A 72,089-nucleotide genomic window follows, 5' to 3' on the forward strand; every position below is an offset into this window, starting at 1 on the left:
GATTTCTGTGAGGATGGCAGCGAGCCACAGTCATCCATGGGGCAAGAGAGAAAGACACACCAACATAACCAATCAAATTAGGCCTGGTGAGAGGCCAGCAGTCGGCTGGCCCATTTCGCTGCCATATGGAGAATAACTTACTCATGCACTCTTCACATGTCAAAAGACTGCCTTCCTCACAGGCCAATGGAAAAATTCAGTGCCAGCGCTGTCATCTGTACACAACGGTGACAGAACGAGGTGACTGTAACCATCTGAATGTCACTCTCTGTGCATGTTTGAATTTGGCTCTGGATACGTAGTGTGCTGGCGAGATTCACTCACAGGCAGAGGTGGGAATTTGGGCCTATCACCATGCATACAGACTCCACATCTCGCACTGCTTTCTGGAGTAATCCAAGCTTAACTTGTGGACACCACACCATACATGCACGCAAGTACATGTACACACACACACACATGTGCGTGTGCACATTGCATGTATACACACAATAATTTAGAGGAAAATAATGGCATAGAAAAACATGATATACTGAAAAAGACATTTAACATGCCTCCCATTTCTGAACACATTGCACCGTTTCACCCTTGAAGTACAAATCAATTCCAAAGGTATTTTATTGAAAGCTGAAGTAGTTCTCTTCAGCTTACACAGTTACATTGTGCATAACATTCCGCAGTATTCAACAAACAGTATTGAATCAGCAGCAGCAATCCCTCTATGACCAATGCAGTTGTCCTTAACCCCACATAGAAATATGTATCGAAAATGTGCTTAAATGAAAAGTCTGTGATTTGCAGAGTAATTGCTATTTTCCTTTTACACAGCATTATCTGTGCAATGTATGGTATTCAGCAAACAAGAACCAAGCTAGGGAGAATGTGATTCAATACCTTGGCAGTTTTACCAGTATGGTTTCCCTTAACCCTGCTCAGAAATATTTTTAAACATTTTTAAATCCAATCATGATGCTGGTTTGAGATGCCAAATGACATTAGACATGTCTCTTTTCAGGCTGATTCTATATTCTTCTGCACATATTGCGCTGTGCACATACATAATACATCTCCAAGGAGCATTAGCATGTAATGACATCGTGTACATCCCACATTCCCTATGTAAAAAAACTTGTTCACAACACTTCTAGAGAAGGCTTTGAAGAAAATTTGGTTTGTGGAGCATGACGGCATCCATAGTTCAGTGTGGTGTAGCTCAGTAGAAGAGCTGTTAAAAGTGTCACTTAGCAGTCCACATCCCACTCCACATTTTGTTAAATTTATTTTCAGCTCATTCTTGGCTCCTGCTTAACAGTCATTTAAAGGCATCTTGAAAGGACATAACAGAAGGCAGGAGATGTTAGAAATGGGTTGAATTGAAGGACTACTGTAATATCAAAATATTCTGGGTGAAACTCTATATTCCTTTTTCATTAATTATAATTAATAATTGAATTGACAATATTACATGTCCTGTTGCCTGTGTGCATATGAGTGAAGTCATCCCATGTGATTGAGAATTTATCGAATAAATGCGAGGAAAAAAATGTTTATCTATAACTTGAGTAATAACTGCACATGTTTCAAAGCCTGGACATAAACATTGCCACGAATGGATGCATCCCCTCCATCTGATGTAATGGAGTGTAACCCAGAGGGGTATAGACATTCACCTGCTGAGGCATCTACCAAGGATGGTCCTTCCCTGTTACCTGAAAACTAATCAAACTGTTAATAAGCCGAGCATCACTATTTTTAACTACCACTCACTTTCACTTTTTACTATCTAATTAGTGATAATAACCTGGAGTTTATCTTGCAATGTGAAACCTGGCAACAACCTGGTGACTACCTGAACTTGAACATGCTCTCTCTTCCAGGCTAGAATTATGCATTGCAAGGGTGGAGGTCTTGCCACTGTTTTTTATTGTCATAGACTGTGTATTACTTCTGTAAGCCTCCTAGAAGTCAAATCCTTTTCATTTTTAGCTACCAAACTTCTTACAGTGGTTTTGTGTTTCAATATCAATAGCAATATCTCATTAAAACGTGATTCCCTTGTGAATCACAAGTAAAAATTCCAAGTTTCAAGTGTCCCCTTACAAAAAGTAGGGTACATAAATGTTTTTTTTAAGTATATGCTGCTTATGCCTACGTCAAGTTTATTTTAAAATTTGGGCTATACACACTCACATGCGGCGGCACGGATGGTGCAGTGGATAGCACTGCCGCCTCACAGCAAGGAGGTCCTGGGTTCGAATCCCCGTTGGCCCAGGAATAGTGGGAATAGATGGGAAAATACATAGAACCCATTTTTATTTCCCCCACTCAGTCATTGTAGGTCAAATGCATATATTTTTAAATTGACATTTTATTGCATCTAATACATTTTACATGCGATGCATGTCAATATATTTTCTAGTCTAGCTGTTAAAAATGTGCACTATTATATATTACATTGCAGCGTAGGGGATACTTTGAATGCCGCAGACTGCCACAGTATTTTTTCCCTGCCGGCGGCATTCTTGCAGAAGCAGAATGCCGAATGAAACACAAAACCACTGTAGTACTGTAGTGACCGCCAAATTCTATGCCATATTTCATGTCTGAATTTAATGAACTGCTTACCATAGCATCCTCCTCCTTCTTGGAGATGTCAACATCCATATAGACTCTCCTAGCTGTTCCATGATATCTGAATTTCTGTCGATCTTAGACGGTTTTGATTTCCTGCAACATGTTGATTTCCCTACTCACACACGGGCACATACCAGACATTGTTTGCTCCACTGGCTTTTATATGACATTAATGGCATTTTGGCAGATGCTCTTATCCAGAGCGACATACAGTTGATTAGACAAAGCAGGAGACAATCTTCCCCCGGAAGCACTGCAGGGTTAAGGGCCTTGCTCAACGGCTCTGCGGATCTTATTGCGGCTACATCGGGGATCGAACCACCTACCTTGCGGGTCCTAGTCATGTACCCTAACCACTACAGGCAGTCCTAAATATCACCCACCCCTCTGGATCCATTCTAGAAATATCAGATCCTAAACTCTTTGAATTCAGTCTTGATATTCCCATACCTAGACAAAGTAGAAAAACCACTATATCATATCGAAATGTCAAATCCATTCAGCACTCCTCATTTTACAATAGTTTTGCCTCAACTCTTCCTACTCCTCGCTTTCTTGTGATGAGCTACTTTTGAATGATAATGTTATTATTTTCAGCAAGCTTAATGATTAGCCCCTCTGAAAACCAGGCTTTTTCCTTATACGCCTCTCCATGGTACATCCCCGACTTTAGGTCAATGAAAGCTGCTGGATGGTGTCTTGAGCGCCTTCATACAAATACTGGGCTCACAGTGCATTTAATGGCATACATTGATCACACTAAAAAATAAAGAGATACCCTTTACATTGCTAGATCAGCTTATTCATCTCCCATCATCAGTGAAGGCAGCAGCAAGCCCAGCACCCTTTTCACAACAATCAACAAGCTCATTCAGCCATCGTCCTCTGTACCCTCTGGCTCTGATACTCTGTGTGATGACTTTCTTCAGTATTTCCAAAGCAAAATTGATAGCATCTATCGGCAACTCCCACCCTATCCCCCACTCGTTACTCTGCCAACCTGCACTAACAGCACTCATGTCAGTCCTTTCTGTGGCTTCATCCCCACTGACCCAGAACACATACATGAGCTAATAATAAAATCCAATTCCTCCACTTGCCCACTTGATCCAGCACCAACATCACTTCTTAAAGCCTGTCTCCCTGCCCTTTCTGCTCATATTTCCTGCATTGTAAACAGTTCTCTTGCCTGTGTTCCCCTTTCTTTGAAGACTGCCAGTGTCACACCAATACTCAAAAAACCCTCTCTTGACTCCTCTGACCTTAGTAATTACAGGCCTGTCTCTAATCTTCCCTTTCTTTCAAAGGTTTTAGAGAAAGTAGTGACCTCCCAAATACAGGCACACATGCATAGTAATGACCTGTATGAGCCTTTCCTGTCGGGTTTTCGTTTCAGCACAACATGGAAACCGCCGTCCTCGGAGTAGACAATGAGCTCCTCTGCTCCATGGATTCTGGTCTCATTAACATACTCCTCCCAGATCTCAGTGCTGCTTTTGATACAGTCAATCACAACATCCTACAGCCTCACCTCCAGTCTCACCTAAATAGCTGTGCTATTGCTCAAGCCTGGTTCAGATCCTACATCACTGACAGACTAAATTGTATCTCCATTGGCAAATACAAATCTCACTCTGCTCCAGTCTCTCAATTTGTTCCGCAGGGCTCTGTCATAGGCCCTCTTTTGTTTATTATTTACATGCCCCCCTTGGCTCAATCATCCATCAGCATGGCTGGCAATTTCATTTTTACACAGATTACACTCAATACTTCAGCACCAGACCCTCCGCTTACTGCTCCTCTCCCACCCTCCTCACGGATAAACTATTTACAGAACATTAAATATTGGTTGGCATCAAATTAAGATAAACTAAGACAGAGACCATGCTGGTTGGGTCCAAGGCTGCCCTTGCAAAGGTTGGTGATCTCAGTCTTGTCATAGATGACATTACGGTTACCCCCTTCCACTGCAGTCTGTAACCTTGGAGTTACTTTTGACCCCACTCTCTCTTTTCAGACACACATTAACTCCATAACCAAAAGAGCATTCTTCCACCTACACAACATTTCACATCTCTGTTCCTGCCTCAGTCCTCATGATGCCAAAACTCATGCATTCATTTCCTCATGTCTGGATTACTGCAACTCACTTCTTTATTGTCTCCCAGTAAAATCCTTCAATAAAATTCAGTATATCCAAAACTCATCTGCCTGGCTCCTTACTCATACAAGGAAATCTTCATCCCAACGCACCACCTGCTCATTGAGATCCTCTTGCACTGGTTTGCTAGCTGTCCCTCACCATGGGGCTTGATCACTTGCCCCCAAACTTTGGAACCACCTTACCTAATTCCCTGTACTATAACTGTTATGTCAGTTCAGATGCTAAACTAACATATGGCATGGTTCTTTGTTATTTTACATGTAACATTCATTTAAATGAAAAAAATTTCAATTGTAGACTGCCAAACATCCTCCATATGAGTGCATCCCAGTACTAAACAAATCTCCCTTTCCTCCTAAATATTTATTTAGCTAAATGTTTTATGAATTTATTTAAATGGTTATAGATTTTTCAAAACAATATAAAACTCTAAATAATTAAACATTTAGTTTATACATACATAATTTCGGGATGGCCTTGGACTTGAGAAGAGAGCCTCCAGAACCCCACCGTAGCCATCCAGCATACTGCAGCATGTGTACCTCAAAGACTATGCACCATCTTCTCCATACAACTCTGCTCAAGCCGCTGGCAGTCCTCATCCTCTCCTGTGGGAATCCCATCTGCCACCAATATTATGATTATAATCTGTGCAAATGCCAGGGTTACCTGACCCAGTGCTTCCTAGCCTTCAAGCTACAACACACGTCTTTCCCTATGGACCATGACAGTTAGCTTCATAATTTCCCTACTCTCAGGCAAAGCTCTCACCTGGGCTGCGGTCGTGTGGCAGTGTCAGTCCCCAGTGTGTTCCTACATCAATTTATTCCTCAATAATAATATAGTTATTATTCCTTAAAGGAACAAGAGAGGAATTGCAGCAACAAACACCATCAAACCACAATACTGTTTATCCCACCCCTTCTCTGTGAACATGCTGATGTTGAAACGCCATTGGCTGTGGCAATTAAAACCTATTTTTTACAAATGAGCTTGAATACTTGTACAGCTATACAATGTTTTGGTAGAGAGTGATGGCCCGTGGGTGAGTCAACGTGTCAGTGAGGCTTTTTCTTTTTTTATAAATTTCTTCCTTTTTTTTTTTTTCTCCCAATTTGGTAGCCAATTGTACCCCGTCTGATTCAATTAGAGCTAGTATTAGATACACCGCCCATACCCCGTCCCTCGGTGGCCCGAAGGAGAACGACACACCTTCTTCAATCCGTCTCGTCTCATGCCCCTTGCCATGATTCCGAGGCGCCCAAGGTGCTTTATTGTGCGGAGATCTACTAACCCTGCCAAGTCCCTCCCTTGGCAGGACCGAGAATCGAACCCCGGTCCCCGGTGTGCAACTGCAGCAAACTGCAACCGCAAGTCTGCTGCATCTTGGCTTGTTGCGCCACCGCGGCTCAGTGAGGCTTTCTCAATGATAGGAAGGGATTTACAATGGTCTTGTAACAATGTTTTAACACAAAAATCTTACCTATTGTACCTTTAACTTTTTTAACCATTCAGGAAGTGGGCACCATGAAGCAGGTTCTGCATTTCCTGGGGTTTGTCATTTATCACCACGTCATTGCTCCCTGGCTGCTCCCCTGACCACCCTCACTAGAGGTTCCCTCTCCCCGTTCTCCTGGTAGCCGGAAGCTGAGAGGACCTACCAGGAACTCAAATGCCATTTCACAATGGCTCCACTGCTTATTCATCCACCCAGCTCTGCCCTTCACATTAGACGTTTATATGTCAGATATGGGAGTGGGAATGGTCCTGTCCCAGCGCACACCCATTCAAGGAACAGAAACTGCACCCATTCACCTTCTTCCCTTAGTGTCCGAGTCCCACCTAGAGAAAGTAGGATAAGCAACTAAGAACTTGCCAGTCAAACTTACCCTGGAGGAGGCACTGGCTGGAGGATTCTATTCAGTTTAGTTTACAGAGTAGCAGAAGGGAAAAAAGAAAAAAGGCCAAACACCAGGCCTAACCCCCAGATAACAAGCTGAATGAGGTTTAAAAAAAAAAACCTTGACAGTGGGGAGGAAAACCCTTAAATGAAATCTCAGGAGGAACTTGGCTATTGAGAGGGAGCCCATCCTCTGCTGGTCGCTAGGTGTAAAATAAAGGTAGAATGGGTATAAGAGAAATGTAATGAGAAATATATCACAGTAATTCAAAGGAGTTGAAGGTGCTATAAAAACACTATAGTATCAAAAAGCAGAGTCCCAAAATAAATTCACACAATTCATATTCGAGAAAATGTGCATTTACACATTTGCCATTCGGACACGAAGTTGTGACATCACAACGATGCATTAATTTGCTTTAGTTCTACCATCTCCTACCATCCAGGCTTGAACCTAAAAGCAGTACCTGAAGCCCTCTCACAGCAGTTTGAGCCATTTGAGAAGGAGACGTCTGTGTTCTCCCCCTGTCTTCACGTTACCTCCAGCCTGTCACTCTGTCTAACTATTCCTTGGTGATCCTGTATTCGAGTGCATTGTTTTGCTGTAGTTGTATCGAGTTTCTGAGTAAAAGTAATTTGTTAGTTTTTCCTCACCTCTGCCTCTCAAGATATTTTCTGCATGTGGGTCCATTTTATTTGAGTCCTGACACAAACAGAGAAAGAGAGGGGAGAGAGAGAGAGAGAGAGAGAGAGAGAGAGAGAGAGAGAGAGAGAGAGAGAGAGAGAGCTACAGCATCTTTGGGAGTTGGTTCTAGCCCTCCTTTGATCCTGCCTGTTCCTGCCTGTTCCTCCTTTTATTCAACCAGCCACCAACTGCTGGCAATAGAGGCTTAATTTAAAAGAAGGATTCCTGTGCAGCTTAGGCCAGTTTGGGTGTAACTCTCTATGGTGCTGTATCCCTGTGGCTGCCATATCAATGTGGGATAGTTGTAATGTGGGAAAGGGGATTGATAAAGACATCCTCTCCTTGTGCCACAATATTTAGCACATAGGTGATGGTGGGGAATAATGGATTGCCATAATTTTATGACTTGGTAAAATGGTAAACATATGAGTAGCTCTACATCATAATATAAATCGGACGGATTACAAACTGAATAAAGAACATTTAAGAGAAACACATTCACCCTTTTTGTTTCATTTACATTTTTTGATTGATCATACCTGTCCATTTTTCTCATGCATCATTCATATCCAAACCTGAATTGTTTCCAAAACAACTCTCCCACAAGTTCCTTCATGAGAAAAATATTGTGGCAGTGTCATATTTATGTTAATATGACAGGCACCTTATAAATATGTATGTATGATAATTCCTTTATTTCAAACATTCTAATATTAAAGCCACCTTAATGCAGGTATAGGTGTTTGACAAAGCCCGGTATGGCAACAGACAGTATAGAGGAAACGTTGGCAGAGCACATCGTATAATTTTTACAGGCACACACCCAGATGGAACTTTTTCCGAGCTGTCACCTGCCATGTGCGGTTTGCTGCAGAGACTGTGTTTGGTACACATGGGACAAAGCTGTCATATACAGTATGCTCAAACGGAGCGATGTAAAATCCCCCTCAGACGTGACTTGAGGAATGTTTCCCTCTGACGGAATAACATTTCACGGTGACCATAATTAGTAAACCCACTGTTTTGCATTCAGAAGGTCTGTTAAAATTAAGTTTCATGTGAAGTACAAACAGCCTTTTTTTCTCTTTTTTTTTTTTTTTTACAGATAAAGCATTATTTACAGATACAGTATTGGTGGTAGTGGTAGATGCTAACAATTGCTGGCAGCAGATCAATCACCTCTAGGAAGTTTTTGATTAAATTGCTCCCAAACTATATAAGCACTCACTCTCTTCTTTCCTGGTGACTATTATGCCATTATTTTTTGTGGAGATGCCTAATGGGACAGTTCACACATGTGCTGATTCATTATTATTCAAGCCAGTTTGGCATTTATGCATTGCATATCTTTAAACCTCATATTCAACATTAATCACCCAAAATGTGCCCTCCAATTCCAGTAACAGTGTTGGAAAGTGATTGTCTCATAGGCACATTGAAGCTGTGCTTAGACTCCAGATTACCAGGTGTGATGCAAGGAAGATGCATCTGTTTATCACAGTTTAGGTAGTACTATCACTAACACTACTTGAACCCCTTTCCATAAGGCTGCCATAACACTGTCATGCGCATGACATAACAGCTGTCACAAGATGGCATACCAGATGGTGTCAGTTGATGGCAAATTATAATACTGTCATTTTTATCAGTAAATGTTATGACAGTTTTATGTTATTTGACATAACCTGACATTATCTGTTATGCCATCTTGTGACAGCTGTTATGTCATGTACACTCATTGATAACTTTATTAGGTATTTATTAGCCTTATTGTTTTTTACTTTTTATTTGGCTGCTGTAGCCTATCCACTTGCGTGTTCAGAGATGCTCTTCTGCATACCACTTTTGTAATGTGTGGTTATTTGCGTTACTGTCACCTTCCTGCCAGCTTTGGCCAGTCTGCCCTTCTCCTCTGACCTCGCCCATTAACAGCGCATTTTTGCCTGCAGGACAGCTGATCACTAGATGGTTTTTTTTTTCCGGACCATTCTCTGCAAACTCTAAAGATTGTTGTGCACGTAAATCCCAGGAGATCAGCCATTTCTGAGATACTCAAACCATCCTGTCTGGCACCAACAATCATTCCACATAGTATGCCAACACATCAGCTTATATTCCACTAAAGAGTTAAAACTAATTATAGACATAATTAACTGTAAATATTCAAATTAACAGTAAATATATTCCAATGCCATGATTTAAAATGCATTACAGTACTTTGCAGGCCACCATCACTGTTCTCCAGCAGTGCTATCTGGCAGCTAAAATATATTTCCTGACTATTATTATTAACCAGGGTGGAGGTAACTATGGCAACAACAATACTGCATATGCCCCAGAGTTCTGGTTGTACACATTCCAAGGAAATATGATATGATGGCAATTACAAAGAGTCCATATAAAAGGCATATTATATCACACATTACTAATCAGCAGATTGTAGTCAATCTTTCTGCTGGTACAAGTCATCTTGAAAAAATGAATTTTCAATTTGAATTTTAATTAGAAGATTTAATGAACTGTAACTAATGAATTTGTGGGAGTATGCAGGTTAATGGGCACTGAATCTCATGGTATTTTAAATGATCTAAAAAAAGGGAATGCGTTTAGTTTTTTGGTTTTTCTTACTCTTTCAGCATTATAAATGTAATTATTATTTTTGCACTGTAAGAAAATATTCTTCCTGTGTAATGTATTTCAGCCCAATGTTTCATAAAGTCATAAAAGGAGTATCTGGAGAGGACAACTGCATATAGCCACTTTGTATTGCTTTTTTTGCCATTCCCTCTCCTCTGGTCATACGTCAACTCAGGACTCCTATCAATTATTTCAGATATTTGTTGACGGATGGTATTGGCTTCATGGATTATTTTTCACTGTATTAATGCAATCATGAAGAAAACACAATTGTCACAGTCTACATACAGTCTACACACAGTTTAAAAGAATTCATTGAAGAATTCAAAGAAGCTTCATTGGTTGGTAAAGATTCTCACTTTAATAACTTGTATGTACTGCTTTGCCACTATGAATAGTTATTGTCTGTACAGAACTTGGGTTCAGTACTATTTCAGTAAGGCTGCTTGCATTAGAGTAGGGTAGCGGAATCCTTAAAGATCAAAGACTTAGTGTAAAGACAGGATTTATAAAAACAAATGCACATGTATAATCTTTTAATGTTGGCATTTTGAGTACTGCACACATTCTTTTATTAAAGTTCTAGCATGAACAGTCAGGAATTGAAATCAGCTTACACAGACATGAAACTTACAGTGGGCAGCAAAATTGCAAATTGCAGGCAAAAATGTGTGCATTTCCATTCATTTGATAAAAATGAGGTTGCTACTGTTGCACCATGCACACCTTCATAACAATGACAGTGCTAGCAATAATGCAACTACAACTGCCTGGTTTTTCACTTACACACAGAAAAGACTATGAATTCCCTATTATTTCATTCCTGTCCCATTGCACCTGCTCTTATGTGGTCTGTATCTTCACAGTCCAGCAAGAATGATCCACAGCCAGTTAATGCTGCTAATGCAACGTAGAGATTAACTGTGGCCCACATAGCAGGGTAATCCATCAATAAGACAAGAAACCTAATGTGGATTTTTCTGTAGGAAACTAGCATTGAGAACTGCAAGTAACTTGAATTGCAGTGTACTGCAAGAAGAGACTATACATCGGTATGTTTCCTGAACAATGCCACTGCACCACCGTATTATGGTGGATCGTTTGAGAAACTACCGACCTATTCACGGCTGTTTGCCAAGACCATAGTGACTAGGCCGCAAATCGGCACCACTGCAGTTTGCACAACATTAGCTCACACAATGTTGTTAATGCAGTCTGTGGAGTCTTGCAATTTCTCCCTTGACCAACTTGGAGGTGGATGGAGGATTCCAAAACACATACAGTGTTGTGAAAGAAGACAAAACTTATTTGAGAGAGTGGTTCGAACTATGGTTTTCAGGAACACAAAATCAGCTAGCGACGGTTTGTTCAACTGAACTGCGACCATGGCTAGACACCGATGATTTTGGCAAACACATCCCAGCACGGTTGAGGAGATGGAAGCACAGAGAAAACGGTGGGTATTCTGGCTTGGGCTTCTGAGTGAATCAGTCATTAAAAACACTCATGGCAGAGACTTATCGCTGTGATCAGTAATTCAGACAGACAACTCGCAATGAATTAGCAATATTTATTGAGGTCTAATGTAAATGCAAAGTTTGCCATCCAGGCTCTGCCTCTCATCACTCCCTTTGTAAGCCAGCCAAAAAATGGACTGACTACAACCCCCAACACCCCACCCCACTCCATGGTGATCTTGAGAAACAGAGCCCACAGGTGGATGCTTGGGTGGTGGAGGAGTTCAAAAAAAAAACCTTTGAAATGAATTATTTCAGTAATAAGCAGGATGATTCTAGCAAATCACTTGATGGCAAAAAAGGCCTTGTTTTGTGTAGAACCACATGATCAGTTTTAGCAAAGCACTTTGTTCTCTGGTTTGAGTTTCAGGTTGTCGGTATGAGGAAGGAAACCCCCACTTTAACTTGTGGGTTGTCGTAGTGGTCGTTAAGTGTCGAGAGGGTCCACAGTTACACAAGCCTTTTTACTGCCCAGTTGAACTCAAATTGTCCCTCTTTATTTCAAATTTTGCGTGTTCCCCATTTTGTAGGCAACAGTCACTTAACATAATTGTATTACTGACCTATTTTCAAACTTCTTGAATCAGACAGTATATATATAATATAAATGAGTACAGAATATATACACCAGCAAATGTAGACTAATGATAACTGCATCATAAACTATCATAACGTGATGCCATGATTTTTGCTACTACTTGTCAGAACTGTTTCGGTTCTCGTCTGCGTGTTTGCTAATCAGTCGGGGAAAAAATGAAATAAAAACAGAGCAGCCTCCTATACCGAAAAGCCAGCTGTTGCTCCCAGCTGATTTGGTGTTGTGGTTATTCTCATGCAGGAGATCTGGGCCCTATTTCATATACGTTGCTTGAACAATCTAGGATAATTTGATGCATCTAAAATGCCTAAAACCTTTAACATTTAAACATCTCAACAGCTCTTTCCAAATATAATGCCAGTTATTCATAAAAATAAAATAAAAACACTGTGGTTCAATTCTGTGCTTTAAGGCAACTCAATGCATACGGCTGCTATATTTCTGATTCATACTCAGCATTTTTAATTATTCTGAAGAGACAGAAAAAGTTGTTGCAATTCAAATGCAAACCTTCAAGACCTGTTTTGTACTGTGATTAAAATTGCAGCTTGCTGTAGCTCTTGTGTGCTGAAAGGGCACATTTATTAAAATTCATTCCAAATTAATTTCCCACAAGCATGTATTAAAACAATGAATATGAAGTTAAAATAGTAAAACAATTTTATGCAGGCTACACCTTGGAATGGCAGATTGTTTAGATCATTACATGCTGCCATTTAAGCAGTTAAGGTGACAACTGAGGTAATTCACAAACATAAGAAGTTTCAATTCAATCTAATTTCAGTTCTAATAGGAGCAATAATTTAACTGTGATTTTGAAAGAAGTTATTTTTCAACGTAGGCTATAACAGAAATGAGGGCATTCATAATGGAATGCATTTATAATGTGTCCACCAGAAGCCAATTTCACACCATTACTATACAGAAAAGAGGCCAGTTCTCATTAGACATGACATAGATGACAGATGCTAAATTATATTCATAACAAACCTGTCATCATGCACAAGATGTTCATTTGAAATTGCAATCAATGCCAAAGATCAAATCATCAAAAAAAATAATTCTCTATTTCTATTCTCATTAGAATTGTGGTAGGCTATACATGCTGGATTTAGATAGTTAATAAAAATACATACTTTCAAACATTAAAGTAAAATGATATTACCATAAAAAATAAAAATAATTTAATGAATGCAATATGTACGAAGTGTTTTAAATATTTTAAATATTAGAAACCGTGAAGGGGACGTTGCATGCATCTTGTCTTGAGGCAACAGCATAATGTCCAAAGGCAACAGCTTAACTCCTTCAGTAAACTACATATTGTCGAGAGGGAATAATCCAATATCTTCAGGGGAAAACTTCTCAATGGAGCTACGTAATATCTCAAGAGAACAACATAATATCTTGAGGGAACAACATAGTATCTTTGGAGAAATCCTTAATATCATGAGGGAATTACGTCATATCTCAAGGGGACCATTTCATGTATAATGTACCATGAATATCTTGAAGCTTCGCTTCTTTTGAGGTAATAAAAGTTCTCTCTATATCCCTGTAGTAACTCCATGACTTTATATCCTACCATCATGAGAGAACACCAATCATTTTTATATTTACTTTCGAAAAACAGAAAATATAAAATATTTATAAACAATGGTGGACTGCTTATTTAGAAAAACAAATTGAACTTTTCTCCACACCCCTGCTGTTTTGTAGATACAATAGCTACTTTACATTCCCAAAGTTGATGTGACATCATCTTTCTTCTTTAGTATACCACAAAAACGATGGATTTCAACATATGACATATTTACTATATCAGGAAATTATCTAAAGAAAGGTCATTTCACAGCATGTGTTATGCTGGGGGGAACAGAAGAACCAAAAGCAGGCAGGGGTGCAGAAAAAATGGCAGGTTTAATGCAAAAGCAGGGGCAGACAGAGCAGAGTCAAAAAACATGCCAAGGTCAAAAACCAGGGGGTCAGTCAAAAAAGGCAGAGGTACAAATATCCAAAACAAGCAAAGAAGAGTCCAGGGAAGCAGGCAGGGGTCAAAACCAGAAATCTAGAAAAACAAGGGCAAGGACTCAGGAGGCTAGAACCGGGGGAAGGCATAAAGGGCTTGGGATTCAAGAAACAGGACAAGACGAACTAGCAGCATGCAACTGAAAAGGACAGGTATAAATACACAGGGAAATGAGACAAACTAGGTGGGGCATGGGAGTGAGGGCGGTCTAACAAATAAACATCAGGTGAGACACATGAAAGGGTAATAGGACAATAATGAGGGGGAAAACGAAAACGCGGACTGGATTCACAAAGACACACATGTAATACAAACAGCTCCGGAGTAGGGAGAAGACAATTTGCAGAGAATCAGGAGATGCAGAGATATGGAGAGACAGGTGCAAATACTTCACTGAAACTAAGCAAGTAATCAGTGATAGAATAGGGAGGCGGAGTTACAGAACAGAATTGAAACTGGAGATGCGTTAGTCAGTTAATTAAGGGATTTAAATTTCAAATACCCAAAACTAGTGAATGTTAGTTTGTTAGTTTGACAAACATATTAGTGTGTTAGTATAATTAGTACTGTACAACTTCTATGTTAGTTGGGATTAGTATATTAGTGCTATGTACAAACATGAAATGGAGAGAAAGCAGGAAGTAAGGAATGCAAAATTGGAAGGAAGGTTGAACCCCGGAACTCCCATAAACGCCCGAATAGTGGGGCACGCAGACAGGGGAGTGACTGGGCTAGTAAACATTCAGACTCAGACATCACAGGGGAAGACGAGTGCAAAGACTAATGAATATAAACAGAACAGACATGAAATATGAAAAATAATATATTTCAAGAATAATGATAATAAACAATGATGAACTAACACAGGATAGAACTCAGGAACATAACAGCATGTTGCTCTGATCCTGAAAAATATTGGAAAATTATCTCTGATTTGACGAAATATTCTCTGAGATTGCATTGAAAGGCATTCCGTGAGATTGAGTGAGAAACTGTCATCAAAAGCCTCACACTCATTCTGAGAAATTACACCCTGAAAGTAATGTTACAGATGAGTTTTTCACAATGGGAATTCAACTGTATAACTGTTGAAAAGCTAAGACCCCTCTGATTCCCCTCAGTGGCTGAGTGACCTTGTGTAATGACACCGTTTTGACACCTACATCAAGGGTCACTTCAAAGGAATAGTTGGCTTTTCTTATACATTTTTTCTATCCGGCCCTAATATTTTTTCTATTTCTTCTCTTGAGAAACCAATGTTGTTAAGACAATTAATTTATTCTGATGTTGGTAGTTATATTAAATAATTTACAAAATTGATAAAAACTTAAAGTCCTTCAACTGTTAACTGACAAGTCAATAATCAGTGGTAGAGAACTGTTTGATTTCTTCACAACATCATAGTAAACTGCTTCTGTTTAGCACCATGCATAAACATATTATTTTGTTATTGCTCCAAGCTCAATTTTACAAACAAATTTCTTTTATTTTTTACAATTTCACATTTCAAGCTCAATTGGAGACAGAAAAATCCTCCTTACACAGCACTAATGAGGTTCTGTCGGCAATAACAGTTTCCAACAGGCACTTAGCAGCTGAAAAAGTGGCAAACTTCTCATTTAAATTTTCCTTTTGAATATTTTCAACATACAAAGGCTTTGCATCTTTTCAACAGTATTATTCTTTAAAACAAGCATGAAGGAAATGTGTTGCGTCAGCAGATTTCTGCAGAGACCGTTAAGCCTGGGGTAATGCTGATGCACATTAAAATTTTGTTAGATATTAACAAACAAACATCTTTGTGGTTCTATTCTTGCTCTAAATCTTACTGATGGTACACAGCTGAGTGAACAGTAATGAACCAAGAGTTGTGCAATGGCATATCTGTTGCAAGTCAAATAAAGACCATGCCAAATATGGGAAGAAGGGTGCTTTAGCTATCACACTCATATGGGTAACTACACTGGGGTTCCTTCCTACAAGTGCTGTTCTCTGACTATGGTCGCAAGTTCCGCTTGAAGAAGATTTGGTTGAAGATAACAAAATTTGCTTAAAAAACAATTAATGTACGCTACCTCAAGAGGTTGAGAGACTTTGATATAAGAAGCTTATTATCATTTGCCCCCTTTTTAGTCATTTTAGAATTACCCTGAAATTGATTTGGAAAAACAGTTTGTCACTTTCTGGATTCTAGGCCCACAAGGTTTTGAAGAATTCAAAACAAAGATGTAATTACAAAGTTACAAATTACTGTTTACTGTACTTCATGAATGAATCTACCTTTCCTCATTGTACATAGACTGGCTGAGGCAGACAGACAGACAGATACTGCTCTAAAACGGAAATATTAGCCTACCATTATTTTTAATGCAGATTTTTTCAATAGTATGCAGCAGAGAATAACAAGACAAGCATTTTATACACATCAATTTTACAGGTTAACTGGAATTGGACCTGTGACAGCACAAGTACCACAAGCATGTGGAGCATGCTGAGCACACTGGTTTGGTAGGATATAAAATTATTCACACATCGCATTATAATTTTCATCTTCTTTCATGAAGCTTTCATGAGCAATGCTCAATCTACACAATGAGTCTTGGGATAAATTTTAACACATGTAGCATAGCATCATTAACGACATTGTTCAAGCTATTATGGTACAAACTCCAGTGGTGCCGATTTTATTGTTATTTCAATATATTAAGTACTAGTCTTCATGATGATGTCTATCTTAACATATGCTCCTTTCTATCTACCTTATTGCAGAACTAATACATTACTGTAGGTGTTGTTAAAACTGTACATTTAAAAAGGAGTTTAAACAATTTTACATGATCGGTAATGTCCCTTATTACTATTTTTCCATACTGTACCTGACTACCATATACTATGCTATGGTGGTATAATAGATCAAATAGAATGCCCTGAAAAAGTACGGAAACAGTAGAGTGAAACACATTTTTTGCTGTGAAAAAGTAAGGATGAACTTTAAAATAAATCAAAGGAACAAATATGAATATTTGGTAGCAATAACTGCATCATGTCTATGACCCATCACCAATCATTTGGCATCTTCTTTCTAAGCCTTCACTGCAACCTTCAGTTGATCTTTGTTTTGGGCGGTTTCTGTCTTCAGTCTTCCCTTCAGCAAATTAATTGTATGCTTGATTGGATTTAAATTAGGTGACTGACTTGGCCAGTCCAAAACTTTCCACTTTTTCCCGACTGATGAATGCTTTATTTGCATTTCCATACTTTTGGCAGGCACTGTATATGGAGTGGAGGCTTTTGAACCACCAATCTAATGCCCACCAGGAAATGCATCTTATTGTGTTTTCAAAATACAAAATACTCTGTTTCATTCTGATACATTTTTTGGTTACAGTATTTTGTAGTTTATTTTGATATATTTACATTTGGGGTATTTTGTATTTTCTACCAAAATACATTTGTTGCCCATCCCTGAATGATGCACACATTCATGATTCCAAGAACAATAATGCAACCACTGGTAATCATTTTACTTTTTGGTCTTAATTATTGTGTGAATCAATGTTTCTATTGTTAATCAGGAAAAGTAAATTAAACGGGTTGAGAGTAATCATAAAAAAAGTAAGGATACTGAAGGCCTGATTCTACAGCTCACAGTATGCCACTGTATACGTATGTACCACCTCTGACCAATATGAATGGCTTTGTATTTGAAATTAGTATCCTGATCACAAATGGCCCAGCCAATTTCTTAGCTGAGTGGGATGAAAATTATCCCTGAGAATGGTATTACATTCAGTGTATTTTCTGATAATAGTGGTGTGCAAGTAACCACTGATGTCTCTAGATTTTAATCTCACCACTGTGAATGTTCCAGTCAAGAGTGAGAATTACTTCTTTACCCTATGTTTGCCTTGACCTGCAATTTCTGCATGTCTGCACCTAAAGCATTCTTCCTTAGAATCTGTAAGGGAGCAGGGACAGAGGACCAAACGTGACCGAAAAGGGAATCTTAAAGTTACGCACATGTGAGCCAGAAAAAGGAAGTGCCTCGAAAATTATTAGGAAAACCCTGAAAATATCACGGTATCATGGTATTGTTGAGGTGAATTAGAAATAACACAGTACTTAGGTGAATTAGATCACATGTACAGAAACATCAAATGAAAGTGATTGGGACTCAACATATGTACAGTATAACAGGAGGTATAAACACTGTATACAGAATTGTGCATGCATGAATTGTTCTAATTTTTCCATTGGGTTCAGTAGGACAATTATTAAGAAGAAACAACCCTTGAATTGATCCATCCATATCTGCTGCATCTGACAGCAAGATGGTTTGAGGCTCATTTGATACCTTGCACCCTTGATGACGTAAAGCCATTTGGCCAAGAAATGTGTTCTATACTGCATCAGCATAATTTACAGCTGAATCTATTCCCACCCCCCAATTCCCATAGAGATCCATTCAAATGCAGAGTTTAGTATCGTAGGACAACCTGAAAATAAGATATCCAGACTGATGATGTTGATAGGTCACATCAGGAAGTCATGGCATGCAAAGGATATGCAACCAAGTATTACAAAATTACAATTTAATCTATGAATTTGTTATATTTGTTTATATTTCAGCCCCTAAAATTGGGGTGACTGTATAAAAAGAGCTATAATTCCTACATCATTCCCCCGATTTAGATGTTAATACCCAAATTAAAGTCTGACATGTTCCAATATTCTGTGGTAGACAGCTAAAATAACAATAACTTTCAACATCCAAATATTTATGGACCTGACTGTAAGTTGATATTGCAATGCATTTGATTTCTCAAATTTTGTTGATGTTTAATACCATAATAATGGCATTCACAGATTTACAGCTTTACAGTCACTTGCATTTCAAGCATTTCTTCATTAACCCTCCTATTACGTTAAGATTTTATGATTGGTTTTACATTTGGGGGCAAATTGAGCCCAAAAGTTGAAATAAACACAAAAATATTGTAATTGGAAGTTTTTGACACACAGTGTTTCACCTTATTGTCTCCCAAATTACTAGCCTTTTATCCATAAATATGAAAAATCTGTGAGAAACATCTCGCAGTTTAGAGCCTAAGGAGGAGTAAATGAAAATTCGGCACCTATATGGGAAAGTGTCACCAGAATCATTCACAAAGAAATCTAAGAAAAAAAATTAAATGGTTGTATATTTTCTTACATTTTATACAGAGCGTGAAAATAACACTGCGCACTGTATGCCAAGTTGGAGCAGAACTTTGCATAAATGAATGAATCCCACCAAATTAGAAAAATTTCTAAATCATACAGTATCAATATAAAAAAAGGGTTAACTGGTTTTGAATAGATGTCAAGCACTGAATGGGGTCAAATTGACCCCAAACATAATAGGAGGGTTAAAGTATTTTCTGCCCTCTTACCATCATTCCTTCCATGAATACATACACAAAATTTTAGGCCAATTCATCTCTTTAAAGTGGTTCAGGTTGGGTAACAGTCTGTTTTGACAGCAGGTGCATTACAGTTGCACTGCACAAGCTGCACAAGATCGCCCTGGCTCATTAGGGGGGCCTTTTAGTTACAATGTAGTACATTTAGCAAATGTTCTCATCCAGAGCAATTTTCACAAATTGAAATCTTTAGATAGAATCCCTTTAAAGAGCCTGATAATTACGCAAAGTAATTTGTGTTATATACGTACTTTGTTTTAGGAGTGTCCCTGTCACTCTCCGTGCTCCCTCATCATAGTGTTTCTGTTTCCTGCCTTTGTTTTCGCGTTTCTTTTCCTTGTTCGCTTTCCGCTTTCACTCTCTTGTGTCTCATTACCTGTTTCCCTGCACTCGCACCTGTTCATCATCTCAGACTCAGTTAATTTCCTGTTTCTTTGCCATATTGTTATGTGTCTCAACCATACTCTCCAGCTTTTTTTTTCTGCCTGCCTTTCCCGTATACCAACACCATTTGTGTACAGTATCTGTTTTCTGGATCTGGCTTTTGTTTTGTTTCTCACTGCCTGTTACTGTACTTCGCTTGCCCCTTTGAATTTCGATTATTGGATTGTGTTCTGTACCATTGCCTGATTGGACTGCCTTCCAGTGTTTGGACATTTGTCTGTCTAGTCGACTTCAAACTTGATTACCTTTACTGTTCCTGTTTGACGTTATTCGACCACTGTTTGTTTGTTCTATGAACTAGCTAATAAAGACATCTGCTTTGCAGAATTTTGGGTTGTGAGTAGTTCTTCAGTGCCTGAAAGGCTATGAGTGTCGACTACGTCTCTGCCTCCATGAAAATCCCAGTTTCCAGAAACCAACCGAGGACGGAGGACGGAGCACGGAGGTGCCCACCGACCAGACCAACATGCCACTCCTGTACTATAACCTCCACCAGGTCTTCAGCATGTCCCAAGCCTGCTCTCAACTGTCCGATTGACCCTATATGCTCCCTGTCTGCACCTGAAACCATAGTTATGGAGAAGTACATCAGTCTCTGGTCTATTCACTCCTCATCTTCACCCACCCGAGTGGGATTTGACCCTACATTGATTACTGAGGATTGAATGACATTAGGTTAGAACCTTACGCCGATGACACCCAACTCTTTATTTCCTTCCCCCCCGATACCCAGGTCACCACACAGATCTCTGCCTGCTTGGCTGATATCTCTGCGTGGATGACTTCCCACCACCTGAAGCTTAACCTTGCCAAAACTGAGCTTCTCTAGATCCCTGCTAAGTCCTCTCCGACAATTGACCTCTCACTGACTGTTGAGGACTTTGTAGTTTCCTACTTTTGGGGTGACTCTTGATAACTGCCTCACCCTGGCTCCACAAGTATCCTCCACTGCCAGAACCTGCAGGTTCTTCCTCCTGTCCAGGCGCTCGTCATTTCCCGCCTGGATTATTGCAACTTCCTCCTAGCCGGTCTCCCAGCTTGTGCCATCAAGCCCCTCCAGCTGGTCCAGAATGCTGCAGCCCATCTGATCATCAGTCAGCCCAGGTCGGCTCATGTCACCCTGCTCCTCATTAGCCTCCACTGGCTTCCTATTGCCACATGCATCCGATTCAAGGCCCTATTGTGGGCATTTCAGGCTGCTAAGGGGACTGCCCCACCTTACATACAATCCTTAATCACTCCCTACTCCCCAGCTAGACCACTCCCGTCGGCCAGCTCTGGTCGCCTTATGGTTCCCTCTCTACGAGCACCTGGCGGTCGAGCTGCACGTTCACGCCTGTTTTCCGTTCTGGCTCCTCAGTGGTGGAATGATTTGCTTACCACAGCAGAATCCCTCCCCCTATTTCGACTCAGACTAAAAACATACCTTTTCAAACTGTACCTTAGTCCGCCTGATTTCCCCCGCCTCCCTTTCTGATATCCCTATCCCTCTGGTCTAACCCCCTAAAAAAAAAAAAATTGCACTGATGATGACTATATGTTTAGAACAACACTTCATGTGTATTTTACTAGTTATGGATGTGATGCTTTAATGCTTGGAAGAACCTATGCACTTGTAAGTCGCTTTGGATTAAAAACGTCTGCCAAATGACAAAAATGTAAAATTTAATGTAAAAAGAACCGCTACCCCTTGCCACTTTCCACTCTCCAGAGAAGCAAGGTCTTCACTAAACTCGATCACCAAAAGGCTACCACCTGGTCTGAATCAGAGCAGGGGACAAGTGGAAGACGGCATTCAACACCCCCAGTGGTCACTACAAATACTTGGTCATGCCATTTGGGTTGACTAACGCTCCGTCCATCTTCCAGTCTATGGTGAACAACATTCTGCAGGACATGGTCTCTTGATTAGTTTTGTCTATCTGGAAGACATCCTGATCTTCTCTCCTTCCCTTGGGGAGCACGTCTACCATGTTCAACAAGTCTTCCAGTGCCTACTAGAAAATCAGCTGTTCGTCAAAGTGGTAAAGTGCGAGTTCCACCAGCCCACTAGTCTGTTCCAGAGTTTCGTAGTCCCAAGTGGCAGCTCGATGGACCCAGAGAAGAACAAAACCAATGGTGGATTGGCCCCAACCCAACAAACTCAAGAGCAGTATCACATCAACTGCATATCTTATCAGATATGCAAATGTATCCTGAGCAATACTAGCAAACAAATCTCAGGGGGACAGGCATTCATCTGAGGGATGTACATTTCTTTGCCACACAGCAAAAACCAGAGATGATCCACCATCAGATATAGCTTACTAGAAAGGTAAACCAATTACTGCAGTCCTCCTACAAGTTTGGTACATTATATTCACTCCCATCTATGCTTCATAAAGAATAGTGGCATAAGTAATACCCATCAGGCCCTGGTGCAAATTCTACTCCAGGCCCCCCTCCCCTTCAATAACATTAAGTTACTCACACGCACACTTGCAGCGCACATGTACCAGCCATTCAGAACCACAGACAGTAGACACAGGGATAAGCGCTAGCAAGTCCTCTGAACAAATAGCAGTAGTGTTTCTAACAGATAGGAGACAACATCACAATATTACATTACTCTTTCTGACTAATAATGGCTTAACGGTAAAAAGCAAAAATGCTGCTCACTCATTTAAAATGACATCCAGCGCAACTGCTCCGCAAAATCCTCTACCAAGCTCTAGAGGTCCAAATTCCTGGCTCTGTCATTTTCAATTGAAAGTATTGATAACCCGCTTAGTCTCTCTTGTCTCATTCTGCTTTTTAAGCAGTTCTTGATGACTTTTGAAAACAAGCGGTTGTCTGTGGCAGCAGTCGTATGGTGAGAATCAAGGTAGTGCACACATCGCCAAAGGTAGTTAAAAAAACGGATCTACGTTTTGTAGTTTCACAGGGTTTTACAGTTCCTCCTTTTCCTCCTTTTTGTGCATCACTTGTGCTTGCTTTTGCTGACGTACAGTTATTGGTTTGTAACCATGGGGGAGATATGTTATGCAAATCAAAGGTATTTTTAGCCTGAGTCATATCCCGTCACATCCCTGTCATATCCCGGTTCATCAATACAATTCAGCAGTCTTCTTGCCACCGATGCACAAACTCCAGCACGGGTCCCTCCCCACCCTGGGCTCTGGTGCGATCGCACTGCCAGTCCCACCCTTAGCTACACTCCTGATTAAGAATATACATCCAACTTTTATCAGTTCATTTTTGTCAAGCTTTTTTAAATCTCAAAAGTTGCTTGCTACTGGAGAGGTTCAGGAGCTTGGCTGGTGGCCAGAGTGTTACTGGCAGGAACCTTACTTGTGCAGCTGCTAAATGGGGCATATATTGCACACACACACTCTCACACACACATATACACAAGTACGCACACAAAGAACTATGTATAGCGGCATCGGTTAGGTAATCAAACAGCAATTAATAGCATTTTCACTGTAATTCTCAGCATTCTAACAGTACGGCTGATTTGAAACGTATTGGTAAAAATCGAAATGGGACACATTTAATAAATAAAACTTTATAAATAATCCTTTAAAATATTTTATGAATGCATAAAGTACATGGATATTTAACTAACATAATACAACTGATTCCATTCTGGTCAGAATGTCAAACCAGGGCAGAATCTATAGAACAAATTTAGGGCCTAAGTTACAAACCGAAAAGGGAACTGCTGTCACCAGAGGGTGGAATGGTTAGCTTTAGGATCACTTCACGGGCAAAGACAGTCTTGTGGGGGATTTTTTTTTTTTTCTGAGAGCTCAGGGAATTGGTAGTGTAGCCTACTGATGATAAATCCCTTTGTATTCTATGGGTATGGGTGGATCATGAACTCTAAACAGTGGCTGTGAATATTGACTTTGTTTTCGGAATGTCAACTAAAGGTCTCTTTCACCTCAAATTAACAAGGCTAGACTGCTCATAGTCCATCACATTATTGGACACAAAGAGAGACATCTGCAGCAGAGAGAATGCGATTACATTGTGCTCCAATTTGAATTTAAATCTATCAAGCTCTGCGACTATAGCACTTCCTCCAAATTATCAGGAGAGAATATTAATGGAGTGCGATGCCTTGTCCTCTGGCCTATTAAAATTATCTTATATTACTTTAATCCATTTGCCTTATGACCTCATGGTTTTGTCATCTTAAACTACTGTACACATTCTACTCATTGAACTGCCATCTCCCATCTTATGGTGTACTGTAAGCAATAGAGTATCATACTTTAGAACAATTGTCAAAGACATGCTGGCTTGAGGGTCTGGCTTATTGGTCTCCTATCCTAACTAATCTGTTATTGCTCCAGAAAGTAGACTATATTGATTAGTTGACTGATGTTATACTATTGATTACTCCACTGCAGGGGTTCCCAAACTGTGGGTCGGGACCCCATGTGTGTGGTACAAGATGTGTGTGGTAGGGTGGGGTGTTGTGTTCATGTAAACTTGTGAACATTAATTTGGGGTCACATTCCCAAAATGTTTGGGAACTCCTGCTCTACTGATTAACCAAAGTACTAAACAAAGTATGTTTAGAGTGTGACATTTGCATAATTGGCCATACCTATACTGTAGTTGGAATCTGGATCTGTTGATATATAATTTTACACATGCTGTTCATGCTAAATTTTCATGACCCATGTCCATTAGTTTGATTATGATTTAATTCAAGCGTGATATACATGTGCAAAATCATGAAGATCATACACTTGTGCCATTTCTAAATAGACAGTCGAAAAAAACCGGCAGATATTTAAACCTGGCTTTTATTTTTCTCTGGAACTGAAGTATAGATCTACTGTAGCCGCACTCAGCCTTACTGATGGAGATGTCCTCAAAGATGAATTTTTCAGTAACTTCATTCCAATTTTGATGCAGAAGCATCCCAAGATAGTGAAATTAAAGAGAAATGATGTTGAATAATGCACTTGTGAGTACAAAATGAAATCCTGATGTACAGACACAAGTACAAGATGAACTGCATACAAGATGCTATAATGCTCAAATGAATTTGAATTATCCGATTCCTTGTCACATTTAGCTTTTTCATTGAGAAGTTATACCAAACATCTGATCTATGGAACTACAAACCAGGTAAATGCAGAATAAGTTCAATGAAATGCAAAAAAACCTCCACTTTACATTCAAGGCAGGGATTGTAAAAGCTAATTGAAAATACTGAAGGTCAACACATCCCGTTAATATCCTGATGGAATTGGTTGTTTGTATAATTTTGTACAATTACATGTTCCTTTAGGTTTTTTGGGTCACTTTTACATCAGCATTGCCAGCAGCAATAACCTGCATGCATTAAATTGATTATTCACATTGTGCAATGTACGAACAGGAGGAGCTCCAACCCCTCAGAAAGGTAAATTAGTCAGTTTGTAATTTAGGACTTTTTTGTTTTACAACACACAGTCTACAGTAAGAGAATATATTGCTATTATGCAAACCCTCAGTATTTTCAATTCTGAATACAAGCAACTTGCAACACAGCTATAGCCTACAATAGTTTATATGATATTTGCCACAACTACTATGCATCTACCTCCAAGGCAGTATAGAAATTTCAACACTATTGAATTGTCGTATACAGTGGTACCTTGACTTACGAGTGCACCAGCTTACGAGTTTTCCGAGTTACGAGCCGTCGCTCGGTCGATTTTTTGCTTTGTGTTGCACGCCAAAATTTGAGGTACGAGCGAGCGAAAGTGAATGTGGGAGAGACTAGTTTATTGAAAGGAAACACCCGGAAAAAGTTGCAACTGGTCATGCGTCGGCGCTATTTAATGACACCTGCCTAACTCATTTCCGAAACATTCTGAAAGGGAGGAAGAAACAAACCTCCTCCCTGCAGATGAAAGTGAGGAAAGCGTGGCGAAAAAGCCAAAAAAAACAGTGAAGAAGATTAAGTTTAGCAAAAGTGAAGTGAAAAAAAAAAAATGTAGCAATGAAGGAAAACCAGTTTATTTCTTTACATTCTATTTATTTTGTTTTATTATGTTTTTATACAATACAGTGCTATTTTTCTTATTTAAAAACACGTAACAAAAAAATTGGGGTGTTTTTTTGGGGGCTGGAACGGATTAATAGCATTTCAATTAAAGTGGCGTGGCGAAGATTAAGCGTGGCGAAGATTAAGTTAAGCGAAAGTGAAGTGAAAAAAAAATGGAGCAATTAAGGTACGTACAGTAATTACACTTTATAAAACCAGTTTATTTCTTTACATTCTCTTTCATTATGTTTTATTATGTTTTTATACAATACAGTGCTATTTTTCTTATTTAAAAACACAAAAATTGGGGTGATTTTTTGGGGCCTGAACGGATTAATGGCATTTCAATTCATTTCAATGGGGAAAATTAATTTGATATACGAGGAAATTGAGTTACGAGCTCGGTCACGGAACGAATTAAACTTGTAAGTCAAGGTACCGCTGTACTTTTTATTTCAACTTGATCAAACATAGAAATACAGTCACTTTTTATTAGTGTGCCTACTTATTAATGCGATTACCTAATCAGCCAATTGTGTGGCAGCAGTGCAATGCATAAAATCACGTAGATACAGGTCAGGAGCTCCAGTTGATGTTCACATCAAACAACAGAATGGGGAAAAAATGTGATCTCAGTGATTTCGACAGTAGCATGATTGTTGGTGCCAGACCGGCTGGTTTGAGTATTTCTGTAACTGCTCATCTCCTGGGATTTTCATGAACAACAGTCTCTAGAGTTTACTCAGAATGGTGTGAAAAACTAAAAACATCCAGTGACCTGAAGTTTTGGGAAAGAAAACACCTTGTTGATGAGAGAGGTCATCCATACCACAAAGAATTAAGGCTGTTGAAAAGGAGACCCTACCCAGTAATAGTATAGTGTTCCTAAAAGTGCCCAGTGAATGTATTAATTATATTTTTACATAAATCTCCAACTTTGGTTTCCAGAAAACCAAAGACACAAACTATTAAAATCCCAAATTGAGATACGGTTACTTTGTGGGAAAGACAGGCATTTAATAAAAGCTGTAAGAAATAATGAAGCATTAAATTGCTTTGTGCGCTCAATGCATTTTTATGCGGTACTATTCTTTTCTTTTGGAACCTTGGGAATTGTGGAACTGTAGAACAGTCTCTGTCAGATGATAATTTGAGTCAGGTCTTTATTTCATTTTAATTATAAGTTGACAATGGGAGAAACTGCATCTTCATTCTAAACTGTGGTAAATAGCAGTGACACTGCTTGATGTGTAAATGTGAAGTTCCTATTTCACGTCAGAGGAAGACTGCATAATGTGATTTAACTGTTGGTCTGCAAAACTCAAATGGGGATATTTTTTAGAAAATGATGGAGACAAGTAATTACAGTATCCTACCGTACTTGCTGTACTCAAGGCTTTAAACTTCCCTGAATCATTTCTGTTTTTGTCAGCTCCTTTATGTTATGCTAAAAGTGCTGGAAAGCATTTTTTTTTACCTGCCACCCAATGTTTTCCACACCGTATTCTGCTGTGATATGTTCTCAGCTCCACAGCACAGGTTTTCCTCAAGAAATTTGTTTGATAAACACAATTAATAAATAATCAGGACAGCTCCTCTTCCTGTCTGCATTTGGCAGGGGTAGGAAGACTGGGGAATATGCTGCCATTTTCTCAATGTTTCTGCAAGATGCATGTCCTCATTCAAAGGTTACCATTGGGTTAGAAATGTCAGTTCCAGAGACATCTGTCATTAATGCAATGCCATTGTCACATTTTTCAATGCACAATCTGGGCATGGCAATTTAAATTTCTGTCAAGGGAGATGATAATATTGAAATTGCTAAATTACTCTTCATGCATTTACATCTTCTAGCATTTACCTGAAGCACAGGATAAATAAAAACAAAAGCAATAATAAGAGGCAGAAGCAGCACAGATATTTTGCAAGCTGTATTCACATTCTGCAGTGTTGTAAAAAAAAAAACCCAACAGGAATGTTTACAAGTTTTAGAATTGCACAAACAGCAAACCAGGTAAGAGATGCTAGCCAATTGTATACATTGGGGTGCAAAAATGTGGGCACCCCTGGTTTAAATGTCTGTATGTGATTGAAACATGAACATTTCATGAGTTAAACATTTCTTCCTGCAACCCGGAACCCTTTTGGATTATGCTCTGTTACTTTTAAAAAAGATGATTACTAAGGCCCACAACCAGGTGATTTACTTGTTAGGGCTTCAATAAGTCAGGTGAGTATAATTATTTAACTTTTTATTCTTGTGTCGAGCCATATGGATGTAAAGACAACTTTAAAAAGATGTTTTGTATTTATTTTATAATTGGATGCTTTCCCCATGGGCAGCGTGACCAATGTGTGGGCATCTCTTTAACCAGTCTGTGGCTGGTGAGACTGACGAGTCCCAATCAGGAGACAGAGGAGGAAGAAGCGGGAAGACAAGGAAAATGGATGAATGTATGGCGGCGTTCTGAAGACAACGGTGATACGTTTCTAGGGTGATGGAAAAGTATAGGCAGTCATCGTAGTTACGTGCCAGAGTCAGATTATTTTCGATGAGTCAAGAAGATTGGAACACTCATAATGTTTGAACTACGAGCTTGCACATTTCTCTGAAGTATCACCGGAAAACAGTGATGCGCTATTAGACAAGTGAGAACAATATCACTAGCTAACAACAAAGTGAGACTTAAGATAAGATATATTTCAGCCTTTTACCTAGACCCATTTTGGAAGAGGCTGCATATTGGAAGCTGCAAGGAGAGCTCTAAAAGGAAAAGGGGGAACAGTTCGGCTGACATCAAGTTTTAATATCCTTAAAACTTGGCGAGTGTACAGAACGCCACGTATTTTCCCCTCCCCTTGTGAGCATTCCCTGCCACAACTTCACAAGACTTCCTCCGCAGCTAGCACTGGGCTCTAAGAGGAACGTATGCTGTTCGTTGGAGAAACGTTATTGTGATAGTTTTAATGAGAAGTGCTGGGGACGATAATAGCTTCGCCAACTAACATACGCACTCTCATTAACTTCAGCCGAGTGAAATGGACGTTTTGAACTTTTAAACTTACGAACTGTTCAAAGGAACAAGGGGCAGTACTTAAATGAACCCTGTGTGAACGGACGTTTAGCGACTCAATCCAGCATTATTGTTAATGTGCAAACATTGAATGTTGATATGCTCATGTTAGCAATTTATTAGCAAAGTAATCTGTTTGATTCACGGTAGTTCTGGGGTTTTCAGTCCCCGTAAAATAAAAGCCATCGAAGGTGAAAACTAAATGTATTTAAACTGAATATTCCAATACAGAAACCTAGGTGAACGTCCGTTTTAAGTGTTAATGTAAAATAAGTGTTATAATATTTTATATTAAAGGGAACATCCATTGAAATGTGGAAGTAAGGTTCGATTTTGATTTATATATTGAGTGACTTGTATAAGTAGTCAGTTATACGAGCGCTCGATTTAAGTTAGCCAGCTAAGCAAGTGGATTCTCCTCCCCTTTTTGGGATTTGAATCCTGGTTTTTAGGGAAAAATTACCAAAGGTAATTGAGTATTGCTACAAGTGATAAGAGTAGCTGTACAGCTGTAATCACTTTATTTCTGTCCATTTACCTTCTTTAATGCTCGTATCTTGTCTCTGTCAATAAATGTGTTCCTATTTAATCTCTTAATCATTTAGTTTTTGATTCACTCAGTTTGCATCCTCTCCATAGCAGGGGCGTCTTCTTTCTTGACGGCCAGGGGGAGGGAGTGCTGGAGGCCGCTAGGGCTAAACACTAAGTAGCACTTCAGGTTAGGGCCGTGACTTTGCAAAATCCTGAAGCCCCATCCCTCTACCCCTGTTTAGTGCATCTTAAGTTAGAAATTAATTGTCTTGGGGGGGTCAGGACCCAGATCCTTGACTTTCCAGCTGTCTGGAGAAGCCTGCATTCACTACCCCTACCACGTGGGTATAGTTCTGCCCGTTACATTCTGATGTAACTCCATCCCTTTGAAAGTATCCAAATGCAGTGGCTGTTCTGTCTGGTGTTAGCTCGCACAAGGGATAAATCTGTGTGGCACATGGTAAGTAAGGTGAGGTAAAAAGTGACAGCGATGAGTCTGTCTCCTGAAAAGGGTTGATAAAGTGGTGGTCATATTTTTCCAAAATGTACTGTCTGCTGACAGATCTGTTTGCTGAGTGACAAGGCCTGGCAAAGTCATGTCACAGCTGTGAGTTAATTACTGATCAGTCTCCATTTCTTATTTCAGTCCTGTGATATCATTGACAGATTTTTCATCGTCATATCAGGATTGATATTAGTTATCATCATTGTTCTGATGAGAGGTATTACATCGTGCTCGCTTACAGCATGGCTAGGTCTGGCCAAAATAAAAATAATAATTTTCATAATGATGATGTATCATGTGGTGAGACGAATGAGACGAGGCTTATGACATTAAATACGCTTTAACCTACAGATTGTAAACAAGGCCCTCACCCCAGCCCTGCCTGTCCCACAATTTTGTGAGACAGTGGTATTCAGCTCTCCACCATATCCTGTGTGTACTGTGTGTATGCTGGAGAGGGGGATCATTGATTTGAGCGGAATGGTCTGGAATTCACGACTCACTGGGGACCACTCAATTTTCACAACTCTGATTCAGTGTTTTTTTGTCTTGTGCTCTATTTGGCAAATGGGCCAACATTATTCATTGAGGGAAATTCAGATTGGGCCATTGCCTATATAGTATACTGGGAAGAAAAATGAGCCCACAAAAAAAAAAAACATGTACACTGTCATCTTGGCAGACTAGAAACATAGAGATGATATTTTCTAATTCAAAATGACCTATTCATTTATTGTGTGTTTTATCATACTTCCTTGGTTGTAAAGACATGTCAACCCAAACAGTAGATAAGCCTTTTTTCACAAAATGTCTCTAAAACAATTAAATGTTTGTGATACTTATTTCCAAGTATGAATGAATTTTTTTAATACAATTGTTGCAGTTTGTTTCAAGAAGGAGAATAGTTTTTCAACTAAACAGTCAAACTAATCAACATTTCTTTTTTTTAAAGTATATATATTATTACATTTACAGGACATTTAGTAATCATTAGTGTCACACACACTATACGCTTTATATAGGGAAATGGGGGGAATAGTAACCTATAACACATGTAATCAGTGTGGGGTCAATATATAATGTTATTGAGGATGTAACATTGTGATGAATTGCATATATCCTTGTTTTCAATGTGATATGACACTGGTCTATTTATTTGTGAACTCATTCAGTGCAATTAGTAATACTATTCACAAGCTCTGTATTTGCCATTGCTAAACTGTTCTACAGCCACTGAACCACCGATGCTCCCTACTTTATGATACAGCCCAGAATTTATTTATTTAATTGCATTGCATTGGCAGAATGCGTTTCTTTTGACTCATTGACTTCTTCCTATATGACCCCAAAGGATATGTCATCACCTAATCATCACATCACTCCAAATTAAGGAAGAAACCATAAATAAATTATATGTATGTATTAAGGTTGCAAGACATTTTGCTTGACAAATTTAGGAAGAATATATTACCATTAAGAGATCAATAAAAGTATGTCTGGGGTTAGATATTACCCTAGTGGGTTGCTTAAGGGTTAAAGAAATGTTGGAGACAGAGCGCATCAAATTGGCTGACACTACCACGAAAAAGGGAGATCTTGATTAATACTCACTATAAAGGACCATTTCACAATATGGCAGACTGAAGTTGTGTACAGCAATGCCACTACATATTCTACGGGTAAAGTCATTAATAACAGATATCTGTAAAATGCTGGAAATAAATTAGATTGCCAAGTGGATAAAATGGAGTGTGTCAAGGACCCTGCAGACAGTATGCCTGCTAAGAAAGCACTTTGTGCAGAAAAAAAAGTTTATGGGTTTTAACTGCTGCTAGATTTTTTTAACCCCTTAAGTATCGCCCCTTTTCTTGACACAAACTTAAAAATGACATACCCAAAATAAAATGGTTACTATTCTTGAACCCTTTTGACTGTAGGCATGATCCTGTTCTCTTCTGAAAGGTAACCCTTTGGAGTTTGTTTTCCAAGAGTAGTACTCCAAATATTACTAAAGCAAAGTTACATAAGCCCAAACACAGTAAACTTTTATTCTCACTGAAAATATTTTCTGTGTTTGACTGGATATAGATTATTGTAGTTGAGGCTGGGGCACTTAGAAACACAGTTGACAAATCCCCTTTCAAATTTGAGGACAATATCAACAAAATTGAGCATTGTGCATAGTTTTTTCTAATCAATGTCTAGGTAGTTTTCCAAAAGAGACATTTGGAGACTCCAAAAGGAGGGCTCATTGTGTACGAGAGAGCCTGTACGAAATGTAGATTATAGCATATTTTTAAGTACTGTTACAGAAGTATACAATGGCCAAACGGCCAACAATGTGTTGGCACATTTTTAGAATGAGAAACTATTATGCATTTAGTCTGTGGGACAATTGTCGTGAAAAGAACACTGACATTGTCAATGACAAGCGCAACAAGAAAGTGTCCAAAAAGAATATTGTAAATAGTGTAAAAGAGCAGAAGATGTCCCCATCTTGATTCTATTAAATCCACATGTTAGCAACACTCTCTGCTAAGTAGCTATTAGACCAGTGTGTCTTATCTGCAATATTGTCTGATTTTTTTATTGACCACTTTCAATATAATACTATTTAGAATAATATGCAAATTGAATAATCTTGGATTTAGCCTGTTTAATGTATCGGGGATTATGGGCCATGAGTTTACGAACCACTGGTCTAAACCTATGTACTTAAAAGGAAATATGTTTTGCTACTGATAGAACTGTTACCATACCCATTTGTTTTGTTTGTCTTGCCTCAAAGCCTGATAATGAACTTGTTCTTATTAAAAACGGGTCTCAACCTATGTACCAAAATGGAAAGATGAATTGCTTCTGATAGAATTTACTGTGCTATACCCATTTGTTTTTATCGCCTTATCTTGTTCCAGGAGCATTATTGAAATTCTTTTCACCATCAAGCCCTGCTGAAAAAAACAGCTCAAGCTTTGTTTTTAAACAGCTGGTTGCTGTTTGACCAGTTCAGACCAGCTTAAGTTGTGGTTTGAAGCAGCTAGTAGCTGGTCATTTCTAGCTGGTCCAGCTGGTCATAGCTGGATTTTACAGCAGCAAGGCCTATTGTTGACACTGATAAAGTGATTAGCAGTTAACAGTTCTGTAAGTTCAATATATCCTCCTATGGTATTGATATTGATATGACATGACATTGATATTGATTCTCTCTCTCTCTCTCATTTTGGGGGGAATAAAATCAGTCTGAAGGGCCCCGTGCATGTTTTTGCCTGGGGCCCTCCACAAACCCTAGAATGGAACCTGACTGTGCTGCACAAATAAAGCGTGAGTTGATTTGTATCGACATATAGCATTTAACCAACCTCAACACAAGATGGACATGTCTGTTCACATACACATCATTCCAACTCACAAGGCTTATACCATTCAAGAATTACAGACAGGAAAAATGTATGTCAGAGCATGTCAAATAGTGTGCACAAACCAATACACTTGTTATACCAAATAAATATGTTTTTTTTTTTGATCCAAGATTAACCTTCACGTGTCTTTTATTCACATTTATGAGAGTATGTTTTTGTAAAGCATGCCCAAAGTCCAAAAAGCTCTCCAAAAGGATTGTTCAACCTAACAAATGTGCATCACATTTAAAATTGAACTTTATTTGAAAATTAGGTTAGCAAGAGCTCCGTTTGCCCCATTAGCCAGTATAATTACAGGTTTACATCTCTATCAATTCCAAATCCTGTAATTATGCACGTGGGTATATTCATTCTGCTATTCAAATGCAGCGATATTCCTAAACTGTCCAGCCTCGAAAATGGCTAAACGGATTATGAAATAAACTGGAACCTTTGTCAGAAAACAGTCGTAGCTTCATAACATGCATTCACCTTGTGAATCAATCTATCCCAGTTTGTGTATTGGTCCCATTAGCTAACCATGCTGTACTTTCTCAGTTATTGTATGAAATTTACAAACACAACAATTAATAAAACAAAATGGTGAAACTGGATTTATTTTAATTAATCGTCTGCCAGCTTTTAGCCATGTTCAAACCTTCTTTATTTATAGGGGCTATAATGGTTTCAAAGTCAAATGCTGAAGGCATCAGGGAGGCTATGTACAGATACTGTACATTAGGAGTTAATGACTAGCCTGAAGATATCACCTCTGAACATGACATAGATCAGTTGACCAACAAATGAACACATAGCCTCACTGGAGAAAAATACTTCAGATGTATAACAAGCCGTGGAAGGTGTGGAAATAACTTTTCCACACGTAAAATTGTCATATGAAGTACTTTGTATGTGCTATGATATAACTTTTTCCTTCTCAGTCCCAAACAGTTATATGTCAGTGGGTAGTAGGGGTGAATGTTCGCTCATTTTGTTAGGGACAGCCCATTTGCTAAGTCAGATCTGTGCAAATTACTTTCATGAGCAATCTCCAATTTATTCTTCAAAGAGATCCCATTGAAAGTCTTCTTCATCCTTACTATAATGCTCGACGCCTTCATTAGGATAGGTGTGAAGTTCTGTAAGATGACACTTATGAGATGCGAATGGTTTTGCTGCTAGCTAAATTTCACTGTTAGTACATGAAGTGATGGAAAAAAAAGAACGAAATCCACATTCTTTTCCACGTCTTTCAGAAAGATGGTAATTGTTAGGTACAGAATGTCTTATAACAAATTTGTCCAAATAACAAATGACTCCATCTAGGCCTCATATTTGTCCTTAGTGGTAGAAGACATATGTGGGGAATTCCTAAAGATTAGATATAAAGATTGTTCAGTTTTTTCGTAATTCTTCCTTCGTAAGCAGCCATGCCAAGGGAATCAGGGAAGAGAGTAGATAAGGAGGAGGTGCACCATGGCACCATAAAATGAGCTACTGTAAGCGTGTTTCCTCACTCCCTGCATTTGTCCTCATTTGCTCAGCGAATCCAAATTTAGAACCAAATGTATTCTTGAAAGTAATTCCATTATGAAATCTTCAGCTTCAGGCCACAAATGAATTCTTCACCTAATTTATTTTCCTAATTTGTCATCAGTCAGTCTATAATGCTGCAGATAATAATAATAATAATATTTTTTTCATTTTTTTCTTGTGCTATATGCAGTTTATCAATCACATGCATCAGCATCTCAGCAGTTGATCCCTCTTTGCTTTTTCCACTCAGAAGTGTTGTACATAAATGTAAACCCAAAAACATTAGTCTTTAAGAATTTTTCAGTACTCAGACTTGTCACAGGAGAAATATTACTCTCCTTTCAGACTAAAGAAAGAAACCTTAAATTGCTTGGAGAAACTCAAGAACACTCCCCGAATTCTTCAGTACAGCATGGATGGTGATTCTCTTGAGAAATGAAGACAGTTTGGTGGCTGCATTAAAAAGTATCATACATCAGTGAGGACAACATGGCTATGCTTTGAAAGCAAAATCTATATTACTTTCTCTCTCTCTATCTCAAGAAATATTTCCCTTGTTTACAAAAATGTAAAACTTCTGCAGAATATCTTGAACAATTTTTGCTTTTTTCTAGCCATTTTTATGAATACATTTTGAACCCAGGCAATGCTGTTCAATAAATAAGATAATTGTGTTACTATGTTAATGAATGAGAAGAATGCTACTTACTGCATGGAATTAATTTGTCCACTGCTGGTGAGAACAGAAAACTTGGAAGAAGATAGAAATGCACATGCATGTACTGTACATGAATATACTGTACTTACAAAAGTAAATGATACTTATATACGCCACTGTGCCTGCCATCATCCACAGATGACTTTCCAAACATTCCCAAATAAAAAAGATTGTCATGAGAAAGTGGCAAGACCATGTAAGAGGTTTGGAAAAAGAAACAGGACAATTTCATATTCATCAGTTTTGCTGCACTTTACGAATTAATAAAGTTAATCTGACACAATCAAATCTTAGTTCAAACTTCAGGTCTGCCCCAAAAGGGTTCAAACCCTCTTTTGAGACTGATATTCCCATACAACATAATGTGTTCTATTTATGAGTTGATCTGCATTGGCTTCTGGCACTAATACCCCAAAAAGTGTACTGGAGCTGAAGAACTGACAGCCAGTATGAAAGGTTTAAAAGGTTGCGATTCCCTTGTGGCCTCAAGCAGATTCTTATCAGTTTGTGATTTAATGAGTGCACTCCCACTCTTATTAGCATATTGACTCTTGCATGCACATCATTGTGTGTATTACTTTGCGGAGACTTTCGTTTTGCAACTAAGCCATTCCCATTGCGAGGTTATGGAAAGTGCAAAATAGATGACTGAAATTACTTTCCTGATTTACTCAAAATGGACTTTTACTGTAAACTGGGTCCACTGCACCATTACCTTCATCTCTTTCTCTTCAGGATTGTTGGACCTAAATTACTTAGGCAACAACAACAATCATGCCAAACTCATGCCAGACTTCTTTAGCAAAAAAACGGGTTCATCGTTCTACATCGTTCTTGTACATTTAAACAAGTGATGTCACATATACACGGATGAGCCAAAGCGTTATGACCACAGATGAAGCAAATAACGTTGATTATCTCACAACTGCACACGTGAAGGTCTGAGATATATTAGATGGTAAACAAATAGTTGCCTCTTATAGCCGCCATGTTGGATGCAGGAGAAATTGGCAGGTGTAAAGACCTCAGCGACATTTACAAGGGCCAAATCATTTTGATTTGTTCAGAACATCTCCGAAACTACAAAGTTGTAGGGTGCTGCCGGTGGTGAGTACCTGCTACCTACCGACAGTGGTCTGAGGAGGGACAAACCACGAACAGGCAACAGGGTGTTGGGCACCCAAAGCTCATCGATGCGCAAGGACAACAAAGGCTGGTCCAAACCAACAGAAGGGCTACTGTGGCACAAATTGCATACAGTTTTAATGATGGTTATGAGAGGAATTTATCAACACACAGTGCATCACACCCTGCTGTATATGGTGCTGCATCGCCACAGACCTGTCAGAGTGCCCATGCTAACCCCTGTCCACCATCGAAAGCACCTATAATGGACACAACTGGACCCTAGGGCAATGGGAAGAAGGTTGCCTGGTCCGATGAGTCACATTTTCTTTTATGTGGACCGCTGTGTATGTGTTCACCGTTTACCTAGGGAAGAGATGGAGCCAGGATGCTCGGAGGGACTGTGATGCTCTGGGCAATGTTCTGCTGGGAAACCCTGGGTCCGGGAATTCATTTGGATGTCAATTTCACACGTGTCAGCTACCTAAACATAATTTCGGACCAGGTATGCCCCTTCATGGCAACGGTATTCCCCAATGGCAGTGGCCTCTTTCAGCGCCCTGCGCCCTGCCACACTGCACAAGTCCAATCGAGCATCTGTCGGATGTGTTAGAACAAGACTGATCCAAGGCAGCTCCACCTTGCAACTTACAGGACTGTAAAAGGATCTGCTCGTGATGTCTTGGTGTTAGATACCACAGAGCATCTTCAGAGATCTTGTGGAGTCCATGCCTCGGCGGATCAGAGCTCTTTTGGCAGCATGTGGTGGACCAAAAGCATATTAGGCCATATTAGGTCATAATGTATTGGCTCATCAGTGTATATGTACAGTTGTGTTCAAATAAATAGCTGTGTGCTGAAAAAAGTAAATAAAGTGCAAATATTTTTCATAGCTTTTAGTTCAATCTTTCAAATATAGTGGAAACGCATTCAATTCCAAATCAAAGCATTAGCAAATTTAATCAAGGCTGCGTTTTTCTTTTACTGGAAGTAAAGAAAAGGAATATAAAAAATATGGCAGTGTTGACATTTTTCTCTTTGAACTCTCTTCAAACTGTATAAGCTATTAACTTCACTTTAAATTACTGAACTATACTGAAATATTTAGTTGCATAACCATTGTTTTTGATAACTGCTGCGCAATCTGCATTGCATCGAGTCAACCAATTTCTGGCACCTAGAAACAGGTATTTCAGCCCAGGATGAACAAACTACATTCCACTGTTCCTGTGAATTTTTGGCTTTTGCTTCAGAAACTGCATTTTTAATGTTACCCCACAAGTTTTCAATGGGGCTGAGGTTGGGGGATTGAGCTGGCCACTCCATTACCTCAATCCTTTTTGTCTGGAACCAAGATGTGCTTACTCGTGTGTCTGCAGTGGTTGTCTTGTTGAAACACCCATTTCCAGGGCATTTCCTCTTCGGCATACGACAACATAATCTCTTCAAGTATTTTGATGTATTTAAAGTGATCCATGATCCCTGGTATACGAACCCAACACCGTAGTATGAAAAACATCCCCGTACCATGATTTTTGCACCACCATGCTTCATTGTCTTCACTGTGTACTGTGGCTTGAATTCAGTACCTGGGAGTCTTCTGACGTACTGTCGACGACCACTAGACCCAAAAAGAACAGTTTTACTCTCATCAGTCCACAGAATGTTAGGCCATTTCTCTTTGGGCCAATCAGTGTGTTCCTTGGAAAATTTTAACCGGTTCTGCACATGCCCTTTTTTCAACAATGGTGCTTTACGGGGGCTTCTTGCTGATAGCTTCCATCAAAAGTCTTCTGACTGTAACAGCACTTAAAGGTGATTGTAGATCATCTTTGATCTTTCTGGAGCTGATGAATGGCAGAATTTTTGCCATTCTATTATTTGATCCGTTTTAGCAGTAGTTGCTCGTTTTCTTCCACATTTTTGGGGTTTTTGTTGCCATTTTAAAGCATTTGAGATCAATCGGATATTTCAAATAATTAAATTAAATAGAATGCAGTAACAATCACAGAAATTAAAAAATGACGGGACTGATGGGTTTGTTTATATTGTTATAGTGTGTTCTACTCTTTTAATGACCCACACTTGTTAAATATGAGATGTACAACCCCACAGGCACTGCACACAAGCATAGCACAAATTCAGCTCTTTCCTTTCCTCACCCTCTGCTGGGAAACGCAAATGGGCAGAAATATGACAGCTGCACGACAATTAAGAGCCAGACCATCAATGTCACAACTGGGGGTGGATTTCCTTGGCTGTGGAACTGCTTATTATATGCAACCACCTGGGGAAATTCAAGGAAGCGCAGCCAATTAAAGGCCTTACTTTTGGTAACTTACAGAATGTTTACTTTCGTCTCCTTTGATATTCCTTGTTATATCCTTACATGTGCCTAGTTTAATCCTCTGAGTTGACTGGCAAAGGCACAGAGATGTGAAAACAGTTTTTTCACCCATACGATAATGCAATTATTTTACTTTTATTTTCTAAGCTCAACACCTGATAACTGATAAGCAATAGATACAGTAACTGTTTGAGTATAAAGCTGAACATTATTACTTCAGCTGTACAGTTTCATCCATCCCCATGAACAGAAGTAACAATGTTCCTCATTTCCTTTCAGTCTAGGACAAGGACCTCTACTACAAGCTGGAATCACATTCCCTTATTGACAAGCCAGATAAAATCAAAAGCTATAAACATGCAACAATATCACCAACATATAATCCAGACTGGTCTTCCCCTGCTTCGATTGTGTGTTTTGATTATTCTGTATTGTTAATACATATTTATTACATTTTAGAATTTACCCATGTACCCATGATCTGTGTATTAGTGCTCATATAGTTGATTGTAATATATTCAGGTAACGCATACAGTATATTACTTGGATAGCTAAAGTGAAATTAAAATAGTTTTTTTGTGCCTTACTTTCAATCTTATTTTACACTGATTGTTCTTAAGGTATGTTCTCTCCATTGTATGCATGCAATCGTAGGTGAAATGCACATTACTTCTGCCAAGTTTAGTTAATTATTTTAATATTTCTCATCAAAGAAAGTCAGGTTTGCAATGGAGATTTCAGCAACATGCTCCATAATCACACAATATAATGTAGCAAAGAAAGCAGAGCAGCAGATAAGATAGGGTGGCCTGTAGCGTAGTGGTTAGAGTAAATGACTGGGACACGCAAGGTCGGTGGTTCTAATTCCTGTGTAGCCACAATAAGATCCGCACAGCCGTTGGGTCCTTGAGCAAGGCCCTTAACCCTGCATTGCTCCAGGGGAGGATTGTCTCCTGCTTAGTCTAATCAACTGTACGTTGCTCTGGATAAGAGCGTCTGCCAAATGTGAATAAAAATTTATAATAATCCAACGTTTATAATGCATTTATACAATTGTCAAATATTGTTTGCTCCTAACTAACTGTTGGAACAATAACATGGAGTTATTTACTGCCTGCTTATGAAAAGCTTTTCATTGTTTAGTTCATCAGTGTATCTATTTAGGATTTAGCTGGTCTGTCTCAACTGTGTCTTTCCTGACATTATAAATCTGCTGGTGAGAAAACACGATTGACCCTGCAGGCAAGCCTTCTGTTTCTTTTTTTGACGTTTTAGTATTATCATTTTCCATGCCTTGTACTTAAGTGCATGCACGTACCACAATGTATGTCTGTTACAAGCTTCAGGATGTATGAAAAGAACTACCATATTGTCTACCAGAACCAGATTTTCACCAGTCCTTCAGTTACCCATTTCCCGGAATGAATTCGATTGTCATGAAGCCTCAAGGCCAAACTCGGTTGCCTCAGCAACGTTCACCGGAGGGTGGCATGCAGACTCCTGCTTCAGAACTCTCTTTCCATTATTGTTGCAGCAAATGTGTTTCATGTTGCAATGCTTTCCACTCACACACGGTGTGATTGCATTGCCCGGGACTCTGTCATTACCTCTTTCAGCTTTCTCTTGCTGTCATGTGTTAATGAACACGGCACACTGGGCTTATAATGGTGTATTTTTTATACTGGCGGGGAAAGAATGCAGGTCCCACATTTATGAAGGATGAGGGATTGAGTCGGGTTGGATGATTCCCCTAATTTATAAAATTGCAGGGGTGCCATTCCACAGAGTAGTTTTTATTAACACAAAATCATTTTCTGAATTATACGCATTTGCACTTGTCAGAGGCTACATGTCTAAATATACTGCAAGGGTAGTGTAGGGCAACTAGAGCTTTGAAGCCCTCATATCAGTGCTTTGAAAGAAAGGGAGGACATCCCAAAAAACCATCAATGCAATACATTTTTTAAGCATTCTTCATTCAACAGCAGTGAAGCACAAACCCTGTTAAAGTATTGTTAACTGCATAGACTGACATACTGAACCTACACACACTGTAGATTAGTTTGTCATTGCAATCTTGATGAGTCCCAATAATTTAGAAACCGTACAATCATTTGCAAAGTAATGTCTGCCATTTGAAATTCAATATTCAAGTATTTCATTAGCATCACTCACAGAAAAACTATTTTCTATTTACTATTTACATGACATTGTTTTTGTCCATTATTTCCAGAATTCAACCTATCAATCTAAACCTGATTTTTAAGAGCCTAACTATTTCACATGTGGCATGATTATTTCCCAGTATTGACAATCCCAACATATGACCCTAGTTGAACCTTAAATCCTTAATTACAACTGGTAAAAGCATTAATCACAGCTGTTATCTGTCATGATATCATGCCTTTTTCATATCTCAGGATACAAGCCATTGTAGAGGAAAGAAGTAATCTGATTCAGTACTTCCGGCAGTCCCTGGAAGGACATGTTTAGGCAAAGTGCAAGGTTACTTCAATATAGGCCAATATTCCTTGTTGGTCTCAGTCTCTGACTAAGCAACACTTAATAAAAAAAGTTAAAAGGCAATTAACAAAAGCTACACAGGTTACTGTTATTTGACAAATTCTAAAGAAGAGGAGAAGCCTTTTCTATTCCTAACCAAACACCTCCCCTAGGGCTTATCTGTGGGAAGAAGCAAAAGCTAACATCATATACAATTAGGCAGATGCCAGATGTGATCTTGGGTTGAAGACTAACCACGCTGAATCAAAGCATGCTAGATAGAACAGAGCAGCATAGGATCCATTGTAAAACAAGTACAAGTATATAATGGGTACCATTAAGTACACCAAATTGAAAGACACTGACCGCAAATTTAAGGTCTGTAGTTAAAATGCTTCCTTTCAGTGCTATGTACCATGCAAAAATACATAAATGATGGAGAGTCATATGGCTGTGATGAGACACTATTACATTCCCTTTTCACAGTCCAGTCTCTGTGGTTTAGGTAAGCTCTAACGGACTAGTCAAGTAGTATATTTGAATTTAGCAAATAATATGCTACTTTTGATACCTGGTTAATAGTAACATTTTTACCTAATTTGAAGCTGGATTGGTATAGATATCAATAAAGTCCAAACAATACCCAACCACTAGGAGGGAGCAGAGGGGAAATCAGGGGTATATGTGTGGTAATATGACCACACATGACAAATCTCAAAGAGGTGGTTAGAGCAGTGGCCTCAAATAGTATACCATGCAACTGCAGTGCCACCACTGCCTAACCAGAAACCTCTGGTAGGCCCGAAGTGTTTTATGGAAATCTGACATCTGACAATACACAATACAGTGGAGCAGTAAAAGCATAGATGACCACTGGCACACCCACCAGACAGGCTGATGAGGCAGTCTAACAGTGGTCCAAGCCCTGGCATCTGCCCAAGTAAAGGCACACCAACCTTGGAAAAGGGCTGTGTCAGGGCTTCTGGTGGCCCCTCAGGAAATGAGACCCTCTTGCTGGGGAGCTGCTATAGACTTGCTGCAGTTCCAACAGAACAGTGCAGCATATGGAGTCAACTTCTACTGGTCTGACTTCACAGGAAGTAGCCACTTCCTGGCAGTAAGGCAGGACTAGAGGCTTACTGTTTTTAGTTAAAAAGAACACTTTCATTGGTATTTTAAATATTTATGGATCCAGAACAGTATTTTCATTAATTGTTATATAAATGTCTAGATATGAAACCTCCACTGTCACACCACTTTAGTTGCCAGTGTTTCCTTGAAACCTTGAATTTCCATCTCCATCTCAGACTTTACTTAATTAACCAGACCCAGTGATTGGCTGTAAACTTGAATCAACTGTTGTTCCATTTTCCAATTGTGCTGATCATCCAATTGTGCAGAGCATGTAACAGTATGGCTTCAAATGTCTTTATTTTAGATGCTATCTATCATTCTATTCATATTACCTCTTTAAGATCTTTCATTCCTCTTCTGCCCAAAGATCCGTTCAGCAAGTTCCTTCTTTTATTGCCAGAAGCTGAAGTAGAGTGTGAGGCTGTAAACAGATGGGTCATATTGTGTTTATTTGGTTTGTATGCGTATGATTTTCTCAGGAGATTCCTGTGAGAAGGTGAAGGTAAAGTACATTACTCATCTGATTTTCAGATGGGAGTGTTTTTTTTTTTTAAGTGCTTTTTCAACTTACATACACCTTGGTGTGGTTTTTTAATGCATTAACATGTTCTTCCATTTTCAGTAGACTATGTGTGTTATATGTATGTGTATCTTACAATCTGTGGACCTACAGTATAGTAGTGTGTACCCAACTCTATTTTAAAGAAGTAATAGGAACACTGACTGCCATTTATGCTAACCAATCTATGCCAGTAGTTTAGCAGATTTAACTTCCATAAAACTGTAACACTTACTCTAGATATTATTATTATTGCAATTTCAAAAAATCTTTTTAGCCTTCAAATAAGGCTGAGCATCTTCAGGTTCTATTTCCTCATTAGCTTCACTAAGCTCATATGGGAATTGGATTTGATCCAGTCTTGAGGCTGAAAACAATCTACACAATTCCACGGTGATGGCCAAAAAAACATTTCTGACTGAATTTGCATACAGTGGCTATTTATATCTCAGGCCATCCATCTTTCTTCCTGACAAAAAGCCAGAGGATCAATAAGTCCAAATTTACTAAAAATAGTCCTGTATCACAACATCTGTTCTTTCCTGTGTGTGTGGGTGGGCATCTTTTTTAACAAAAAAAACTTCAGTGATAAATGAAGTAGGAAAACAAGTAAACAATGAAAAGGACAATGCTGAACCTGTACTTAGTGAGCGAATTGGAGGCTTTATTTTGAAATCCTGAATGGATTTTTATTGTGGGAGTATTATATTAGAGTAAATAACTGATTACACAAGCTTACAAACAGATTTAAGTGGTCAAATTTGAGTTTGAGTTATATAATATGAAGTACATATTTCATATATCATATTCATTTCAGATCTGAATTTCAGCTTTTATTTCCTGGTAATTTTTATTTTGATTTGTTAAACTAAAAACTTTTGAATTGGCCTTGCTGTTCCAATACTTTTTAGTGGACTGTATGTGGAAAAGGTATTGAACTCATCTTAAACAAATAAATAAACTTAATACCAGTTCAGTGCCAATACTCAGTGGTGATGGTAGCCTCAAACTATTTAGATTGGTCTGATTATATCTTTAATCATAATTAATGGCCATATGATGCTTTCTTTAAAACAGTGCCAGCCTAATGAGCCACTTAATGAAGTATCCCGGGTAGACCCCTTTGGATCTGAGGTCAATATTGTGTGGTCTTCAACATTTACCAATGTGTAATCACACAAGCATGAGAAAATGTTAACGAGAGCCGAGGAAGGCCTTGATGGAAAGAACAGGCCATTCCTTATTCTAAAATCCCTTTCAAAGGCTGCTAAGATGGATTCTAATAAAAGTTGGCCTTTATTAAATATTTCATTGGGGACAACAGTGGACCACAGCTGCCAGAGACTTTAATTAGCATCCAGAATGCATAAGCAGAGAATACATTTCATTGTCCTAGAAGAATGCAAACTGGAATTTCAAATACCTTTACATGAAATCTCCATCTAGAAATCAATGCAAATCTCCCTTTCTAGAATTAAATTAATATGATTTCAGCCTAGTCACTGATGAAGGCAAAATATTGAAATATTGTGTTTCCTTACCTACCTATTGAAAAATCAAGACAAAATATAGGAAACAAATTAATTCATCTTAAATGTTATTTGTAAAAAAATTCAGTATTTACTTTCTATAAAATTCTAATTCAATAGTACTTTTCAAAAGCTTCCCTGAAGAAAGTAAAACGAGGGAAATGGCAGAAGACACAAAAAGTAAAAAAAAAAAGTAATTCCATTAAATGTGTTTGTAGCTATTTTTGAATAGCTAAGATATATAAAACTTGGTATAAAAATATCTGAACATCTCATTTATAACATAAAATAATGGCAAGAACAGGCCATTCAGCCCAGCAATGCTCACCTTTTCCTGCCACTAAGTGTACCTACTCTAATGCTAAATACTACCTAGCACCGTATCAAGCCTGGTCTTGAAAACCCTCAGTGTTTCAACCACACAGTGACCACTTGACATTTGACATTTGTTTACATTTGTGCCCCTCGTTCTGCTAACAAACTCACCCTGAAGAATCACCAGTAGTTCCCTTTGTTAATTTAAAAGCCTCAATCCAATCCCCCTAGGTCTCCTTTTACTCAGCTTAAAAATATTATGCATCTTAAGCCTATCCTCATAACTCTTATCTTTTATACATGATACATGGAATCAATCTGGTTGCCCTTCTCTGAACCTTTTCTAGCGCCTATATATCTTTCTTATAGTCTGGTCCCCAGAACTGCACACAGACCTCTGTGTGGTATTGTATAAGGTGCGTATAACTTCCTTAGATGTATGCACATTACCTAGCATCCTGTTGGCCTTTTTTTACTGCTATTGCTCATTGACTAGAACCTGAAAGGCTTTGATCAACTATTACCCCCAAGGCTTTTTCAAATTTTGTGTTTTTATTCCCCACATGGAGAACTTGAATTTTGAATTTCATTTACCAGGTTTCCGCCCACTCATGGATTTGTCAGGCATGATCTACCCTTACGAAAACCATGTTGGCTATCCCTTAGAATGTTATTATTTTCAACAAATAATTCCAGTTTGTCTCTAATGATAGATTCCATTATTTCACATGTGTCGTTCACTGGATGAGTACTCTCCTTTCTTATATATTGGTATTATATTACCTTGTTTCCAGTCATTTTCTAGTTTCTAAAAAAGCCCTCTAAAAATACTTGCCAGTGGTTTAAAAATGATCTCACTTATTAACTCTTTTAGCACCCTTAGGAGTATGCTATCAGGGCCTACTGCCTTATTAGTCTTTAGTTTGTCATTTATCTATTACTTGTTTATCTCAATATTTGCTAAGACGTTTTGAGTATTGAATATGCCTTCATCCTTGGTAAAACTCTCAAAAAAGTAGCCATTTATGGCATCAGCAATATCTTTATTCTTATACAGCAGTTCTCCTTTGTTATTTTTAATGCGGTTAACCTCCTGTTTAACTTTACTTTTCCTACTACAGTATTGATATAAATGCTTGGGATTACATTTTGTAACTTGTGGAATTTGACTTTCAAATAGCCTTTAGTTAACCTTTGCACACATATTACAATATTCAGCCCTATTCAACACTCAGTACTCTGAGGTCAAGTCTCTGTAATCCCTACAATGTCATTGCCCCCACTAATAATAACATTTAATAATTCAAATAATATTTTTTTTTCTTTGAGCATTTAAACAAGGACATTTCAGTCTGTTGCTTCTACACATCCTCTCCCATTCCCATATTTCCTGCTGTACCAAGCCACCATTACTACAATTTTGCTTTAAAAATATATATTTTGATGCCTAGTTTAAATAATCCTCTGCTACCTTAAGCATATGCTGACCCAGTGCAAAATTTCCCCTCCGGTTCAGGTGCAGTTCATCACACTTGTACAGCTCACCCCTGTCCCAAAAGGAGTCCCAATGCCACCCAAACCTATACCTATAGTTTGGAGGCACATGTTAAACCACCAGATAAAGTTGTGCTTCCCTCTGCTTGCAACTGGTACAGGTAGAATTCCGGAGAAGACTACCTTGGAGATTCTGCTCCTAATCTTAATCTTATAATTAACTACAGTTAACGCTAACACTTAAAGCTGGAGGCAAACTATCTATCTTACCAATAGTAAGGATTTGCTTCCAAGAGGCTGAACATCCCCCTAAAAAACCTTGTTAGCTTGAATACAGCAGGATTATCTAACCGGCTTGCAGCTGAGTGCTTAACGTAGGGAAATAAATGGGGGGGAAAGTCCCTCTCTGTCCCCTTACGGCAACAAAGATTTTCACCTGCAAAGCAAATTCATTTTACCGCTTTTATAATATACGTTTTTGAAACACAAACTAATATTAGCCTCCTACTTAAAAGCACAAAAAACAACTCCACTCAATCTCACTCACCTTCTTCAACCACAGCACCGCCTCCTTCAACCACAAAACCAGAGCAGCATTAATTCCATTGTAACTTTAGAGCTAAACGTCTGCTTGATCTTTCACCTTGAGAATAGTAAGTAAACTCAGCCCTGTATTTAGATGTTTACTTTAGATCTAAATGTGAGAGGGCATTCCCCCTCTGCTCTGAAAATGCTAGTTTTTTTGTTTTCTGCTGTTTCAGAAATTCTGTATTTTGCAGCATGGTTGTATTAAATCACCATTTATGGGGCGGTGTTTGTTTATGGGTATCTAAAGAAACACTATTTAACTATTAAAGGCATGATCAGAAATTAAAATGGGAAGAATCTCCCATTGTTGATTGCACATATGGTAGGGAATCAGGGAAATAAATATATAATCAATGCATGAATATGTATTACAGTATATCTAGTAGAAGAAAAATGTTATCCCTTACAGAGCCAGGCATCAAGAATATTGAATAAATATATGAATAAATTGAGATCATTATGAGTTTCTGTACTTCCTGCAGCTGGGGGTACACGTGATCTGTCGAGAACAGAACCACAAACCTGATTGTAGTCAGTGGGCTCATTCCAATCCCTTATTTTTCTCTTTTTCCTTTTCTCGCTTTTTTGGCCCTAGCTCCACCCATCATGAGAGGCTAGGAAAAGATGAAAGAAAAAGAAGTAAAGATGGGTAAATCGAGAACGCAAATTAGGCAAATGGAATGCCCTTGCAAAATGTAATGGAAAAGGGGCTTATGTTAGGCCTAATTATTGTATATGTCACTGTGTGAACGTCATTAAATATGCAGTTGGAATAGCAGGGGCAACGTATCCAATCTCTTGGAATGCACTATCAATGTTCCTTTAACAAAGCCTACAGATTAAAAGAAAGGACAATGTTTAAATTTAAAGATTTATAATGGAAATTTGCATGATTATAATCACCAGTTTTTTCAAATGAAAAATAAAATAAAACTTCCTGGATTTTAACTAAAACTAAAAATAAACTCTGAAATTGATGAGCCTTAAGTATATACTATATTTAGCTCACTGCCATTGCTTTCTCGAAGTGTAGTTTGTTTTTGAGATACAGAACAGACCTGAGGTACTGAACAAACCAGCCTCAAAGTTGGTATCACAAGATACAAACAGATTTTATCTTGGTGAAAGTATTAAACTGCAGCTTCCAGGTTATATTTTAATGGCAACAGTTCTCATTTCTATGTAAACGGATATGCAGCTCTCGCAAAACTACAAATGACAGATGGCTCCAATTTTATCTGTCATCTGCCTTCCTTTAAATGCGATTTAGCAAGTCATACTATAGGAGGTGATGTATAAATTGTAGAAGCAGCTTCTGAATGAGAATGCCACATAAAGGTGGTCAGGGGAGGTATTTACGTTCACATAAAGGTGGTTTATTGTGACTGTGTGGGTGGCGGGGTAATTTCAACTCTTGGTTTTACTTATCCTAAAATCCTCAAATATTTTCAGCCTCAATCAAGAGGATGCCAGCCTAGTAAGATTTTACCTCTCCAATTTCCACAGATACTCAGATCATTATCCCTTCTTGGCTTTGAAATTCATAATTTAATCTGCATAGTGATTGAACTATGCATTGTAGCTTCACAATTTCTTCATGTTGAGCAATGTACTCTTGCTGTTTTAATAAATTGAAACAATATTCTAATATTAATATCACCAAAGCAACTGGTTCCAACTCCTGAAGACTATTAGTCATAGTTATTTAAAGGTACAATAGGTAAGATTTTTGTGTTAAAACATTGTTACATGACCATTGTAAATCCCTTCCTATCATTGAAAAAGGCGCACTAACATGTTGACTCACCCTCTGCCAGTCCTTAAATTTGGGGTTCAGAGTGTACATTTGTCAGGCCATCAAATGTACGAAAACATTGTACAGCTGTACAGCAATTAAAGCTCATTTGTTGAAAAAAGGTTCCAACTGCCACAGCCAATGGCATTCTGGGGGCTTATTCTGATTGTTCGTGTGCTGCCCAAATTGCACTCCAGACAAGTAATCACTGAAACTCTGTACTATTGCTTATTATCCAGACTGTGGGAAGTATAAACAGTCGTTTGAGGTTGTCTGTTGTTGCAATTCTTCTCTTCACCATTAGGAGTCTGAAATTGCCTATTTTACCTTTAAGTATTCAGGGTGATTAAAGTTCTTTATTTTACTATATCCTGGCTATGTTTGCCTGTAAAATCTGTTATTTTTGCCAGATACTAACAATAATAACTACCTGTGCCAAATGGTCAGAAAGTGGATGCACATACCATACATCCCTGAGATCCTATTACAAAAACATATGGAATTTAAATATTTCAGAAGGTTAAAGGTCATATCATGACATACTTACTACAAAAAGAACCATTTTCAAAACAGGTTATCGCCAAAATATTCTAACATAGTGAGCATCTCAGCAAGATTAAGACCCGATTAAATTGGTTCAAAGGGCCTATAGCAGAAATTTAACCAGTAAAATGTCTTCTTGGGGAGACCTATACCTTGATCATTCCATAAATTTCATATCATGGAGACTGTAATTCATAATATTGTGTTTATGAGAACACAACATCGGCACTTCATTTCAAGAAGGGATCAATGCCTTATTGTTCCATATGGGCTGCAAAATCCTGCGTGCCACTCCCATCCCAACAGAGAATTAAATATTGCAAACATAACACAATTTCCTAAACCTCACTCAAAAATATGTAGGTTAAGGTACATGTGCTCAGGAATGATCCACAAACCTCCCTAACTCATCCTACAAAAAATATTGCCTCTTCCATTAGAAAGCACACTGATTCGGTCCTTTCTTCTTCATACATGGAACATTGGATTATAGGATTTGCCTTTCTTGCTGGAAGCCTGCATTTTAGACCCTTGGTGGGAGGGAGCAAAAAGAAGGGAGCAAGTGAATATAATTGCTCCCTCCCCTTTCATAATTCGGAGCCGAGCCTCACTTGGCGTGGCCTCCATATTTCATCCTGGCATTTTGGGGATTCTCTCCTTGAAGCAAGGGAAGAGAATGTCATACACTACTGTTAAAAGGTTTGGGGTCTTTTTCAGATTTTTCTCTGTTTGTAATCAAACAATTCATTTGTGGTCAAAGAGCAGACTCAGAGCTTTTATTAAAGGTTTTTTTATATATACACACATTTTGGTTTCACCATGTAGTAATTACAGCACTTTTTATATGTTTTTCCCCATTTCAATTGAGACAAATTAACATAATTTAAAATAAGAGTCATGTTTTGTATTTGGTTGCATATCCTTTGCATGCCATGACTTCCTGATGTCTGTGACCCATCAACATCATCAGAGTCGGGATATCTTATTTTCAGGTTGTCCTGCAAGCAATACTAAAATGTGTTGCATTTGAATGGATCTCTATGGGAACTGGGGGGTGGGACTAGATTTAGCTGTAAATGTTTTTAGCTGTACATTTTTTTTCTCCTGAATATTTTTTCCATTGAGTTCAAAAGGAAAATTTGTTAGGAGAAACAATTTATTATTGGTTTTATTGTCTGCTCACAGTAATGCTGAAATCAAAATTGATATGTGAAGTGTGCTCATTATGTTTGAAAAGGAAGCCCATCTGATATTTCAAAATGGCCTCTCTGCCAATGCATTCTCAAACCACCCCTGCCACACAAAATGAAATGTGGACCCTGCATATGAATATTTCTGTATTCACACAATGCAAGGCTTAGCACTGTTCTACGCTAGACAGGCATCTACGTATCTGTTACACATCTCCCCTGTGATCCATTCTTTCAGCGCCCTCCATTTATGAGCATTCTTTTTGTTTAATTTCCTGATACAGGCTCACCCCCCACCTTTTTTCTTTCTGTGTTTAGATAATGGGAATGGAATTCCTGAAATCTAACATTGTACAGAATAAGGCAGCAGTCTATGTGTCATTCAATTACCATGGAATATTTAAGGTCTTTACTTTGAAATTAACTCTGGAAATGACCATCTCTGCATGGGACCAAGGCTCTCACACAGAACACATTGCTTTGAGTGGCAGCTTCACAATCAGCTCCAAACTAGTGTCCGCACTTCCAATATCCCATTTTAAAATAAATGGATGGTAGAATTCATAATTTGAAAAACAACAGCAGGTTCTCAGCAGTCTACAGAGAAGGGGGCAGGACCCCAAGAAACATGTAGAATATTGGCTGGTTATACATAGATGAAAGGAGCACTGGCTTTGCCTTATGGTTAGGGGGGGATAGCTTTCACAACTGTTTTGCCAATCTCAACTGAAGCACATAGGGCTTTGATCAAACCAAACAGGTCAAGCCTCAGGTCAGGCATCACTAAGTACATACTGCTAGTTTTACTTTGTCAAATATTAGAATAAACTTCAGTTTGAAGGGTGTACTCATGTCGGAAAACTTAGTGCCCTCTTTTTTGATATCCCTGTGAATCTTTTAGAGCAAGTTTTTGTGTGCTCTTACCCTTCAAATGTTCTGATGTACAAGCTAAGGGGACTGCATTGTAATGGACAAAATCATATCTATCCAAGGTTGAAAATACCATGAAATGCTGAGATGTGTGGCACAGGCCATAGGGCAGCCAACTCAATAATAATGCTAATATTAATAATAAAACAAAAAGTAAATAAATACATAAATAATACGTACTGGGAGGGGAGGGGGTCAGACAGGTCATACAGAATAATGAATGAACTGAAATCATATTAAAATGTTTCATACAGGTGATTTGAGGAGCCATGATGCAACTGCCTTCCCCAAGACCTTAGACAGGAATAAGAGGTTTAATATGGGCCACAAATTGGTTTCTTAAGGAAAAACTTCACAGCTGCAGTTTTGATGGTGGAGGAAACTTGAGGTGGTGTTGACTTTTTCAGTGATAAGGGGGCAGAGGACCGGGAGACAAGCCTTAAGCAGTGCATAGGGAATGTTTTGTTTCCTGTCTGAAAAAATGTATAAAAGGAGGGAGGCCTGTCTGCTCTCCTTTAAAAATACAGTAAAATACTGGAGTGACAGGTAGACCAAAACATCAGCATAAAAAACACAAATTACAAACCGTTTCCCATCTATTACTGTTTCATGATAGATATCAGAATGTCCTTAAAGTCTTCTGAATATAAATGTCAAATTCTCATTACACTGTATATTCATTTTATTAATGTGACCATTATTATGCACTGTTTTAATACAACATATTTCTGCAATATATTCCAATTTAATTTCTGCTCAGACAAAGATTCCTTTGAAATGATACACATATTTAATCAGTACAACAAATTAGATCGCTGAGATAACCAATGGTGAAACAATGCCCCATCAGCCGACATTCACTTCACACTTGGTTGAAGATGTTTGAGCCTCAGCAGGACTGTGTAATAGCAGAAATGGCATCCAATTCCCCAATCAGGAGAGCACTAGCCCCTGTATCCACCAGCGAGCAGAACTGCCAAGCACTCGGTAATGAAGTGCCCCCACTCCAAAGCTCTCCTCTGTGACGACCCATTGTTACTGCGCTGCTTTCCCCTTGCATTGAACATTGAAAAGGTTAGATATGGAGAGGCTCACTGTGTGTCTGAATTACTGCTGTGCTGAAAGCCTTGCAGTGTGCTTACATCTGTCATCTTTTATCTGCACATTCAGACTGATTTGTAGTCAAAGGAGGGGAAACACGGGAGACAAGGAGGTCAGCACATTCATTCTCTTATGTAAAAAAAGGACAAATCTCACCATGAATAGGAATTGTAGATCACATAAACACATGCTCAGTGAAATTAAAGAGCACTCTGAATACAACTTAACGAATAAGTACAGCTAGAGAGGTAGAGGTAGAGCAGCGGCGGAAGTATTGAAATTGAATTGTATACCCTTGAGTATTGTCAAGGGTATACTGTAAAAGATATTTATATTTTATATTTATATTTATATTTTTTTCAATATGATTCTTTTTGATTATTTAAAATGATTTAAATAATAATAATAATAATAATAATAATAATAATAATAATGCATCATTATTATTTATAATAATAACAACACCTGCGTCTGCCTAAGGGTAAGTGGAAGTCTCATATTAATGCCAACCATTAGTGGACATCTGCTTGTGACATCCTGTTCCACCTTGGCTCTATGGCTCATAAGAGCTAAGCTGACATTTTGGGCACAAGGGTCCTCCGTTGATATCAGCACGCTCCGCTGTTTAATTCACAAAATGACATTGAATGCTGCCTCAGGGAGAGGCTCTGGGCTCCAGACGTGCTGGATGAGACCGCACAGCACAAAGCTGCCTGATTTAGCTTCGTGTCAGCGAACATTTCCCAGGACCCGTGGATGAGGCTCCGTAAACACGGATATAGTATTGCACTTGCAGCAAATGGCAAACCGATCAATGCATAATTAACCTGTGCAAAGTTAAGCAGAATGCCTTTGAGGGATTTTAAAAAATGGGATACATTGTACATTTACAAAAAAATGTAGTCATATATTCTAGCTTAGAAACTTTTATATGTTTTTGGTGGGTTCTGTTGACAGTCATTTGTATTTGTATATATAAGTTTGTATAAATTCCAATATAAGTTTCATCCAAAAATTGAATAAATAAATAATAAGTGCATATTATTTGAATCAGTTTTAAGGCAGTCTGAACAGTGACTCTGGATATTGCACCCAATATATGCAACATCCAGTAGTCAGCTGAAATAATGCATTTGAATATATGGGCCAAAATCAAAACTATTTTACCAAACATAATGTCAAAATAAGCTTACTTGTTTTGAAATAATTGTTAACTTGTCTTTGAAGACAATGCAATGAAAATCTATTGCGTTGTATTGTTTAGGGTTTTGAGTAGGAGTCTTGAAGGCCTACAGTGTATGCAGTGTCTTGGCTTCCTTTTTCGCACTGATTTTAGGTCTTGGGAACCAGAAGCCACAGCTGCCCTCCCGAATTTCAGTTTGAGATCCCTGATTTGGTGATAAGTCACTGTTATGCATTTCATACACACATTTGTATTATTGCATAAAGGTCAAAGATCAGAGAGTTATGTTTTGGGTAACAAGATGATGGAGAATATAAAATTGCACAAACTGCAAACTATTGTTCTGATTGCTTATCAATGTTACAGAGCACTTTAGATTTAATAAAAATGTGGCATCAAGCAAAATTACTTTATAGTGAATATGAGCAATGATATTTTTTGAAAGTTTGTCCTATAATTACTTTGTTACGTAAACGTTATAAGAAATTGTTGGTTGGTGTACTTGTTTTGTTTAATTGTATGTTATTATCCAGTAATTAGTAGATATAGGGGAGCTATACACTGTCTCTCTTAAGAGAACAACCAGACAGTCACCTCTGGAAGTTTTGCTTTGCTGGTTTGAGGTAATGAACATAAAATCACAAAATTCACAATAGTACTTACTGCATGAACTATCACAGGGGACCCACTGGATCTTATTGGGTGAGAGCACAGGAGCACGTCTTGGCTATTAAATCTGCACACTGGTGCTAATTGGATAATGGGGTATCAAACAGAATAGTCTGCAATAATGGGATTTATAATGGGATATATAGGCTACTGAAAGGTCAGAAAAGCGAATTAATCCCATTGAAGACATTCAGTTCAAAAAAGGTAAGGTTTTTTTTAACCTTCATCAGAGTACATGCGTTTCTGTCCGATAATTGTTACAGAGAGAAATGTGTCATTATAAACAATTTTCCTAAGCTGCTAGCAATTTCACAACTAATGATCAGAACTGTATTAATGCGGCAATCGGCATGAGGTACAGTAACTATGTCAATTTATTAGCACGACCATAATTCTATATCATCATTTAGGCAATTAAGAGAGAGAAAAGCAGACATACACAAAATCAGCAATAATCAAAAAAGAAAATTACAAATTCAAGGCAGGTAGACATTCTTCTGCTGACTAGAATGTCATAAATATGCTGTAAAATAGTGTTTAATAGGGTGAGCGAGTACGGCATTATCCGTATCTGTCTCCGTATCTGTTCAACCAGCTAAATTATCCATATTTGTACTCGGACAAATGCGTGACATAACCTGGACATGGTTTAAACAGTCCCCCGTACTACATTGCGATTTTGCAGTGAAGTACATTGTAGCCAAGACTTTCATCTGAAGCACGACTACTACAGTTTTGCACTCTGTTACTCTTTATTAAATCTTTATCTGATGAAACTGAACATTAATTCAAATTTTAAATTTTAAATTTCAGTCTTAGTATACAATGGAGGTTTTTTTTTTTAATGAACACGAATGAGAGAGCTGTGTACTGTGTGTGCGTGCATGCGTGTCTGTATATGTGACTGTATGCAAGCCTCAAGCTGAGGTAAGTGGCGGCTGGTGGCCATTTACCTGGGTGGGGGACCATACAATCTACAACTCCGGCCATCAGATCTAATATCTTACTTCTTAGACAAAAAACATAGATGTAAATAAACAGACAAACAAAGAATCACAAACCATCACAAATTATTCTCACAAAGACAAGACACAGCAAGACCCTGAAATGAGGAAGTTAATTATTAATCATTGTGAACTGGCATCTGATATGACTGAATGGTTTTGCGAAGTACATTAAAGTTACATTGAGATATTAGCCAGTTCTCTTAATGTGTTGCTAGTTTGCTAATGTTATATGACATCCTGAAATGGTTGTTTGTAAACGAACAACTCTCAATTAGCTATAATCTTTCCCAAAATTGCCTATCATCGGCACAAAATAGAGAAGCTACTTTAAATTGTGTGATATTTGTGTAACGTGAAATTGCTCTAAAATATTAACGAATTAAAGTTTTTATCAACATGCAGTAGCATGCAGGCTAAGGAGAACAATAAATAACTGCCTGACTAGCTTGCCATCTAGCCAAGGAGATACACACAGCATGATGCATTTTTTTTAAATGTAATAACTGAACGGCATCGCTGGTTAACATTTACAAATCCACCCAGTAAACTTACCCAGTTTAGAGGAGAGCAACATGATGCCACAAGCGCTTGCCACTCGTAAGGCATGTCTTGGTTTTCTATCCCTATCAGGTCCGTAGAACAAGTGACCCAGATGCAAGACTGATGTGTAGATTTTATAATCTTTATTATAGTTTATAATAAAGATATATAGTCTTTATTATAAAATAGGCAGGTCAGACATGCGGAGGTCAGGTGAAAACACAGGTGAAACGAATGAATGGAGTGAGCTAACTGACAGGGTGGCTACGGTGTGCACAGAGGTAACAAAAACACGGAAACTCTAACAACATATTTTACATCATCTTCTATTACTTGTATTCTTCTATAATTTTTTCATTCTTTCCTCTTCTCCGACCTGGCAGGAAGGATGTGGAGGGTGGGACAGGAAAGGAGGGCAGAAGATGAGTGCTAGGAGTAGCTGACAATGGTGGTCTAGCAACGGCACTGGGTGGGAATAAATGGTAAATGGTTGGCATTTATATAGCGCCTTTATCCAAAGCGCTGTACAATTGATGCTTCTCATTCACCCATTCATACACACACTCACACACCGACGGCGATTGGCTGCCATGCAAGGTGCCAACCAGCTCGTCAGGAGCATTTGGGGGTTAGGTGTCTTGTCGAACCGGCAACCCTCCAACTGCCAGACGACTGCTCTTACTGCCTGAGCCATGTAGGAATACAAATGCCTATTGGCCAGGGGCGCTAAAATGTGCATTCTGCCAGCCAATCAGTGTGGCACAAATATGTCACCCCAAAGAGAAAACATGGCCTCCAATTGTTACCATTTGTTATTGATGTACAGCTACTCAGCCAATGTAAAAAATTTATTAAGCAGGCCAATTCTCCAATGACGGATAATGATCCAATTACCCGTACAACACTTGTGCTCGGAAAAAGTCAATAATCGCTATGGGTACTTGTCTAAAACGACTGTTTAAACATGTACTTACCTGATTTTATTTTCTTAATTACACCAAACTGAGGCATTAAAGCACACAAAATGTGGAACTCCTTCATTGAATGGAAAGGGTTGCAACATAACAGGATTCACCATATTTGTAATTAGTACAGCCATGTAATGGTTTCATATGTAGAAATCTAATATGTTGGAGATTTTTGTAAATGGGCAAGTTGAAAATGTATCATTTGGTCAATAATACTTTGAAGGACAAAAATGCTGTACAATTCTGATGCATAACTTGATTCTTTTTGCATGTTCACTGTGAAGGATATATTTTCATTCTGCATCTCTAAAGGTTGGAACTGAAACTTAGGGAACTAATATTTAATGCCCTTCCCAGACAGCTTTTGCAGCTTTTTGATCTCCTGCTTGCTACTTGAAAGCGCAGGACTGTGGATAACTACACTATATGCGGATAACAGCAAGTCATCCACACTGAATATTTCTGAGATGGACATGCTTCAATTTTCAAACCTCAAAGCTAGTTCCCACTTCATCCTTATTGTTGGATAAAAGGTAAAGGTTCCTTTTGCCGAAAGTGTTCCCCAGTACATAAAGATATCTCATACACACAGTACAGTTTGAAGGGATGATTGCACACCCAAACAAAAATTGAACACCACAATGCAATTTACCAAAGATATTTTGTGAGCGGCATGAAAAACAACCCTTTAATTCAGCAAATCATTTCGGCTAACAGATGGTTTTTATGGTTTTCTGTGCCCAACCATGGGTATTGTTCTATTATGTCTTAAACTCCAAAAACCCAACTGTGCTGACCGGGGAGTAAAAAAAAAACTTGGCATGGGGCCGATTACACTGACGCAGCGACCTTGCCCGGAGGAGTGGACATCCAGATCCAAATCCGACCTGACAAAACAAGAGTGCAACTCTTCCTTTTTTTGCCAGTGACCCAAAGTATGGCCAATGTGTTCAGACTGCCCTTTACCAAAGGACAATTCCACTTGTGCTGCACTTGGAGGACTGAAAATACAAAATGGAGTAATCCGTTCCCTGCACCCTCAGGAACAAGGCAGGCTGTCTGTTTTTCTCCCATCATTTCAGAACGCACTACCTAAGAGGGGAGTCATTCAATTTGATTCCTGACAGCGACACTTTCCAATGCAAAATCCAGTGGTATGAGGATTAGCTACTGATTCCTTTGTGAATAAAGAAGGCCTGAATAGTATTCTCAGAGCAGAAACACTGCTGCTTCCTGTACGCATAATTGACTGGCTCCTTGTGAGGAGGAGCCGGAAATGTTTTGCATTAAACAAATCCATCAGAGCTATGGTGTGTGGAGACAGTTCAATGTTCACATAAAGCCCTCTGTGTCTTTGAGTGATGTCAATCACTCACCTTTGTGCAGAACTGTAATTCTACACCCGATTTGAGCCATTTAGCATACGTTTCCAAGGTACTTGTCTGAGTGAATATCAATTTTGCCAGGTCTGCATCTATTTTTGCTCATCTGCAGACTCCTGCTAGGTCTTCAAACCTGATTTTCTTATGCAAATTAGATTCCAGGACATAATTCATCAACCTGTCTGTCCTTCTGGAGAAATGTGTCACTTTTACAATGATTAAACCATGGGCTTTTGGGATGTACAGTATCTGCATATTAAATTACACTGTCTCATTTGTACTTGTTAGAAAGACAGACTGCATTTCCACAACCGGCTGTTGCCAATTCATGAGTAGAAAAGACTTAACTGGGAAGGACAAACCACCTATGAATTTCTGATATGGTCATACATTTTCATCCAACCTAAACAACTAACTTTGAAATACAGCCTGTATGTTCTTTATTGCAATGTAAAAACAAATGGTTTAAAAAATATATATATTAGATCACAAAAATATGCAATTTATAATTTTGCTTAAGCCCTCTGCTTCTGTCTGGAACTGATCAAACGACATAGGTCAGGGATGCAATCCTTTCATTGATTTAAATTGTGTCAATAGAAAAATATGACAGTTTTCCATTTTGAATGCATGGCCTTGTTTTCTGCAAACAGTATGTATATGCATGTGACTTATGCAAGTCAGTGTGAGGTTATTTATGCAGGGGGATTCATTAACCACGTTTATTTATTTATATATTTGAATTTGTAATCTCCTAAGTGAAAAGAATGTGACAAATGCTGCCATTTGTGGGTAAGGCAGGGAGTAGGGATTGAGTAATTTGTAAATTGCACTAATCAAAGAAATTGCTGTGCGGTTTTCCATTGCTTTTAGACCTCAGGCTTGCAGATTCAGAGCAGGGAGGTGATATCTGAAGCCACAGACATGCTAAATGCCATACCCACGCCGCACTGTCAGTCTCCGATCTGTAATGGCATTGCACTTTCATGCAGAATTCCACATACACATAGGGTAGAGACATTTACAAGGATTAGAATGAACAACTTTAAAAGCATACTATTGGGCCATTGACATTGCTTAGTGACATTGCATGGAGAACAGAAAATCTTGACACCTGCTAGCAGGTACCCATCATTTATTAAACAGTATTTTATTTATTTTATTTACTGAGACAACCACAAATGAACATTTAAATGAAAGGCCAGTTCACCTGTGAGAGCTGATGACAAACCGGCACATGATTAAACTTTGTTTGTTTTTTGCACTACTATCGACTGCATTTATGTAATTTATACTTATACTACTGTACAGTATGTTGTTGCATGTTGTCTGTTACTGGAAGAGAAAGTGGAAACGACAGGAATGTAAAAATATGTCTGGAAGAATCTCCTTTGGGGAACAAAAAAAAATCTTTACATGGCGAATTTTCAAAAATACTGTAGAATGGTATAAACTGTGATCCTAAACACAGCAGTGTTATTTGTATAGGCACACAGATTTCAACAATATTGCAAAATGCTGCAAGAAACAATGTATACAGATTCTAGAGTGCACTGGGATCAAGATTCAGAGACAAGAGGCGCTCCATGAAAGAGAAAACCTAGCAATGTACAACATGTGCCAAAAACACTTTAAAGAAAGTGCAAGACACTTTTTCAACAACTTTGCGTGGCTGCACTGCAACTTCAACCAACATTTTCTATGACAAACACTCCGCACTAGTCACGACTTCTTCCTCCAGAGGGAACTACTCACTACAGGTCAAAAAAATGTTTTAAAATCCATTTAAAGTACTATGACTTAATTAATCTTACTTCAGCTATATTCTTGGAAATCTGCCCCATTCTATAATGTCTTTGGGGGGAAAAAAGAGTACATTTATTATAATCACCATTATTTGGGTCGGGCCTCATTGGATTTGAGCTCATGAATCTCCATGGATCCATAGCCCAGTTTGAATTCTGATGCAAACCGTTTGGCCTCAGGTTTGGCTGGGATTACACTTCAGGTGTCAATCAAAAGTCCACTCTTGGGGTTCCTGACACATTTAAGCCTGAACCCAGACAAGCTCTAGCTCCCTCAATGACTGATTTCACATTTGTCAATACTGCAACCTGTCTTGTTACATTCTCTTACCTTTCTGTGTGCAGGTGGCAGAAACTGCATAACTAGTTTTTTCAATTATGCTTCTGATTTTCCCAATTTTTCTTCAAATTTGGTTGCCAATCGTACCCTATCTATTCCAATGCTGTGACCGTGATTCCGGGGCAATCAGGTCACAGCTATATATACGGCGATCCAATTATGCCGCTCAAACTCGGGTTTGGCAGGACTGGGCCGTGAACCCCGGTCCTCGGTGTGCTGCTACATCGGACTGATGCCTGCATCAAGATTCGACGCCTTAGCTGTGTGGCTCCAAGAAACTACAACACTCGTAAAGGCATTTATTTCAACCATTAAGGGGTCAATGTACTGCTGGATCTTGCCCCGTATCTCACATTTGCGTGTCTGCAGAATTAATTATTTCTTGCCAGCACATGCCTTTCTACATCATTTCACAAATGCCCATAAACAGAGGGGATCACAGTCCTTCTGGATCCTCATTATTAAAAAAAGACTGCCATGGTGCTCCAATGGGTGCTTGCATTAATGTAATTAAAATACGAAAACTGATTCGGGCACGCCTCTTTGATCGGTAGCAGCGCTTGCACGAGTGGTATTTACATCCCCAGAATGCGGCCCTTGAAATATGTACTCTCTGAAATAAAGGATCGTTAGTTTTACATCAGCCTCTTCACATTAAAAGTGTTAAAAGTTTCACATTAAAAGTACCATGGCATGTTCGTCTTACTGCACATCTATGATCTATATTTATTATGGATATCAGAAAGGCCCACTAGGTCTCATAAAAGTAACCGTAACAAATTCCACCGCACATCCATGCCTATTTCATGCCTGATCAGCGTTAATTTTTTATTATGGTAAATTGAACTACAATAAAATTACCCTAGTGGAAATTAATTCCTCCAAAGCTATAATGGAATGGCTATTATTATTGCATGAGAAAAAACAGTTATAATGAGGAAAACAGTATTGCAGTTAATACATGTCATTTTATTTAGGGTTGGTTATCATATTTATTTTTTAGTATCACTGTGTGGTAAAAGGATACATTTTGTGAATGAAATACTGAAGATAATATAAATAAAGTATAAATAAATACAAATATTAATTTATGATAAGGTTCATATAGAGATCAAATATGATGAAAACCCATCCCCTCCTTTCATCACAGGAATAAATTCCAATCATCCAGATTTCATCAGACTTCACATAAGTTTCACATAATTTTTACAGTGACTTTATGTCAAAGGGAGATGACCAAAAAGTCATAATAATCAGAATGTACATAATTGCAACTCTGATCATTGCAATCACCACCAAGTAGAAGAATATTTGTTTCTCAGTCGTAACCCATTAACACCATGCAGCTATTTAATGTCATTCATTAGTGCTTAGTACCCTGTGCTGGTGTCCTGCTGCATAACTCCAGGAAAGAGACATGTTTCATACTGAAAATTACTGTGTGTGTCACCATGGGAACAAAAAACCCTGAACTAAAATAGACTACAAAAACCATTCATTATTCAACTACCCATTAATGAAGGTGTTTAATGAATGTAAGATGGAACCTGTAATTGTTTTGGCATCTTGCTTCCTCCTCCACATGTCAATGTGGCTTTCTTTCAGAGAATATCTGGTTATGCAAAGCTGCATGCTAATAATCAACAATTGCTTTCTAGCCTCCTGCTTTTAGTATTTCACGTGGATTTCTATTCAGGGTAATCAATTCAATGAAAGACTTCAACAAGCGTTTAATCAGATGGTGGTATGAATGTCTCACTCTACACATTTGAATCATATAGTGAGATTTCCCCAGGAGGAAGCCAATAGCAGGCTTCCCATATTTTTCTCATTACATTTATGACACTTATTTCACAGCTATGTCAAAGGTAGTGGTGCTTCCTAAAATATGTCCATTGTTACTGAGTGGTGTCAGAGTAAATACATCTCTGCTCATGTTCTGGGAATCCTGGGGGAATCTGTGTTCATAATGAGATTTAGCATGACATCATTTCTCATTGGAGATTCTGTTATTGTTCTAGCCATGCTGTAAACAGATCTCGATTTTCACAGCTGCATTGTTTGCTCTCATCTATAAGAATACAAAAACTCCAGGGCTATTCTCTTATTTAATGTAAAAAAGTGACAGGCATATTCTTCTTGTACTAATTTCAGCATAATCTTATTTATTGTTCCCAGTGAGAGTGTGCTGTAGAGATATTGCCTCCGGACTCAGAGAATAATTCATCAGAAAAGCATGCATGTTTCATCAATGGGTGAATACATTTTGAGTAAAAGAGGACAAACAGAATGGGTAAACTACATTTAAAATGAATGATTCTTCACGCCAACGTTTTATTTTATTCATAGAAATTATGAAATGTGTTATAAATGTGGATAAATGTGTTAAGGGAATATGTCTTCCTTTAAACACATTCTACATGTGTTATAATTGCAAGGACTACCTTCTAATCAATCTGCTAATTGTCTGTCAGGAACTGTGACTGATTAAAGTCACTTGTACACCTGCAGGAGATTACAATTAACATGGGTGTGTGAGAAGCTGGGAGGCAATTTAAGAAGCAGGAATGTGCAATCTGGTATAAAGTTGGAGGATTTTAAATGATTGCTTTTTTCTGGAAAGCCATACAGTTTTTGTTTTTCCTTTGTAAATTGCTATCTGAGGCAAAGCAACACATCTCTTTGTCACTGTCAAACATTTCGTATTCGGGAAGAGAAATTCGGAAGGCAACCCGAAACTGGAATAAGACTAACAAAGTTTTATACCTTTAGCTAATGGGCTTCCATGGTTGAAGCAAATATATAAATCGTGAATTCAGACCATGTGCCCATGATCCATGATCCACAGCAAGAGTGATTATCTAACCGTAACCCCAATGTGGTAATGTTCAGTAATCCCCCAATTAATGGTTGCACTATTGTTTGCCTTCTGCACCATTGTGTTTGGCCCCAGCTTGTACAGGTAAGTATGACAACCCACCTGATCCAGAGCTGTATGCATTCTTTCTGTTGTACGCAATGAGAAATGGCTACAAAAAACTGTAGTTAAACTGAAGCTGAGGGCATGTGTATTGTGGAATGTTCCCATTTTATAGCACAATTTGGGCCCTTTTCAATATCCCAAGATCAGCTAGTAGGGGAGACTAGGCACAAAACTAACATGTGGCATGGGAACCATTTTGACAGGACAATTAGCAGATCCATCCATCCATCCATCCATCATCTTAACCCGCTTATCCTGAACAGGGTCGCAGGGGGGCTGGAGCCTATCCCAGCATACATTGGGCGAAAGGCAGGAATAAACCCTGGACAGGTCGCCAGTCCATCGCAGGGCACACACACCATTCACTCACACACTCATACCTATGGGCAATTTAGACTCTCCAATCAGCCTAACCTGCATGTCTTTGGACTGTGGGAGGAAACCGGAGTACCCGGAGGAAACCCACGCAGACACGGGGAGAACATGCAAACTCCACACAGAGAGGCCCCGGCCGACGGGGATTCGAACCCAGGACCTCCTTGCTGTGAGGCGGCAGTGCTACCCACTGCGCCATCCGTGCCGCACAATTAGCAGATGTAAAATGTAAACCGTAAGAAATGCGGGATTCACCAAGCACCTTGATCCATCCATCCATCCATTATCTTAACCCGCTTATCCTGAACAGGGTCGCAGGGGGGCTGGAGCCTATCCCAGCATACATTGGGCGAAAGGCAGGAATACACCCTGGACGGGTCGCCAGTCCATCGCAGGGCACACACACCATTCACTCACACACTCATACCTACGGGCAATTTTAGACTCTCCAATCAGCCTAACCTGCATGTCTTTGGACTGTGGGAGGAAACCGGAGTACCCAGAGGAAACCCACGCAAACACGGGGAGAACATGCAAACTCCGCACAGAGAGGCCCCGGCCGACGGGGATTCGAACCCAGGACCTCCTTGCTGTGAGGCGGCAGTGCTACCCACTGCACCATCCGTGCCGCCACCTTGATATATTTTATAAATATATTTCTATATTTTCCGATGTTGTTTCAAGTTGCCCCAGAGCTGCCATAGTCGGGGCATGTTGGAACAGTTTCACTCCCGCTGCTTTTGACTGAACTGTAATCACCAGGAATGTCCTAGGACCGTACTGATGATCTATAGTAATAGCAAAGCCATGCATCTTCGTTCTGGATGAAAGAAAATTGGTCTAATATGTTTGTATATTTTTTAATTAAGCAAAAACCTAAAAGTGTTTGGTTGTTCCCCAGTTGTTCCCCTACTGTGTAACATGACTAACATGACTAGTGGCGGCATTTGTGGCAAATATTTTACCAGGGGTGCTATGGGGGAGCTGAATTATCTATAGGGTGTGCTGAGGTATTCTGTATATATACTATATTAGGGTTGTGCTGATCTTCATGAGGGATCTCCTAGAGCTGATTTTTGGACATGTTTAAAAAAAGAAAGCGAAGCTAGAAGGTAATATCCACACACAGCTGTTAATATTCCTGGTAATATATTCATCAAAGTCAGCAAGACACTGGGCTCATTCCAATCCCTTATTTTTCTCCTCTTTTTCCTTTTCTTTTCTCTTTTTCTTGCCCATAGCTCCACCCATCGGGAGACGTTAGGCAGAGATGAAAGAAAAAGGGTAAATCGAGAACACAAATTAGGTAAAGGGAATGCCCTTGCTCCTTCAAACGTCAGTTCAAAAGTTCTATCTCCCTGAGTGGTTTTGCTTCAAAGATTCCAAAGTGAATGGGCTTCAAGAAGATAAAACCAAAAATTTTCTTTTTTCATATTTGAAACAATATTTCTATATTTTTGTTTAAAACCTGATATATAGTTATTGCCCTATAAACAACATATTTATGACACAGTTAGAACCTTCGAAACTTAGAAAGATAAGTGAATTATAGACAGCCTCTGTGTGCTTTGCTTGCTATTATAAACGGGAGGAAACAGATGCAGTATTTCAACATTTTGTCATGTTTTATCTCTACTTCCATTATTATTTTACTGTATGCAATATAATTTTTAATACGCAATCTGCCCTTAATTCTGTTCAGTCCACAGGAGATTATTTATGAGAAAATAACTCATAAATAACTGAAAATAACTCATAAATAAAATACATGTAAATGAAGTATCAGGCACACTATACTGGAGGAAACCATTGGTATGCCCCTTTAGCAAGATAAGTCCATCTTAAGGGAGCAGTCATATTTAATAGCCATTAAACATTATGCATGTACACAGTATAACTTTGATTTGGGCCACCAGTGACTGATTCCATTAACAATGACAGGAAAAGCACCTTTTTAATCATTGATGTGCTCGGATCCTATAAAATATTTTGTTCATTGGGCACTCATATACTGTCATATTTCCTGCCAGATTACTTTTTCCAGTCAGACAATGTTGAGGTAATATTGAAGAATGCAACTTCACTTAATAAACTGCCAAAACAACTCTACTAAAATCCAATGTCTGACCCCAAGAAGGTCAAATAAAATAAGCTTTCAATAAAAACAAGTCTGAGAGGCTTAACCTTTTGCGTGCGGTGCATTATTATTTAGTGGGCTAATGCCACTACAGTGAGAGCAGGACATGCAGATATATCATGGAGAACACTAAAGGAGTTAAGCAGAAGGCTCTAAGATCCTTCTAGAAGTAAAGGCAGGTTCTTCAATGAAGATTGGAGAAGGTATTTTTACCAATGCGGGGACAGCTGTATTAGTCATTAAAAAATCTACTTTTTGAGTAATGTAATTGCAAAAAAACGTAGTCTGAGTAACGCAATGTCTAATGTTTAAGCAGTGTCATTGCCAGAAAAATTTTAAACACTGGTGCTCGTCATTGGCTTGTTCAGAGCCAAAGGTGAGGTGTCTCCTGGCCTGAGAGTGATACACAGAAGTGAATGCTGCTGCAATATTGGGGCAATGCTCACAGACAACATGAATGGCACTGGACACCAGGTTTTGGCATGGTAACTTGGGAATTCAAAAGCAAGATAAGTTCCCAAGAATTCCCAAGTTCATGTATTTGTATGGTCCTTCTGTCAGGTTTAAGTTTTTCCCAAAGATTTTTGTTGTACTGCAACTTTTTTCACAGTAACTTTAAATCAAAGCAACACATATATCTATGTGTAGATATTTTAATATGTGTGAACAGCTTTAATCCATTGTACAAGAGTAAATGTGTGAAATATCGGTCTGCCATCCTCAGCATATCACAGCAAAATAGCAATTCAGCACAACTGGCCCTAAAGCTATACAAAGGAAAAGAAATTACAGCAAGTCAGAAATATATACAACGATCCAAATAAGTCTACTCTGTGAGCGGCGCTAAGGTTCCCATTTAATTTCTGCTGACAAACATTAAAGCTCAAATTCAATTAAAGTTGATTGAAATATAAAAGGGGAATACTCTCTCCAGCAAAACAAAAGCATATTCAATTTTGAAAAATATGCTTATGTTGCCAAATGTTTAATTGGTTATGGTCTAAGGTAGAGAGTGAAGCTGCATATTTTAACCCTCTAACTATACCACAGACACTCTCCAAAATAGTGTTAGCACTTAAATAGATCAGCAGAAATGAGGAAATCCTAGGGAGACCAAATGAGAAAGACAATTATATAAATGTTCAACAGTGGCCCTTTCTATGAAGCTAAGGAGACTAAGGCTTCCAGAATTATAGTTTCATCCATCCACCCATCCATTATCTGAACCCGCTTATCCTGAACAGGGTCGTAGGGGGGCTGGAGCCTATCCCAGCATACATTGGGCGAAAGGCAGGAATACACCCTGGACGGGTCGCCAGTCCATCACAGGGCACACACACCATTCACTCACACACTCATACCTATGGGCAATTTAGACTCTCCAATCAGCCTAACATGCATGTCTTTGGACTGTGGGAGGAAACCGGAGTACCCGGAGGAAACCCATGCCGACACAGGGAGAACATGCAAACTCCGCACAGAGATGCCCCGGCCGACGGGGATTCGAACCCAGAACCTCCTTGCTGTGAGGTGATTATAGTTTCAGTTTTATTGTTATTATTATTATTATTATTATTATTATTAATAATAACAATAATAATAATAATAATAATTAATAAATCCTTATGGAAAGCTCAACAGAGGGTAAGGAACTTAATTATTATTACCGCTACAGCCATCCAACTATGAAGATATGAATACATTACATTACATTAATGGCATTTGGCAGACGCTCTTATCCAGAGCGATGTACAGTTGGTTAGATTAAGCAGGAGACAATCCTCCACAGGAGCAATGCAGGGTTAAGGACCTTGCTCAAGGGCCCAACGGCTGTGGGGATCTTATTGTGGCTACACCGGGGATTTAATCACCGACCTTGCAGGTCCCATTCATGTACCTTAACCACTACGCTACAGGCCGCCCCACATAAAGAATACACTCGGTGCATGCAGGCAGAACCTGCTCACAACACTGAAAATAAAAACTTGAAGCAGTAAGGAGTTGGGGGCCACAGTGTGATGAACATACAGTGTACACTCTTTCATTCAGCCTGGATATCAAGCTGAATCATTCAATGCTTCTCCAATATGCACAACCCATTACACATATGGCAGCTGAAAAATCTATCTCTGCTAGTCTTACTTTTACCCCATCTCTAGTCAGTGCATGACAAAAACTATGGATCAGATTTTGCCAATGATTCCTTATCTTAATGACTGATCTTGGCAGTGTATAGAATAGGTTTAATTTAGCTACATTTTGTTAGGAAGAGAAAGATTTGTCTTTATTAAAGTTACACAGGTTTTATTTCTGATTTACATTTAGCTTGCTGCTATTTTGGTAACTAGTGAGGGTCAGGTTCCCTACTTGTCATGCTTGAAGTACAGTAACTTATTGCTAGCTACAGTGCGCTTGTTTATCAGCCTGACTGAATTGATAATGCAATTTAGCTAGTGGCCTTGTGAAGATAAAATGTGTCAGGAGGCAGTGGCCCGAAATGTTCTGGTGTTTTGAGAAGGGAATGTCTTGTCATCCTCCGCTATGTTAAATCCTGAACCTCAGTAGCTATACAGGCTGAGACATGAGATGAGTATCCTAGATCCAGAGTGAGGATTTGTAGATGGGGAATACCAGAGAGCTAGAGTGTAAGACAGTCAGTAAATGATAAAAATTAATAATGCTTATTTTTCATTTTTTGTAACAGTAGGCCAGTCACAAAAAAAATCAGACACTGAGACATACAGTGCAGTGAAACAAACTCCAGAGAAAGGGCATACGTAAATACAAATGACTTAGATCATGTATATCAGTTATACATACTGATGGATAGGTAAGAAAGAGAAACTGAAAACCAGTTGAAACCGGTCACAGCAGGAGAGTTATGAAGCACAACCTTGCCTGAAGCCAGAGAGAGTGTTACAGGTATCATAAGATGGCACCAAGATCATCTGCCACAATGATGCTAAAGGCAGACTCTCGAGCTCGCTTCAAAAGATTTGCGGAAATAATTGGTTTTCGACGGGAGCTTTGCAGCGGAGCTTGAAGCATCTGCCGGCTTTGAAGCCAGACTTCGCTTTTCTTTCATGCATTGAGAATAGACAGAGGATCTTTTTTTCTCCCCGTCCCCCCGTGCTTCAATCGCAAGCACAAGACAGATGCACCAGTAATCAGGAAATGTAAGAAGGATGTCCGTAGGGCTGGAATCCCTTTCAGGATGGCATCACCCTTTTAGGAAAACTAATTTAAAAATACACAGTTATTTGCTTGTAGAGGTGAGAATGTGAGTTTGAGCAATGTCAGAGGACACACACACTTAACAAGAGCCCCCTTGCTGAATAAGTACAAACGCTACAAAAGCAAAGGTGTCAATGTGATTTAACTTATTGTTCCCTGTCAGTGTCCAATTTTGAAGATCATCCAGATATCATCCAGTTTAGCTACTTTGTTGAATAACGGATATACAATCTCTCTTCCTAATTAGTATGCATATGTTTAAGTTCCTAGATGCCAAACTTGGAATGAAGTACAAAATGCAGCAATAAATATCACCTGATCAGGTTTTTCATGGACGGGCTGATATGGTGCTTCCCTTTTCATTATTTATGTGATATTTTAGTCATGTGATTTTCAGTCACGCAACAAAAATCTGATGTAAAATCACAAATGCACCTTTTCACCAAAGATCATCATATATGCATATCATCTTTCCAAGACATTCCATGGACCAGCGTGCATGCTGTGAATGGGCATCAAAGGCTACAACATGTGACTCAAACCGCAAAATGTTCAGAGAATAAAGTCTTTGGAGACAGTCCATCATAATAATATTCATCAACCCAGAAGGCAATGGAAATGAGTCATCAGTGCTATATATAGGAAATTAAAGATCCTAGAATTCCTTAAGTATTTGTAATATCTAGCCATTGGCATACGACTAAATCAGTCTATATTTCTGTCTTTTATTTACATCGATCCGGCTTTTCGATGAATGGATGTTCCACCGCACGTGTACACGTGGATACTGCAGGTGACGGGGAGGCATGAGATTTGGCACTTAGCTCAGGGAATACAGTGGGGATTTCCAGGGGAAAATATGAATGCTATTAAATCCAATCCAATTAGTGTATGAAACATCAGTGATACAAATCCTGCTTTTCCCATGAGATCAGAATCCACAAAGAATTAAGGAAGTGCCCTGACTCCCCCTACCTCTGAGATTGTTTTTCTTAAAGAGGCTCATCATATCGGATGCTGTGTTCATCGTTTGACCCGTGCTATGATCAGTTTAACCCATGACCTGACATTGTCAAACTGTACCATGTCCCACCGCTCTTTAATTAAAATAAAGGGCGACAGTTAATGGTGTCGGCAGTCTGTTTTTTAAGACTCTCCTCTGTCTTTAAACCTAGTACAGTAAGTGGTTTGCAGTTAGGGCAGATACTTTTTACTGTTGTTATTCATTTTGTTTTCATGCGATTCCAGATAATAATTCCAGAATTATCGGAACCCTTAATAAAAAGGGAGAAAAAAGGCTACAATAATTAATAGTAATAATAATAATAATAATAGTTATATTTTAACAATGTAAGACCTTGGTTGATTCTATTGAATCATTAATGAAGCACATGATATGATGCTAGAACATTATGTGTATGTCAATAACTAATATTTTTTAGTTTACAGTATTTTTTTGTGCATATTCATATCAAGGGTACCAATAATTCTGGAGCGCACTACTGTAATTATGACTGACCTGGACTACTCAAATTGTAGTTCTCTACATTTATGCAAAACAAATGTATTAAAAACGATTCATATATCACGGCAGCCATATGTTTATTTCTAATTGAATGTCTGCATTGTAGACATTTTCAGTAGAAAGAATGGCACTGAGATGTGCCTGGCAAATCACATTCTTCAGAAAGTTGCACAAGATTTCCTCATTTCCTATAATCAAAGACAACCTTCCTCGGGGCAGCAGTGCACAGACTGTGTAGCCCAGACCACCAATCATCGTCTAATCTTTACTTTTCTATTTCTGACTTTCGTAGATATCTGTGATTGTTTCTTTCACAAAATAATAATAAATATTATTTAATACATAAATAATGCATTTTTATACAAACATATTTTATACATGACAGTATACCACACGGCAATAGCACACATCCCAATGTAAATGCATTCCATTGCCCATTATGACATTTATCATTTAAAATGTGTGTGATACATCATCAGAATCATTTATACTGGGTATATTTTTCCATACAACCTCTTTCTGTTTCACTTTAATGGCTGAACCATTTAATTCCCACAATCCAGATACAGCATGACATTTAAAAGATATTATTAAGAGTCTCCTGCTGTACCTGGGAGTTGGGATGGTTGGGGATTGGGAGTTGAGGGGGTTGGAAGTGGGAGTTGGGGGGGGATACTTATCAGTGATCCCACATGTCTGGACATCTGTTATTCTGTGAGGTATGAAGCAATATAAAATCAGCAAAGGGCCTGGTCAGTGTAAAATTCATGTTGCCCTTCATATACAGATTCTCATCTGGTAAGGAATGCAATAATAAGAAATTGCATCTTTAATATATTCTATACCTGTATCATTCCATTTTCCATACAGTAAGATGAAAGATGATGAAAAATGAAATGCATTCCCTCTGGACAAACAGTAGTGAT

This window comes from Conger conger, chromosome 7 (genome assembly GCF_963514075.1).
Source record: "Conger conger chromosome 7, fConCon1.1, whole genome shotgun sequence".
NCBI classification, from domain to species: Eukaryota; Metazoa; Chordata; class Actinopteri; order Anguilliformes; family Congridae; genus Conger; species Conger conger.